Source organism: Eublepharis macularius, chromosome 5 (assembly GCF_028583425.1).
Source record: "Eublepharis macularius isolate TG4126 chromosome 5, MPM_Emac_v1.0, whole genome shotgun sequence".
Taxonomy (NCBI): Eukaryota; Metazoa; Chordata; class Lepidosauria; order Squamata; family Eublepharidae; genus Eublepharis; species Eublepharis macularius.
The window spans coordinates 8,335,775-8,406,737 of NC_072794.1; the positions used below are offsets into that span (position 1 = coordinate 8,335,775).

At 48.4% G+C, this 70,963-nt stretch overlaps 2 protein-coding genes across 3 annotated transcripts in view; both read left to right on the forward strand.

Annotated features, from left to right (window-relative positions):
• The first annotated feature begins 367 nt into the window (after positions 1-367).
• SHC2 (SHC adaptor protein 2) lies at positions 368-29,903 on the forward strand. The gene is made up of 12 exons (XM_054979640.1): positions 368-772; positions 6,265-6,335; positions 8,708-8,768; positions 9,142-9,261; positions 10,335-10,388; positions 18,630-18,681; positions 20,528-20,654; positions 21,947-22,127; positions 25,596-25,662; positions 26,582-26,746; positions 27,926-28,233; positions 29,775-29,903. Exons 1-12 carry the CDS (start codon positions 383-385, stop codon positions 29,901-29,903), a joined length of 1,725 nt encoding a protein of 574 aa, XP_054835615.1. The 5' UTR covers positions 368-382.
• A 40,995-nt stretch (positions 29,904-70,898) lies between these two features.
• C2CD4C (C2 calcium dependent domain containing 4C) overlaps positions 70,899-70,963 on the forward strand; it is a 1,876-nt gene continuing 1,811 nt past the window's right edge. For both annotated transcript variants that reach the window (XM_054981578.1, XM_054981579.1), the window contains exon 1: positions 70,899-70,963. This exon is cut by the window's right edge. In XM_054981578.1, the coding sequence (XP_054837553.1) occupies positions 70,899-70,963 (65 nt within the window).

Here is a 70,963-nt window from a genome sequence, read left to right on the forward strand (position 1 = left end):
TTGCTGCCGCAGTGGGCCAGAGGCAAAGCCATAACACCATTACATCATAATGTGAAGTGATCATCCCAAGGGGGGGGGGTGGTTGCTGGAGGTTGTGGCTGCATGTGGGGGTGGGGTGGCAGCAATAGGCGAACCAGAGCCCAGCACACGGGAACAGCTCAAGCACTCTAAAACCACTTAGCCAGACAAGCAGCGGCTGGGTATGCTAACAGAACCCAAGTATGACCGTTTTTGGAACGACTCACTGACGTCCTCCAAGAAGTCAGCCATGAGCAGCAAGGTCGCCGCGGCCACCCCGTCCCCTCCACCCCCTGCCACCTCCCTGGCCCACCCTTGCCCTCCTCCACTGGGTGAGGAGCAGGAGGCAGTGACCACTTTCTGCATGCTGATCCCTAAAATGCCCCAATGGAAATTCTCCAGTCCATCGGGCTTTCTCAGCCGCAGCCCTTCGAGCGCCAGCAAAGAGCTCTCAGCCTCAGCCAAAACGGGGAACCCAGGAGAAGCCGGGACCGGTTTGGCATCGCCCTCATCTTCAGGCCTGGCTGCTGTCCTCAGTGCCTGTGAGCCAGTCTGTGCTGCGCCCTGCAGCTTGCAGGTAATGAACAGGCTGAGAGGAGGGGCCAGGGGCGGGAGGAAGGCACCTCAGGCCGAGGGGGCCAAAGTGGCTGGAGAGGAGTGGAGCCGTAAAGGGAGTTTCATCAGCAAACCCGTGCAAGGCTGGCTGCATCCAGACGAAAAAGTTTTGGGCCCTGGAGTCTCCTATATTGTCCGGGTGAGTGGACTCTCTCGTTCTTTTGTATAAAATGACATAGGCTGCTGTTGACCCCACTCAGCATGTCTGAACTCAAGGTTGAGGTCTTGGTCCTTCCTGCAGTCCCCACAGGCCCCCAAGGGAGTACAGGCACGCAAACTTGACCCTGTCCATCTGCTTAGAAGATGGAAATGTTTGGGCATTTAATTTGTGTCTGGAAAGGGTTTCGGGCTGGTGTCTCCCTGGCTGTAGAGTATATTTAGCCAGAAGCCCTGTCCATCTGTTTGAGTTGTGTAATTTGGTTGTTTAGTGATAAGGGAAACACAATCTATATATGCTAGGAAGCAATTTCATTACTGTTATTTCACAAATTCCTGAACTTCAAGTGTTTCTTGATCACTGAGTCACTACACCCATCCGTCACATGTTTAGATGAGACTCAGGGCTCTGAGGCTAGAAGGGCAAGCTCCCAAGTAGGCTGTCTCCTAGAACATATTGTTAGGGTGTGAACTGCTGCCTGTCTACTGGGATTTTCCTGAATGCTTTGGCCTTTTGCTGGAACTGCTTTTAGCTTCTAAACTGGAAGGGCAGCGTGCAAATTGTCATTATCAATGCCTGGAGAGTGGGGGTGGCTGGGAAGCTATAAATAGGCTTCAGAATAACAATAGTAATTCATATTTGTATGGTACATTCAGTGTTCAAAGTGGAAAGCCAGTTTGGTGTAGTGGTAAGAGTGCAGGACTCTAATCTGGAGAGCCGGGTTTGATTCCCCACTCCTCCACTTGAAGCCAGCTGGGTGACCTTGGGTCAGTCACAGCTCTCTCAGAACTCTCTCAGCCCCACCCACCTCACAGGGTGTTTTGTTGTGGGGGTAATAGTGACATACTTTGTAAACTGCTCTGAGTGGGTGTTAAATTGTCCTGAAGGGTGGTATATAAATCGAATGTTGTTATTATTGTTGTTGTTATTATGATGATGTATTATCACAGTCAATCATTACAAGACGGAGATGTTCTGCCAGGCTTATGGTGGTTGAGGCTCGCGGATCATCCCAACTGGCCTCCTGCTAGTGTGTGTGTGCCCTGACCCTGTAATAGTTAGCTTTTGGCTATCCTGCCCCATGGATCCTGAAAATATTTGAGAACTGAGATGCGGGATGCATTGTGTGCTGCCCTAAAATGTTTTTATAATATATATTTATATGATAATATTATTGCTTTATTGTATATTTTATTACATATATATTGATTACATTGTCATCTGCTCTGAGCCTGCTTGCGGGGAAAGCTGATTATAAATAAAATAAAATAAATAATAGCCCTGCTAGCTAGGCCAGCATTATTATCCCTTGTGTTGTAGGTGAGTGACATAACCCTGGATCCAGCAAGTTCCTCCCTGAGATGAGATGTCTTTCCTGGGCTGCAGCACCTTCTTGGAGCTGCTATGCTAAACTGATTTAACATCCCAGGTTTTCTGCATCACTGGCACAAGCTCACAGTTTGTGATGACAGGATTGATAGAGAGGACGAGTTTCAGCCAGTGGTTCAGATGTGAGGGCCCTGCGTGAGCTGCAGCCTCAGAGGGGTTGAGGCTGTCAAATCAGAGGCTGCAGGAAGTTGAGGAAAAGGCAGACCTGGCCCTGAGCAGGACCCAGGATTCTTGATTACTTTCATTTAAAGCTAAGTGATCGTCAGGACCAGCGTGAGCTTCCTTGGGCAGATCCCAAAGGCACTGACATCTCCCGGGGCTCTTTGTGGCTGTTCCTCCCTGCCACTGTTGGTCACTTTCAGCAATGAGCAGCAATGCTTTGAGCCATTGTGGTTAGTCACCTGCCCTCTGCCAGAATTGGCTGCATCTGCTGCTGCTTCTCTTTCTCACCACTGATGGCTTCTTGCTTACTCACCTGCCGTCCCCTCTGTATGAATGACCAGGCTGCAGCAATGTTGATGGTGAGGTGGAGCCACCTCCCAGGAGGAGTGGGGGTGGAGGGCACTTGAGTTGGGGGGGGAATCAAAGATGAGGTTTAACTGTCTGAAAGAAAGAATGCTTTGAGAATGGAAGACTTATTTCCCCTTCTGGAGCACAGCCTTCTTAAGTGAGTTATAGGCTGGTGATGCTTAGATCATCCCCAGTTCTTAATTAATTTAGGGCTCATTTATGCTGACAGATAAACTAGGACAGTAAACCTTGGGTGCATCGCTCTCCTTCCCTCCTCTGGCCCTGACCCACACAGATTACAAATCATTTTCTCGTTTAGTGGGATTCAAGGGAAAGGCAGAACAGTGTTCCAGCCCTCTGTAGGCTGAACGAGAGAGCTGGCAAAAAACATCACATGGTGGTGGCCAGAGAAACCAGCTTTATGATCGTTCTCTTGTAAGCAGGTTGCTTATGCATATATGGACCCAGTGCATGTTTGTGTGTATGGATGCTGGCAGTACATGGAGATGCAGTGAGATCCTTTGCTGGCTTACTCAGAACTTGGGCTCCACAATGTTGCTCCCAAATAATTGTGCATGAGAATCCGGCAGTATTAGGCCAAAATGCATGCAAAGGTATTGTCCTGGGAGACTATTCCACAACAACAGCAACCCCAACTCTTGGTGTGTTTGTGTCTGTGTGCATGCCTGGGTGGGTTAATTGGGAGAAGGGGAAAATATTTCTGGGTCTTTGCTAAACGCTGTCCATGGTGCTGAAGAACTAGGCCAGGCGCTTCCCAGGAACGATCCTTGCAACCTTTCTGTAAGGATCTGCCAAGAATCTTCCCAAAAGACTCCCCTGGTTTAGAAAAGCTTTATTGGAAAATTCTAGTATCATGATCTTACAAAGGACAATTGTCAGGAATGAAGCACAGTCACATTTCATAAGCATATATAGTTCACAGGCTAACATTCCCCCGCCCCTTCCCAGAGGCTGGCCACTATCTGCACATAGGTCTGGGAACTAGCATAGTCAAAGAGAGATAATTTTAGACAGAATTCACATCCTGGGAGAGTTGAGAACCACAACTGTAACAGATAAACATACCTAAATGCCAAGTTTGCACCGGTATAGATAGAAAAATCTGCACAATAGGGTCAGCCATTGCGCAAACCCTAGAAGATCTCCAGGTTTGTGGGAAAGTATCCTTTCTAAAAATAATTTGGAGAATAAAAAACAACCCCCTGAAAAATGTTCAATGTATCCCCAAACAGTCCTGGATTTCAGGTAGCATTTTGGGTTGCCATGGAAACTCAAAATGGTTTCCAATACAGTTGCAGCTGTCACCACTAGGAAGAACTGAGCAGAGGGGGGAGAGGATAATATGGAGCCAGAATGAGGGGGAGGAGAGCTTGGAGGAATGTCAGGGCTTGCCAGGTGGGCCGTCTTGTACAACCCTTGTTTTGCTACAGAAGCACCAGAATTATTTTGATAACATCCCTATGAGAAGGCCCTGCTGCAAATTTCCCTGTGGCCACACTGAGCCAGGGAGACCTGAAATTTACTGTGTGGCCTTGGGCCTGTCACATGCTCTAATGTAGCCTACCTCCCAGGGTTGTTAGGGAAGCAAATGGGGGTGGGTAGAGAATCATGCATGCTTCCCTGAGCTCCGTGCAGGAAGAGTGAGAGGAAATTGTATGGATAGGTAGCTAGACTAGCTCAGCGGGGATTGGGAAGGGTGGAGGGCAGAGATGGTATCAATGAAGGTCTTGGAGAAACCTTCTAGGCCTCATCTTCCGTTTGTCAAGTCACAGCTGTATCCCAGCTTTCCATTAGTATGCTCCAGGCAGCTACCAAATCAAAATGGTATGTTTGGATTGCAATGGGAAAGTGAGACTGTATTCCTCCCCCTTCTGATGGAAATCAGTTTCTTTAATTGTTTGGCAAATGAAGGCAGTCCCTTTGCTACTTGGCAGTTGGTCTCCTTATGCTTGCACATGCTCAGAAACATCATTTGCAAGCAGTGTCGTTTTCTGTGCCTTTGAATCCAATGAATTGGGCTAGGAGTCAGAGGAAACTACAAATCCCATGGACCTCTGCAGGAAATGACATCCTGCCTTCAGTGAGCCCCCCCTCCTTAGATTTGCTTAGGATGGGAGACTGCCCCCCCCCCAGGCCTGGATTCTCTAAACTTAAAATAACAAGCTGGTAAAGGCTCAAAGACTTTTCCAAGGAATTTTCCAAGGAAGTGGACTATTGTCAGCCCCAGACCAACAGCCCTGATGCCACCCACATTCTCTGGAGGCAAGGTTTCAGTGCCAACCCACACATTCAGACAAACCACAAGATATTGTCTTCATGGTAACATCCTGCTTCAATTGAAAGCATTGTGTGTGTGTGTGTGGGGGGGTATCACTATTTAAACTCTCCCACATTACCCACCCCGCCCATAGCATGTTGAGGAGAGGATTCTAGCTTATGTCTTAGGCTGCATTCAGAAAACACAAGAAACTACGGTTTCAACATGCAGCCTCCTCAGTGCTGCCATTGCAAATGGTCAGAGGGAGGCAAAGCCGCTCCCAGCCCAGCAGGAATCAGGTGACTTTATGAGCCAATTCTTCAGAGCAAAAGTAATACATTTTCATTAATTAAGACCAACTAAAATAGTACAAAATAATGTGCAAACTTTCAAGTTCTCCAGTATTGATGGTTGTTGTGGGTTTTCCAGGCTGTACCACGGCAATACAGCCCGGAAAACCCACAACAACCATCGTTCTCCGGCCGTGAAAGCCTTCGACAATACATTCTCCAGTATTCTTCTGGATGTTAAAAAAAAGGGGGGGGGGTGTTGTTCACGGCATTCTCTTAAGGCCTGCTTAAAATGCCAGGTAGGATTAACATAGATAACATGGTTCTGGATGGGGCTGCATTTGAGTTTCATCTTTGGCCTTCTAGGAAGGAGAAGTGGCCGCCGCCGGTCAGTATCCCAGTATGGTCCTATCAAGTTGGGCTGTGCTTTCGGTCTGATCGATGCCTTGCTTGAGTGCTGGCCAATCTGACCGCCTGGCCTCTTTGCTTGCCTCTCTGCTTAGTTGCCTGCCTGCCTCCTTCCCTCCAGGCACCCAATCCTGACCCTCACGGCCTATTTATGTATTAATTGTACAGACTTATATCCTGCTTTGCAGCCCAGCTGGGTTTTCAAAATGTTTGACAGGATCATAAAAATGCAATTAAAAACCCATGTATAAAATGTAAATACTTGAACAGCAGCAGTCAGGTTTTTAAAAAGAAAAAACTCCAATCTATGTGAAAATGCTCCCACAGAAAATGAAGCAGGAACTTTCTGTCTGCCTTGAGCTTCCTAAAGTGTGAGCCAGAGGAGGGTTGCCAGGTCCTTTGAGGAATTGGTGAGACGGCTGTTTTGTTACCACCCTGTGATTCTGCGCGCGCATGCGCGCGGGCATGTATGGGTGTACACTTCAGGCAGGGGTTCTTTGGAAGGACTCGGAGCATGAGAGGCAGTAAGCAGCACTGAAGGTATAGCTTGGTCAGTTCACCCAAGTTAATGTCTGTTTTTTCCTCCCCTCCTCTTCCAGTATATGGGATGCATTGAAATCCTACGCTCAATGAGGTCTTTGGATTTCAACACTCGGACGCAAGTCACCAAGTAAGGACTTACTTGCTGATCTCTTGTTTTCTTGCCCCTTCCTTTCTGGTTTCCCAGAATTCCCTTCTAGAGCAATAAACAATATGACTGCGGCCTGAGAGCAGCCACAAAGTGTGGCCTGTTCAGGGTGAATGAATATGCACCTTTTTTCATTCTTCAGTGGCTGTGTGATCCCAGCCTCTGAAGGAGTGAGAACAAAGGAGACTGAAGAACCTGCTTCTTGCATTCGTGACACGGGAGAACCTGCCAGTCAGGCATTTCACAATGACTTGGACTCTGTCAGGGTGCTAGCCAATCAGGTTTGCCAAAATGAGGACAATGGCAATGTTTGTGGATGATCCCAACCAACAAAATATCACAATGTGAATAGCTTGAGATCAAAATACTGTTAAGATTTGGCTGCATTATGATGTCACTGAATACAAGGGACATAGGTAGAGAATGACAGCAAGAACAGCCATCGAAATGAATAGATTATGTTTCTTTGCAAGGGATGTCCCAAAAAAATGAAGATTTTTTTTCCCAATGGTGCCTGAAACGTTCATGTAAACTGAGTTATTTTGCTTCAGACACAGATACTGGCAATTGATGACCAATTTTGGGTTCAGTAACAATGTAATGGATCAAGCAATCTGAAGCTTTGCAAGAAGAGAGTGGGAAGAGAGTGGGGTTCATAGCAGAGGGGGGCTGTGTGGGAGCCTCTGCTTTTCCCACCTCGCCCAAGCAGAGGTGTAGGTGCAAGTTTCTCAGAGAAAAGCAGCCATGGGGAGGAAGTTGCTGGGGGAAAGTGGGGTAGAAGAGGGCTCAGCCCCCTTCCTGCCTTTCTTGACTGGCTCTCAGCCAGGCCCCCCTCTCTGTGGCTCTTTGGCAGCCATTGGCCCTCCTGAGACTCCACCAAATGGCTCATTGGGCCCCGTGGAAAAGGCAAAGGCAGTGATGCTAAGAGCACTTGAGAAGAGACGTGCTTCCCTGCAGTGGCTCATCTGGCAAAGCGAAAAGCGATAGAAGCCCCGGCAGTGGGGCAGGCCTTCCTTGCCAAAGCACGATTCAGATCAATCTTGAGTAACTGGAGAGGAGAGGCCTCTCCCCATGGGGCCTGGAAAGCAATGCATAATTCATGGGCTTCTCTGCCCCTCCACCCGCTGACCCCAATAACATTGGAGTCAAATGCAGCTGTGAAGTTATGCAGCTTAAGGGAGAGGCAGGCCCCTTGGACCTCTCCAGTCAGACTGGCGTGACTATGGAAGCTAAGCCCCAGTCAAAGGCCCCAAATCCATGGCTGTGGAGAGATACATCTTGTCCTTGCCACGTAAATCATGCCTGGGTCTCTGTCCCCATTTCCAATCAGGGGCTTCTAGCATTTGGGCCTCTAACAAGAAAAAAAAGGTCTGAATCCTCTGTTTTGTGGTGGTACGGCCAGCTTTGGAAATCAACTGATCCATTACTTGCTTCCTAAACCCCTGGGGTCAGCAATGCCAGAAACTGTGCTCAGGTGCCCAGAGTCCTTTTATTGTTGAAGAACAGTCTTGGAGGGGGGGCATCAGGGATATGGGGTAGATATGGGGTGCAGCTTGCGAGAAGTTAGGCTTAACTCCTCACCACCATTTTTCCTAACTCCAAACAACCCTCAACCCTACACAAGATGAGAGCTGCTGTAGCACAGTGGTTAAGTGGTTCGGCTGTGAATCGGCACTCTACTGGTTCAAGTCCCACTACTGCCATGAGCTCAGTAGGTGGCCTTGGGTGAGCCACTCCTCTCAGCCCCAGCTCCCCAGCTGTATTGTGGGGATAATGATAACACTAACTTGTTCACCACTCTGGTTGAGGCATTAATCTGTCTAGAAGAGCGGTATATAAGCGCAGTTGTTGTTGTTGTTGTTGTTATTAAAGTGTAGTTTAAAAATACAGAGCTGATGGCGATTGCTCCTCAGAGGATTTGTTAATTTCATCTTTGCCTCCCAGAAGGCTCTGTCAGTTTCACCTCTCCAGTCTAAAACTGTGTGGGACGGCAACCAGAGGGCAGTGAGGAATGGAAATGGGCTGGAGCTGCCTTCCAGAGCTGGGCTTGGACCTGGAGAGCTTCTAATGGGCTGAAGTTTCCCTTTTGGCATTTCACAGCCCCTTCACTCAGCTCCAGTGTATAGCAATGTCTTTGCCCTGCTGCAGGCTCTGTCTTTTTAAACTACTCTTCCTGGCTACCACTGCCTCTCCTGACATGTATTCTACACGTGTCAGATGTCTTGTGTAAAGAGACTCTCAGAGCTGCTTACTGATGCTCTAGCATTTCACCTGGTCGGGCTCTGAGAGTGTCTACAATCAAAGAACATCTCCTTTCTTTTGATTACAGTTGTAAAATTATGCTTTTATTGCAGGGAAGCCATCAACAGGCTCTATGAGGCAGTTCCAGGGGTTAAGGGGACATGGAAGAAGAAGGTGAGCCTGGTCTTTCTACCTCCAACCCCTGACCCAGAGACAATTGCACAAAGCAAATTTGGGACTGGGCAATTTCCACAGAAGGGTACATGGTGACAATTAGAGCTCCCTTGTGCACAATTTGAATTTGAATTAGTTGGAAAATTTGGCAGGCAGGTTCCCACGGGTGAGGGACGTCATCCCAGTCCACAGGAAACCAAAAAGCCAGATGTGTTTTTCTACTGGAATCTATCGAAATGAAAACAGTAATAACTGAGACAAATGTATCAACAATGAAATAATTTTTAATAGCTGCTTTTTGCACAGTTATGTGGGGATTTTCAAGAGATGGCTGGCCTGACCCCTCTGCCCCCCATCCCCATTCTCTCGCCAGGCTCCCAACAAGGCCCTCTTCTCCATTCTTGGCAAAAGCAACCTCCACTTTGCTGGCATTAGCATAGCTGTGAATATTTCCATTGATGGACTGAATCTCATGATCCCCACGACCCATCAGGTGAGCTGCACCCTCCCGAAATGTACTGCTGTGACTTCCTTTTTCCTCACGGGCTGGGGGATTTAAAAAAAAAAATATCCTTCAAATATGCATGAGCAAATACCCTTTAGAACATTCCTTTATGTTTTCATCAGCGGTTTCTGTTCTCAACTTCTTACTGTTCTGACAATTCATTTGCATTGACTGTGCACGTTGTATGGTTTTTGCATGCAAGTTACATTCAGATGTCTAATATATGTAATGTCATGTACAATATATATGGGTAACACTGACTCATTGATGCACAAACCAAGCTGGAAAATGGGTACATTTTGCAGAAAAATTCAGTGCAGAAAATGGTGCAGAATCACAGATTCATTTTGCCTGAAGTAAAACAGAAAGAAGGATTTAGGGATCAAAGCCATGGGAAGGAGACACTTGAAACTCAGCCTGAGCTCAGAGACCTGTCACGGTGAGATCCAATCCTGCTAGAATGTCTGTTCTCTCCTGTAATGCTTTGGGTCAGTGTTTGTGTGAATGAATCTTCTGACTGCACACACCATCTCCTCCAGGCCTGGACCCCAGCTCAGTGGAGCAGCGGCTGGCCACGTCTTATCGCAAAAGGCGTCCTGGATGCATTTCTAGCAAAATCTGCACCATCCCTTATTTAAATTATACTAAATCCTAAATCCAGTTTACGGGGTGAAAGTAGTGCTTTGGGACATGTGCAGAGTGCAAATTTCATTTCTAAAGGTGTAGTTTTAACCCCCATGCTGATATTTTATCACGCCTTTATGCGAGCATGACCAGGTGACCTGAGCATCCTCTGGAAAGCTAGGCTGCCCTGAAATGCTCAGAGTGCCTTGCTTGGAACCCTGCTTGCCCCAACCCTCTACATGGCCGAGCAGCCCAAGCCAGGAGTGTTCCCAGGGAAAGCCACTTCCCCAAAGGCCTCAGTGATCAATTGAAGCCCCCCCCCCCCGCTGTATTGATCCGCTTGCTGAGTGATTGCAGAACCCTCCGGCTGACCTTTTAATCACGAAGCTCTTCCAATCCATCCCCCTCCCACCTCTGTTTGTCTGTTTCCATCACAGATCATCGCGAATCACCACATGCAGTCCATCTCCTTTGCTTCAGGGGGTGATACGGTAAGGGCAGCGGTTCCAGGCTGGGGGTGGGGTGGTGGATGGTGACTGGTAATGAAATTCAAGGGTAGTCCAATTCCAGGGTTTTAAAAACAGTTCTTATTTTAGCATTTTGACCACCTTTCCAGCTAAGCAGGGGCTCACGGTGGTGCTCAATTTTATAATCAATACAGATCTTCGAAGAGGAAAAAAATCCTAACAGAAAAAGCATAAACCAGAAAAAGCAACAGCAAGCTGGCAAACTAAACTAAGGTGCTTTCCATACAGGGACTGGCTTTTAAAGTTTCCCTGCTGCTGCTGTAGCTGCCAATACAGACAAAGCCAAGGGGGCTTCCCCTTGGCAGGTTTCCCTGTAATTTCCCCATAGTTTTTCTGCCCCAATTCCCTTGCCAGTGGCTGTTCCCTCCCCTGCACCCCCAGAGCCTTTCCTTTAAAAAACAAACAAAACAAAACCAGAAATTCAATCAATCTCTGTGTCACATTCTCTGAATTCAAAGTCTTCATTTTCTTAAAAAAGAGCCGTTTGCCTTTCCTCTTATATCACCACAATGAAAGAGCCAGAATCATAGAGTTGGAAGGGGCCAGAGTCTTACTTTAAAAAAACAACAACAAAAGTTGTGAATTCAGAGAACCTGATACTCAAGAGAGTTGCTGTAGCATAGTGGTTAAGTGGTTGGGTTGCAAATCAGCACTCTGCTGGTTCAAGTCCCGCTACTGCCATGTGATCTGCAGGGTAAGCCACTCCTCTCTGCCCCAGCTCCCCAGTTGTATTGTGGGGATCATAATAAACACTGACTTTGTTCAACAAATTGACTAGGCATTAATTGACAAATTGACTAGGTGGCATATAAGCACACTGTTATAAGATTTTCATTAAAACGATACATCAATACTCAAGTACAGATTTTTTAAACAGCCCCATGCTGGCAACAGAAGGGGGATGACCACTGCATGTAAATGGAAAATGGCTGCAGTGTGGGCAGGACTTGAAAAATCTGAACTTCCCAACCAAGCTGCAGCCATTCAGGCTTTCCAGAAATCTCCCCCAAAACTTTGCAACAAAGCAGATTTCAGAAGGATGGGAGAGAAGGCAGGGAAACCCTGATAAGTGTATGAATGCGGGGGAGGCATTTCCCAACAGCATCGAACTTGGGGCAAATAACCCATAATTGTCTAAGGTAGCAACATTCTCGGGATGCCTGCCTCAGTAGTGTGAAAAATAAAAGCCTGAGTAGAAAGATGCATTTTGTCCTGGCACCTAAAGGAAAGTAAAATATGTGCCAAAGCAAGCCTCAAGGGGGAGGGCATTCCAGAAACCAGGTGCCAGCACAAAGAAAGGCCCGTCTCTAGTCACCATCTGCTTCACCTCTGAAGGCTGGGGCATGGAGAGTAGGGCTTGAGAGGCACATCTTAACTGGCAGGGCTGGATGGGATGGGAGGAGATGGTCCTTCATGTACCCTGACTTCAAGCCATTTAGGGCCTTAAAGGTAATTTGAATTCCAGGCACACTTTGAATTGTGCTTGGAAACAGATGGGTAACCAATGCAGATCTTTCAGCACGGGGGTGATATGATCCCAGGAACCAGCCCCAGACAGTAGCCTTGATGCTGCTTTTTGAACCAGTTGGATCACTGTGGCCAGATCACAGTTTTTGAGGAATGGTTGTAGCAAACCAACGGGAGCTGATAAAAGGTGCTACATGCCACAGGAAAGATCTGATCCTTGAGCCATAGACTAGGATCCAGTAATATCCCTAAGCTATGAACCTGCTCCTTCAAGTTCCCCTTACTCCTGTAGCCCCCTCCAAGACCCATGCTAGATCCACAGTCCCTAAGCAGCTTCTCCATTGATCAACAGCACCTAGTCTTGTCTGGATTGAGCTTCAGTTTACTAGCCCTCACCCATTCCATTTCCTTTTCCAGGCACCTATTCAAGACTTCCACAGACCCATCTGTCTTAGCTGATAAAGGAAAAATAAAGTTGGGTGTTGTTATAGAGTATTATCCTGCCTGTGGGTAAAGCAGTTATTTTAAAACAGATATGTGGAAACTAAGAGTCTTTGTTCCAAATCAACACATTAACCATTTAACCACAGGGCTGATAACCAATCTCTAGAGGTAATCAGTCCTTTGACCAAAGAGAGGTTGCAAGTTTATTTATTCCAAGTGTCAAGTAAAAACCTTGTATCCCAGCCAAAAAGATCCCTCAATGTCATCTTTTAAGATTTTATTTAAAAGAAATCTAAACACTCTTGAAATTAATAAATGTAACATAATCACAAAGACACAAAAAACTAGCATATGTCAATTAAATTAGAAATGCATATATGTGATCTCTTATCCTATCTTAAATTTAAATGATAAAATACAATTTCTAAGATTTTCACCAAACTGTTTTCAGAAAATATCAGATAGTCTCATTGTAAACCAGATCCGAGAGCTTCGGGGTTTTTTCTACCTTATAAGAGTCCAAGTACATGAACCTGACATGACTCTACTGAAGCCACCTAATTTGTTTTCTCTGAAAGCATGATGCATGACATTCCTCTGAGCACTGCGAGGCATTGTTTCAAACTGTGTTTTGGTCATTCTAAGATTTAGTCTGGGCATAAGGCCATTTATTTATAAACTATCTTTCTCAAGGTTAGAACAGTGAGAACATGGCTGGAACAGCAAGAAGCAAAAACGTATTTGAAGAAATCCTCATGCCTGCTTAGTTCAGGAATCTATACTATTAACAGTCAGCGTCCATGACAAATATCATCTGCATTTGGGTGGAACCTCTTTCTAAATCACCGGTTGACCCCTCCCTGTGGTTTCATGTAGACGTTAAATAGCATGGGGCGTAAGATGGAAGCCTGTGGGACCCCATACCATAAATGCCATGGGACCGAGCAGCAATCCTCCAGAACCACCTTCTGGACTCAGTTGCTCAAGTAAGAACAGAACCACTGACGTGCAGTTCCCCTTACTCCTGGCGCACCCAGTCAATCCAGGAAGAGGCCACGGTCAACGGTATTGACAGCTACTGAGAGTTCGAGGAGAATAAAAAGGGATGCACTTCCCTGTCATAGATCCAGAGGAGCTAGCTGTGTTAGTCTGTAGTTGCAAAACAGTGAAGAGTCCAGTAAAGAGTGCTACTGGACTCTTTACTTCTTCCCTGTCACTTTCTCACCAAAGGTGATCAAGGCCATTTCTGTTCCAAAACCAGGCTTGAACCCAGGTTGAAACTGGACTAGACGATGGCTGTTTCCCCATGTCTTAAAACTAGCGCACCACTTACAGAATGCTGGTGGCTTCTTCACGCGATTTCTGATGTCACCTGGATGCAGGCGGTGATGAATCACTGCCTGCATCCGGGCGCTAGTTTTAAGATGTGGGGAAACAGCCAATGTCTTCTCCGAGACTTCCTGGGAGAAAGAGGGACAGACAGGGGGCTGCCTGGATTTCTGGAGAAGGAACACAGGACGGAGTCGCTGAGCTCTGGCCAACAGGACAAGTTGGAGAAGACAGGAGGAAGCCGAGGAATGGCAGGCATTAAAAATGTGGATCATAGAATCATAGAATCATAGAGTTGGAAAGGGCCATACAGACCATCTAGTCCAACCCCCTGCCCAGTGCAGGATCAGCCTAAAGCATCTCTGACAAGTATTCATCCAGCCTCTTCTTGAAAACCGCCAGTGAGGGGGAGCTCACCACCTCCCTAGGCAGCTGATTCCACTTTTGAACTACTCTGACCGTGAAAAAGTTTTTCCTAATATCCAGTCGGTACCTTTGTGCATGTAGTTTTAGCCCATTGCTTCGCGTCCTACCCTCTGCTGCCAACTGGAACAGCTCCCTGCCCTCCTCCAAATGACAGCCTTTCGAATATTTAAAGAGAGCAATCATGTCCCCCCTCAACCTCCTCTTCTCCAAACTAAACATTCCCAAGGCCCTCAGCCTTTCCTTGTAGGGCTCAGTCTCCAGACCCCTGATCATCCTCGTCGCTCTCCTCTGCACCCTCTCGATTTTGTCCACATCCTTTTTGAAGTGAGGCCTCCAGAACTGCACACAATACTCCAGGTGTGGCCTGACCAAGGCAGTATAGAGAGGGGCTATGACCTCCTGCGATTTCGATGCTATGGCCCCTTTGATACAACCCAGGAGTGAATTGGCCTTTTTTGCCACCACATCACACTGACTGCTCATATTCAGTTTACAGTCCACTCTTACCCCAAGATCCCTTTCACATATACTACTGCCCAGAAGTGTATCCCCCATCCAGTATTTGTGCTTCTCATTTTTGTGGCCCAGACGTAATACTGTGCACTTGTCTTTGTTGAATTGCATCCTATTCACAGCTGCCCACTTCTCCAGAGTATTCAGGTCTTGTTGAATTTTAATTCTATCTTCTTGGGTGTTTGCTACCCCTCCCAATTTGGTATCATCAGCAAATTTAATGAGCAGCCCTTCCACTCCTTCATCCAGATCATTGATAAAAATATTGAAAAGTACCGGGCCCAAAACCGAGCCCTGCGGCACCCCACTGGACACCTCCCTCCAATCTGATGAAACGCCGTTGACCACCACTCTTTGCGTGTGGTCCTCCAACCAGTTCCCTATCCACCGAACTGTCCTATAGTCTACTCCACAGTCTTCCAGTTTGCCCATCAGAATGTCATGGGGGACCTTATCAAAAGCTTTACTGAAATCCAGATAAATCACGTCAACAGATGTATTGTCGAAAGCTTTCACGGCCGGAGAACGATGGTTGTTGTGGGTTTTCCGGGCTGTATTGCCGTTGTCTTGGCATTGTAGTTCCTGACGTTTCGCCAGCAGCTGTGGCTGGCATCTTCAGAGGTGTAGCACCAAAAGACAGAGATCTCTCAGTGTCTCAGACAACCACGTCAACAGAGTTCCCCCGATCCAGTAAGCTGGTCACTCGATCAAAGAAGGAAACCAGGTTGGTCTGGCAGGATCTGTTAGGAACAAAACCATGCTGACTTCCCCGGATCACTGAGCGGTCCTTCAGATGCTTACAGATTGATCCCTTTAAAATCTGTTCTAATATCTTCCCAGCAACAGAAGTCAGACTGACCGGCCTGTAGTTTCCCGGGTCATCCTCCTTCCCTTTCTTAAAGATTGGGATAACATTTGCTCTTCTCCAATCTTGTGGCACATCCCCAGTCCTCCAGGAGGCCTTGAAGATGATGGACAGGGGTTCTGCAAGTTCTCTAGAAAGTTCTTTCAGCACTCTTGGGTGCACCCCACCCCATCAGGCCCAAGGCGGGTGTGCTAATGTGTGTGCCTGCAATCTTTATTTGCCAGAACGGAAGAAATCCCCAGGCCTACCCTACTTGGCAGACTACAGGAAATGGTAAGGCCAAAAAACAAGGGGCGAGGCTATTCCCCACACACTCAGAGCTGCTGCTTTTTTTTTTTTTAAGTTTGTCTTAGATAAATAGATGTCTGCTTGGAGCTCTGCACCCGTGGAGCTCTGCACCCAAAATGCCTGGGCTCCAGCTCCTGCCCAGGGTCCAGCTCCTGAAAGGCAAGAAGTGGTGCTTCACTGGTGAAGGGTCATGTCCTGATATCAGCACCTGGAAACAGTGCCTAAGATATTCTGCCTTGTATAGAGAACAGTGGCAGGCTGGAAGGTGCTTCTGAAAGGCGTGCAAGACTGCCTGGGCCTGCAAAGGAGGGAGAGGCATAGCTCCCACCATGGAGGGAAGATGCTCTAGTCTGGTTGCCTGGAAGGCTCTTGGACAGGAGTAGGGTGGCCAGTCTTCAGGTGGTGCCTAGAGACCTCCCAGAGTTGCAACGGCTTCCCTGAGTACAGAGATTAGTACTCCTGGAGAAAATGGCTGCTTTGAAGGGTGGACTCTATGGCATCACATCCCTGATGAGATCCCTCCCCAAACCCCACACCCCTAGGCTTCACCCCCAAACCCCCAGGAATTTCCCAACCGGAGTTGGCAACCCCCAGTGATAAGCCCAAGGAGAGTATAACCGACCTCGTCCTGGTTCACAACAGGGCTTAGGGTGCCCATTCCAGCTTGGAAAGTTCCTGGAGATTTGGGAGTGGTGCCTGGGAAGGACAGGGGAGGGGGAGGGGAGGGGGAACTCAGTGGCAACGTGATGTCACTCTGGGACTTGTGTTTCTCCTAGACTCTATGATATACCATAGACCACTTTGGGGTTGACAACCTCCAGGTGGGACCTGGGGATCTCCTGAAATTACATCTGGTGGAGAAAATGGCAGCTTTGAAGGGTGGACTGTATGGAATTATATTCCACTGAGGCCCCTCTGCCCTGAACCCTGACCTCCCCAGGTGGGGACCCCATTCCCCTGGTGGGGGCAGGGGATTCCCCTCTCCTACCTGTCACCCCCCACCAATTACCTGGCCAGCAGGGGGAAAGGCAGGGAATGGGCCTCCTGGGCGCAATGACAATGATGTCATCGATGTCATCGTGCTGCCCTGAGAGGGCTCCTGCTGTGAAGCGCACACCTGCTCCCAGCCTTGTGTGACGATGTCAGTTCCCGGAACTGACGTCATCGTGTTGGTGCAGGGCTGCGCGCGTACAAAGGGAGTGTCCTGGACCACCAGGAAGGTAAGCACTGGGTCCTCCTTCCCACCGGGAGGGTTGCCCCATCCCCGTCCCAAGGCCCCACCCCCAAATCTCTAGGAATTCCCCAACCTGTTGGCAACCCCAACCCACCTGAAGGTTCAAAACCCTATTAGCACTCCATAGCACGGGAGCTGTGCAAAGAGCTTTGGGTATATTTCTGGACAGGGTAGCTACAAAATTGGCTAGGGTGAATTTGGCAGTCACCACAGTGTAGGGCATTCTGGAAGCTGACAGAATTGGGCTTTGGTTGGCATCCTCCGGGGAGCTGTTTCAATACAGCCAAGCAGTGGCAAATTGCCACAGAAAGACCTTTTTCTGGACGGTTTCCCAGAATGCACTTTCTGTCCCTTCAGGAAAAGCATGTCAGTATCAGAGTAGTTAGTTAAATGGGTACTTCTACAAGTTGAAGTCTGGAATGCTATTTTGCAGGGGTAAGTTTGGGCCTAATAGGGAATGGGAGTGGCTATTTCATCAAGCAAAATGACCCTCCATCTGCTTCCTACACCTCCTTACAGGGTCACATGCAATTTTGCCTGTTCTTCATCTGTTATGTTTGCCACCTCCAGGTTGTGAAATTCCTGGAGATCTGGTAGAGCTTGGGGAGGGTGGGGTTTGGGGAGCTCAGCAGAAACGTGATGTCATGCAATCCACCCTCTGGAGCTGCCATTTTCTCTGGGGAAACTGATCTCTGTGGCCTGGAGATGAGTTGTAATTCCAGGAGATCTCCAGCCCTCCCCTACCTGGAGGCTGGTGACCCTCGACACGGCATGCAGCTGTGCTGCTAGGGTGGTTGGCTGTTTCGGCAGGGTCTGGTATGTATTTGTAATCTGCGCCTCTTTTCCCAGCTTCATTTTCTAAGAACCCTCCCTCTTGTTTTTGCCCTTGGAAGACAGTTATTAATTAATTAACATTTCATCTACTGAATGGTGAGGTTCTGGCCCAGAAACGTTGTCACAGAAAGTCTTTAAAGTGAACACAAGATTCTTTGTTGTTTTGGCAGCAACAGGCTAGAGGGAATTAGTGTAGAAGATGGATTTTCAGCAGGTACAGCTTTTCTCAGCCCCCGCAAGACAAGTGACACCTGTCAAAATTAAATCCTCTTTTCTGCACAGCTGCTGAAAGGTCTTTGCATCAGGTTGCGCTATGACTAGGGAGCCCCGTGGCACAGAGTGATAAGCTGCAAAGCAGCCCAAGCTCTGCTCATGACCTGAGTTCGATCCTGGCAGAAGCTGGGTTCAGGTAGCCGGCTCAAGGTTCACTCAGCCTTTCAGCCTTTCGGGGTTGATAAAATGACTTCGTGATGTAATGACTTGGGTCAGTAATGACTTGGTGCTTGCACCTTTACCTTTTCCTACCTTTACACTATGACTGCGTTTTGCATGTGTGTTCCACAATGCATGGCAGTTTCTTCTTGTGACCCCCCACCCATTTTATCACTCTTATTTCCATCCCCAAGAAACTTTGGTTCCACAACCATTGCAACTTTTAAGAACTATCTCAGTAAGATCAGTCAAAACTTGCAAACACTCCTGCTAGAGACACAAGGGGTCTCACTCACTGGCTTTCCAACCATCGGTCTTGCTCATTCAAAATGACATTTCCCAACAACAATCCTCTCCTTTCTTCTTTACTCAGGACACAACTGACTATGTGGCATATGTTGCAAAGGATCCTATCAACCAACGAGGTGAGCACCACCCCATTGCGCCTGCCCATCTGTTTTTAAAAAATAATTGTTGCTGCGTGAAGGATGTAGACGTGTTCATGGAGAATTGGTCTATCAACAGCTGTGTTTGTAAAAACAGAAATGGTGCTGAATTTTTTTGCATATATAATCAAAACAGTCCAAGGCTATTTTTATTTATTTAATTTAAAACATTGACATCTTGCCTTTCCTACCATCTGTGATTGCTCAAGGCAGCCTTCCAAAAGCCAGCAAAGTAAGCAACAGAGACGCTAAAACTACCAAACAGTCCACTGATGGCGCAGAGTAGTAAGCTGCAGTACTGCAGCCCAAGCTCTGCTCCTGACCTGAGTTTGATCCTGGCGGAAGCTGGGTTCAGGTAGCCAGCTCAAGGTTGACTCAACCTTCAATTCAATTCAAATACCTTTAATGGCAATCTTCCATCCTTCCGAGGTCAGTAAACCACCCCGTAACAAAGTCTGCCAAGAAAAAGTCATGATGTGATGTCCCCCCATGGGTCAGTAATGACCTTTACCTTTTAACCTAGTCCACTGATAAAAAAATGGTCCAGCTATAAGAACACTCTGTGACCCAATTAAACCCAATTCCCTCCTAGCAGAAATTTGTGTGTGTGTGTGCGCGCGTGCGCGCACACACACGCATGCGTGAGAGCGAGCGAGCGAGAGATGCTCAGACTGGAACCCAAAAGGGCCATCACCCGCTCTGTGAACCTGTGAAGAACAATTGTACTATCAGAGCTAAAACACGAGACGAATTACACGAGGACACTCAAGTGAAGGGGGATGCAATGTTAGCTGGGAAGCCGAATTCTAAAAGACATATTGGAAGGCTTTTCCCATTTCCCCTCTCTTCAGAGCCAGCGAAGATTGCTCCTCAGAGGGTTTGTTTACTTCATCTTTGCCTCCCAGTAGAGGAAGTGAAACTAACAGAGCCTTTGGGGAGGCGAAGATGAAGTAAACAAACCCTCTGAGGAGCAATCTTCGCTGGCTCTGAAGAGAGGGGAAATGGGAAAAGCCTTCCAATATGTCTTTTAGAATTCGGCTTCCCAGCTAACATTGCGTCCCTCTTCACTTGAGTGTCCTCATGTAATTTGTCTCGTGTGTTTTAGCTCTCAGTGTCTCCTTTCTATTCCAGCATGTCAGAAATGCCATTACCAGGATGAGGCACTTTAAGTGGTAGGGATTTTAAGGAGGCACCTACCCTGTTCCCACACGGTGGGACAGGCCTCATCTAAAGGCCACGAAGGCACTGACTTTTTAGGGGGGCTTTTGAAAGTGGCTAATGGACTTTGACAATAATTCTCTTTTCCACCTGGCTTCTCTTACTTCATTTGTTTTTTAAATTTTTTTGCCATGAATTGCTTTGAGTCCCCCCTTTGGAGAGAAAAGTGGGCTTTAAAAATATTTTAAATGCATATTTATTTTAAATGCATGCATGAAAATGTCTAGCAGAATGGTATATAAGCACACTGTTATTATTATTATGTACAACACCTGATTCTCCGCTCTTCGCTCTGCACACACCCTTTGCTGAGCAGGGGGAAGTCCCGGGGCAGAGCTCCATGGGCCTCTTGGCAACATTAGATGTGATCCAGCAGGTCCCTTTTGGGGTGGGGGGGCATGTGCATCTTCTTTGGTACAGATTTTTCACTGACAGTGCCTCCAAGGCAACACCCTTTTCTGCAATCCATCAAAGGACAGAGATATGCTGCTGCCCCTTTTCATGGACACATCAACCTTTCTGGGCTGGGACATTGTATCTGGTGAGGTTAACACTTTTCTTCCTTCCCTCCTCATTCTCTCTGTCTGTCTCACTCCTTAACCTGAAGCATGCCACATCTTGGAATGTTGTGATGGGCTGGCACAAAGTATAATCAATACCGTGGGGCAGGCCTTCGAGCTCCGCTTCAAACAGTATCTCCATAACCCCCCCAAGACCATGGTGCCACAGGAGAGGTAGGTAGCAGTGGCACAAGAGAACTTTTCAGAGCAGTAGATACCTCTTCTCCTGTTAGGTGGTGTTTTCAATTCCATCCCCAGGCAATCTAAAATCCTGCCATGGTTGCAAACTGCATATTTTTACTCCATTATTTTCTCAGCCTCAGTATTTTTTAGGTTTCCAAAGCAATACTTAGAGGTGGGGTGTGGTTGAGTGAAAAAGTAGGCATGCAGGTAAGTCTGAAGGTGGCTAAGAGTTGCTGAAACCTTTGCTTGGCAGCGCCTTTTGGTAGAAGCATACACTTCAAAAAAATTGTTTTAATTTCATTTCAGAGGTTTTTTTTAAAGGGTGTGGTTTTCATTATGCTGAAATTTTCGGGAAGGGGGCATGATAATATTCTTGTATTCTGTGTTGGGCACAGTTTTGAGGTTCCTGAAAATCATGTCCTTTAAAAAAAAAACACAAAACATTATTTTTAAAAGTGCAAAAGTCTCTCACCAAGGCAACAGTAGCAGCGAGGGAGGAGGGAGCGTGAGCAAGCTGGGCTGCAGGACACCAGCTCTTTAAACCCCTCTAACCTTTAAACACCCACTGTGCAGTGGGCATTTAAAGGTTAAAAGAGCTCAAAGGGCTGATAGACCAAAGCTCTGCTGTGGCATGCTACTTCTTCCCTCACCACTCTGCTCTGGCTGCGTTTGCAAACCCAGAAACCCTCCCTAAATTCCAAGAGATAAATTTTCATTACTCCTGGAATTTTGTAAGTGTTTTGCTTCATCTTGGAAATTTCCAAGGTGACACCAATCAGCAAATTTCAGATATAATTTTGGTTTAGGAATATCTGAACGCACACCCCTTTTGGGGGGCGCTTCCACACTGTCATCTTCCAATCACTGATTTTCCAGGTTTTCCTCTGCTTTGCTCTGACCTTTCCCAAACCCTTTGTCCTCCAATCTTTCTCTGAAGATCCTTGCCAAAATGTGCCTTCATGCCACATGGGTGGGAAAGTGCCCGTTTTTGGAAAGTACTTCTGACCACATATGTGCTATTTTCCTTGTATCCGCCCCAGTGGCTGCTGTTTTCTCTGTTGTGCTCTAGAAGGCTTTTTCAAAAGTGTTGGTCAGTGCCGTATCACTATAGAGGTGGTGCAGGGGAGTAGAAATGGCAGCTGGCAAGGAAGTGCTCAGAAAACTCTGTTGCTGCTGAGAATGCCTCTATGGTGAGTTGTTGCCATCTGGATGCAGCCCTTTGTGTACAGCACAACCTCTGCTAAAATGTCAGCAACATTCTCTTCGTTTACCTTTTCGGCCAGAGCAATGGGGACAGACGATTCTACCTGGGGTGAAGATGAAGAGACCTCAGAGCATGATTACTATAACAGCATCCCAGGAAAGGAGCCACCCCTTGGGGGCCTGGTGGACTCGCGCCTCTGGCACGGCACATCTCTCTGCCACGCGCCCACGCAGCTTTTGTGCACCAGTCACTTCAACCAGGTGAAAATGAAAGTGCCCTGTAGGACTGCAGTGTCTTGTCCAAGTACTTTTCTGGATGGGGGATACACTTCTGGGCAGTAGTATATGTGAAAGGGATCTTGGGGTAAGAGTGGACTGTAAACTGAATATGAGCAGTCAGTGTGATGCGGTGGCAAAAAAGGCTAATTCAATCCTGGGTTGTATCAAAGGGGCCATAGCATCGAAATCGCAGGAGGTCATATATACTGCCTTGGTCAGGCCACACCTGGAGTATTGTGTGCAGTTCTGGAGGCCTCACTTCAAAAAGGATGTGGACAAAATCGAGAGGGTGCAGAGGAGAGCGACGAGGATGATCAGGGGTCTGGAGACTGAGCCCTACGAGGAAAGGCTGAGGGCCTTGGGAATGTTTAGTTTGGAGAAGAGGAGGTTGAGGGGGGACATGATTGCTCTCTTTAAATATTTGAAAGGCTGTCATTTGGAGGAGGGCAGGGAGCTGTTCCAGTTGGCAGCAGAGGGTAGGACGCGAAGCAATGGGCTAAAACTACATGCACAAAGGTACCGACTGGATATTAGGAAAAACTTTTTCATGGTCAGAGTAGTTCAAAAGTGGAATCAGCTGCCTAGGGAGGTGGTGAGCTCCCCCTCACTGGCAGTTTTCAAGAAGAGGCTGGATGAATACTTGTCAGAGATGCTTTAGGCTGATCCTGCACTGGGCAAGGGGTTGGACTAGATGGTCTGTATGGCCCCTTCCAACTCTATGATTCTATGATTCTATTCTATTCTATTCTATTCTATTCTATTCTATTCTATTCTATTCTATTCTATTCTATGATTTATTGGATTTAAACAAGCTTTTGTTAATCAAAACAGCATCCTCAGATGATCTGGGTCACAGATTTCAAAAATGTTTTCAACTGTTTTGTTACAGGCTCTTCTGAAAGTCTATCTGCTTCATTTTTATCCCGTCCTTCCTCCAAGTTCAGCGCAGCATGCGTAGTTCTCCTCTCTCCTGTTTCCTCCTCACAACAACTCTGTGAGGAAGGCTAGGCTGAGAGATGGCCCAAGGTCACCTGTGAACATCACGGCTGTGTTGGGGTTTGAATCCAGGCCTCCTTAATCCTAGTGTGACATACAGACGGCCACATTTTTTTTTAAAAGCAAGATAAATGCCTCTTCTGAGATGATGATTTTGTATGTAGGGTGGTCTCAGAGAATGGCATTTTGCAGAGTCCAAGAAGGTAGGCCTCTGCCCCAAGGAATTTACCCTCTTCAATTTAACATAGGGGAGGCAGCAGAGCAAGATGGAGGCGAGGAAGGAAGTGGAAGAATCGGCATTCAGTGCATTTCCTTACAGCCAAGACACCTGTGATAATGTCCTGGTGTCCTCTGTCCTGGTCCTTTCAACCAGATGTGGTCTGAGAGTTCCTGTTTGGACCTTAATTCTGGGATGTGCAGAAGCCTGATTTGGACGGGGACTGTGGCACATAGGAAGAGATGCCATTTTGCTAACCTGAAATTGCTCTAGGAGCCACAATTTGCCTCACTAGTGTAGCCCACTAGTATATCTGTAGCTAGCTACTGGTGGGACCAACAGTGTCTTCCCGGGGCCACATGGGGTCAGGATAGGGTTGCCAGCCTCCAGGTAGTGGCTGGAGATCTCCTGGAATTACAACTGATCTCCAGGCCACAGAGATCAGTTCACCTGGAGAAAATGGCTACTTTGGGGGGGTGGACTCTATGGAATTATGCCATGCCAAGGTCCTTTCCCTCCCCAAACCCCACTTTCTCCAGGTTTCACCTCCCCAAGATCTCCAGGAATTTCCCAACTTGGAGCTGGCAACCCTAGGTCAGGAGGAGATGTGTGGGGGCTTAATCCCCCTCTCGCTGCATCTCTTGGTCCTGCTTCCAATGGACTGTGGGCACTAGGATGTAAGTGCTGGGCCTCAGTTCCCAGAGCCCATTTGAATGGAAGGGCCAGAGCAGGCGTAGGGGCACTGCACCTGCCTGCACAAAGGACTGTCCTGGGAAATCCAGTTTTGAGACCAGCCACTGGCTGTCCACCCATTCTAGGAAATCTTCGGTAAAAAGCAGAAGCTGACTGCTCTGGCAAGATCCAGGGCTCTTGGCTCCCTTCTGCTTCAGCCTGCACCAGGGGAGCCTGTGGGCAGCCACAGGCAGTTATCTGTAGCAGGCAAAATTTCTCCAGGGCTGGCAACTCACAAAAGAATTGCAGATGACTGATTGCCTGTATAACCTGTCTGTTCCATTCATTTATCTGCATTTATCCTCTTTTGAAGAAAAGGTCATTCATTGAAGAGAGATACGTTTTAAAAAAAGTTTTCAAATCAATTAAATGTAACTAAACACATAGTGCAATCCTGAATAGTAAGGATAGCCCCAGCCCATTGGTTCAAGGGTAATTTAGCAGAGGATAGCACTGTGTAACTGTGTAGTGATCAGAGTGGCAGTGTAGGGTCTGGGAGGGCCCAGGGTCAAAGCCCTACTCTTGCCTGGTGATCTTGGTGTGTGATCCACACACTCTCAGCCTACCTCACAGGAGGATTGGGTTTCTGAGAATGAGGTCCGTGTGGGAGTAGGGAGGGGAACAAGAGCTGGGGAGCAGTCCATGCTGCCTGTAGCCCATGCAGATCCCAAACCCTGGAGGCACCAAGAGGACATCTGGCTCAGTGGTAGCGCACAGGCTTGCTAAGTAGCAGGCTCAACCCCTGATGAATCCAATAATCGCAGGAGGCGGGTAATGGAGAAAGGCCTTGACAACCACAATAGATGATTCTGAGCTAGATGGACCAAAATGGCCTACCTTGCTATAAGCTCAATGGGAACCTAGCTCTACCTGGCTGCTGTAGCATAGTGGTTAAGCAGTTGGGTTGCGAATCAGCACACTGCTGGTTCAACACCCACTCCTGCCATGAGCTCAGCAGGTGGCCTTGGGCGAGCCACTCCTCCCAGCACAGCTCCCCATCTGTATTGTGGGGATAACAATACTTTGTTCACCTCTCTGAGTGTGGCACTAATCTGCCCAGAAGGGTGATATATAAGCACACTGTCATCGTCGTCATTGTTGTTAGTATTATTAGAGCTCTGAGAATGGTCTGATCTGCAAAGCTCAGATATGGAAGTCTGCAGAGCTAGCCTTGGGGGTGTCTGACTGTGAGAAGGAAAGAATATCATCTATACATTTGTTGTATCCCAATATCTCCACCAACTAATGAATTAAAGCTTCATTTGGTCAGGTTACAAGACAAAGCTTGCAGTGCCAGAAAAACACACCCACACCCACACCCTCCCACCAATATCTCTTGAAAACTTTGTGTGTGAATGAATATTCAGACCACTGGGCTTCCTCAGAGTCAGGGGTTGTTAATCTCCAAACAGAAGATACTCATCGTGATTGACAGCTCTCTGGGTTGTGCAAGCCTGTTTCAGAACAGGTGCTGGCTTCTGTCCTACCCTTCTTCTTTTCTACAGGTTGGATCCCCTGCCAGAAGAGACCACAGCAGTCATTCAAATTTGCACTGGGATGCTGATTCGCACGGTAATGATAATGTTTCTTATGTGGGTAGGTGGGGGAAAAAACAAAAAGCATGCCTGATGACGGCTAACTTGAGGTTTCCCAGCTCACGCTATTTATTCCATTAGCATGTGGGGATAATAACGGTGGCCTATCTTTCAGGACTGTTGTAAGGATAACAAGTTAATGTGTGCGCTTGGAACTCTGAAAGTGTTTTGTAATGGTGGTGGTGGGTGATAATTATGACTCCCCGCCCAAAGAGATCCAAGTAGCACACATGGGGGCAATTTTTCTATTCTCCAAATCTACGGGGCAATTCCATTCAGCCCAGCAATCTATGAAAAAACTTCCCCCCTCAAGGATTTTGTGACGAATGGAACTGACTTGCTTTATTGGGAACTCTCTGTTTATGTATTAGCCATTTTGGGCTGATGTTTTGCCATTTCTTTATTTTTAGAGTTTCAGGTTGGTTGCTAACTTGCATTTTATTTTTTTAAATTATTATAATTATTAATTATTATATTTTTTTGTTTTTTAATATAATTTTTATTTATTTTATTTTAAAACAGAAAAGATGAAAATTTAGAGAAATAAAAAAAATCACAGAACTATGTGTTATAAGGGCAATCAGAGAACAAAAATCTTATAACATTTGAGATATATGTTTTCAGATAAACAACACATATAAACTTTGAACCTAAATTGGATTTTAGTGTGCGATTTTAAGGTCTATTGTCATTTTTATCCTTACAACAGCCTTTTGAGGCAGGTTACACTGAAAGATAGCAAAGGTGAGCTTTGTGGCCCAGGGAGGATTCAAATCATATTTCCACAGTCCCACTAGGCCATGCTATCCTCTAGTTCTTCCAGTGTATTCTGTGCTGTAGAGATGTCCTTTGGAGTCGGGTGAATTGCGTAACTTGAGTATGACTGTGTCTTCCAGGCCAAAGCTGCGACGGTTACGTGCAGGCAGATGGGAAGCCGCTGTGCACCCGAGACTATGAAGAGCACATGTATGTGAATACACAGAATCTGGAGAACTGTGAGGCCGATGCCGGGGGGCTTCGAGTGCTTGACGAGAGCCCCACAAAAGACCTGTTTGATATGAGTAAGAGAGGGGGCTGGTGGAGGCAGGGAGGGCTTCAGTTCTAATTTCAAAGTTTAAAAAGAAATCGCAAGTGTTGGGAGCACAAAACACAACACTCCTCCCACCCTGCAAAGTTGAATAATAATTTTATTAATATCATCTGCCCACTCAAAGTGATGTTCAGAGCGCATTACATAAGAAGGGTGCAAGAAGATATAATAATCACACGGTGGGGCTGGGGAGAACTTTTAAAAGTTTTTTTTCTTGGTAAAGTTTCTAGCATGAATTTGGGACACGCCAACAGTAGAGCTGGGGGCAATTTTCCAAATTCTGTACCTGGAGAAACCATGTAGGCAATTGAGCTCATTTGAATAGATTTGCATTTTATGCATTGGGTCTCCTCTGTCTGTTAGCCCCAGACCCCTGCCCATGAGGAAGCCACTGTGCACTGTGTATTGGTAGGCAGTCCAAGGAGACAGAAGACAAGCTGTCAGGATGGTGGATAGCTGACCTGTATGCAGAGCCATGACAACCAGGTAGCCCACCTGGCCACTCCAGCGCGGATCAGAAGAACGCTGAAGTGCCGCTGCTGGAAGTTGTGTGGACTGGTAAAGATCAGCGGTAGCACCCTAGTTCTGCAGTACATGTTGCTCCCCTTTCCAAACCACACAGTAGCCAAGGTGGGCTGGCAGGAAGGAGAAGTCCCCGCCCGGTATCCATGAAAAGCATGCCCCCTCTCCCCAGGAAGAGGCATAGCCCCTGGAGCTTCTTCCATCTGCCAATGCCTCCCAAAGAGAAGGTTCTTTAGTGACTCTTTCCTGAGGTAGCCCCCGCTGTGGGAACGCTCCGACTCATCGCGCAATAGTGGGATTTCTGTGTTTGGATGAAACGGGATTTTAAAGTTGCCCAGCAGTGGACCAGCTCTTTAACTTCCCAAGGAAATTCCTGGTGGACTGCCGCCCCAGAGGACCACTGGCAGCCCTCCCAGCTTGCCCTAGGGTGGTTTTAGCTTCCCAGTCCCCTCCCGAGCCCTAAAGACAAGCAATTTCTTTTTTCTTAAAGTAGAGCTTCTCACAGTGTTGAAATCTGTGTTTTTAGGAAGCCTTCTGTACATGCCCAGAGCACACATATGCCCCAGCCTCAGTGTTGCCTGGGAAAGGTTGCAACTGCACCTGAGCACACCTAACTTTTTTTCCTCAGGGCCTTTTGAGGATGCCTTGAAGCTTCATGAATCCATGTCAGCTTGCGGCGCGGGCAGCAGCCCCCAGATAGAGGACCAGTGGCCCAGCCCCCCGACCCGGAAGGCTCCAATTGCCCCCACGGAAGAACAGCTCAAGCAGGAGCCCTGGTATCATGGCAAGATGAGCCGGCGGGATGCGGAGAAGTTGCTGCGGATGGATGGGGACTTCCTTGTGAGAGACAGCATAACCAACCCTGGGCAGTACGTCCTGACGGGCATGCACAATGGGCAACCCAAACATTTGCTCCTGGTGGATCCTGAAGGAGTGGTAAGCAGCTGGCAGAGCAGGGGCAAGGGATGCCTTACCTTTTGGCCCATCATCGCATGTATCGCGGCCTGCCTGTGGGAATGGTCCCCTCAACCAAGTCACTCATCCCTTGGACAGGATCCCCGGCTGTGTGTCTGCTCTAACCTTCTAGTCAAAGTGATTCCATGATCCAATCACATCCTTTGCAGAAATAAGGCAGAATGAGCTGCTCCCAAGACAGGCTGCTCATTGCCTCTCTACATGAGTCATTGATCTTTTCGATCTGGAATTGTGCTCAGCAATAGAACTTTAGCTGAAACCTGGATATGGGTCATTCTTTCCCTTTGAAAATTTACTAGTAGAATATTTTGGCTGCTGTGTGTGGTATGTCTCCAGTTTTAATGGAGGAGGGGGGTAGCCCTGTCTCTTTGCTATTGGGTGTTTGGGAGGCCATGGTGGGGGGGGGCAGCAGGAGGTCCAGTGATGATACAGGGATATGACAGGGAACTTTAAGTTTATGTTTTGCAGACTTCATAATGTTGGCACTGGAGAGGTGGGGGCTGAGCTTGATTTCCAAAAAGAGAGAAGATGGGCTAAGGCTAGGGTTGCCAGGTCCCCCTGTACTCCCAGCGGGTGGTTGGGGCCCCAGCACCTGCCTTCTTGGTGGGTTAGTTGCATGCACCTGCGTGCACGCCCCAGGCCTGCACAGTGACCTCACTTCTGGGCAGTGGCGTCATCATGCAGGCCATGGCCTCCCCCGGGAGTGCTCCTGTGCTCTGTGGAGGGCCCGAATCAGCCTGAATTGGGCCCAAAGCAGCCCGGAACGGGCTGCTGCCTGGCAGGGGAACACTCCCCCGCCTGGCAGTTGTCCAATTCTGGCTGTTTTGGGCCCTAATAGGGCTGAAATGGGCCTGAAATGGCCAGGATCAGGCCCGAATTGGCCTGGAATAGGCTGTTGCCAGGTGGGGGAGCACTCCCCCGCACTGCATTGTCCCAGTCTAGGCGGATTTAGCCCCAATTCTGGCCATTTTGGGCCTGTTTTGGCCCATGGGAGCGCACTGCGCTGCTGCCCAGGAACACACCCTGAGGCCCGTGCCTCCCCCACCAGCCAGGTAAGTGGGGGTGGGGGTGGGGGTGGTGGAGGGTGGAAGCAGGGGATCCCCTGCCCCCAAGAAGGGACTGGCAACCCTAGCTAAGGCCTGTGGGGGAGCCTGGCCATTTGCTAGAAAAGAAGCCTCGTTCTTCCATTCCAAGTGACTGCTGATGGTTTTAGAGATGGGGTTCCCAGGGATAAGGAAAAAGCACTCTGCATGTGCTCAGATTACCTTCCTTATATAATACGACTTCTTGTTCTTTATGAAAGGTGTTGCCACAGAGTGGCTGAGTGGACATAGTTAGGAAAAGAGGTGGGCCTACAAGACGGATTCCAGAACGAATTCCAGCATGAGATTTTTTTCCTTCTGCTCAGACAACTGGCTCAGATTAAGCCAGTTGGCAAAGATAGGTCCAGGAGCCCCTTGCCAAACAGGTGCTCAGCCCCCTTTCCTCTTCTGCCTCTCCAGGTGAGAACCAAGGACGCCTTATTTGAAAGCATCAGCCACCTTATTAACTATCACCTACAAAACGAACAGCCAATCGTGGCAGCTGAGAGTGAGCTGCACCTACGACAGGTGGTGAAATGGAAGCTGTGACAATCTGGTAGGTTCCAGACATTCCTCCCACCCTTTGGAGAGCACGATGGCATGTTTCTCAAGTTCTGAATGAAACCGTGCTCTTATGGAACTCACTGCCACAAGGTGCAAAGACAGCTCCCTAGCAGAGGTGGCTTTTTAAAATGAGTGTGCACAGATTCATGGAGGAGAGAGCTACTGATGGCAATTAGCTATGATAGCTAAATGGAACCTCCATGTTTAAGGGCAGTATACTAATTCCACAAGTTTAAAGGCAAATATTGGTAATCGAACACATTCAGGGACTGCTTTTGGGCTTTAGAGGGGGGTACAATTCTAACTCAGAAAGAACCTAGGCCTCCCACACAGTCACTCTTCCATAATCCAGACTAGTACAATGTGTCAAAAGCACAAAACAAAATAAAATAATAAATTTAAATTTAATTTCCTGAATATTTCTCTTGTTTTCCATTACCTTTGTGGAGAAACGCCATTCTGTTTGTGGAGTTAACTTTCTATGGGCTGCAGAGGGCTGCAATTAGCTATGTTCTGGAGTGGAATGTGATCGGAGGGAGAGCGAGTCAGTGGGAGTTGGGAGTGGACAGTTGGTGGCTGGAGAGCGGAGGGAGAGATGGCTCTGAGGGGAGAGGGAGATCTAGTGTAACCCCAGGTACCAAAGAATCGGGCCTGCCCTACACAACATTGAATTAGGGCATGAGGGAGAGAGAGCAGGGGGGTTCTGTTTCTGTTTTATTATTCCTTCCGTTCACTGTATATTTGCCTGTGTGTGGTTAGAAGTTAAATAAATGAGTTTGGGAATTTTTGAAGGAAGAAAGCTCTTCTGTTCCACATAGTCCCCCAACCGCTTGGGCCCACTAGCAGAGGAGGGAGGTTAGGAGGCTGTCCCGCCTAACCAGGACCCCACACAGGGACAGTGGTGGCAGCAACTACCCGGAGACAGGAAAGGGAGACAGCCCCTTCAGGTGCCTGGCCAGAGGTGGAAAGGGAGGGGTAGGCAGAACGGGGTCTACCAGTGGGAGGAAAGGCCCCGTTTCGCCACAACCTTATACAAAGAGAAAAAGTTAAATGAGCTCTCAAAGCAGCAGACTGTGGAGTGGGTCACAGGGAATATCCTAGCCCCCCCCCCCACACCCAAATTAGTATTGCTGAAGTGAGGGGAGAGGTGGCAGCATTATTGGAGGCGTTGGAAGGTGGTGATGGAGTTGCCAGGGCCACAGCTGAAGCACTGTGGAGGTGCATGGCTATCACCTGGGTAGTGGTCCCCCGACAGCTCTCTTACCACCTCCTGATGGCCACAGGCAACAACGCCACCTCTTTGTCCCCCTTCATGGGGAGGCAATCCCTGTGAGCTGTGCCACCATCCACTCCTGCCACAAGATCACTAGGTGGAGGGGGGGAACCCTTTAAAATAACTAGGTGGGCCAGTTCCTTTCTGAATCCCTCCCCTCTTCGTGGGAAATGCAGTTAGTTGCATGGGAACAGCGTCCTGGGGGAGGGGTCCTTACTTATGTTGGTCCTTTTTGAGGGTGCTTTGTTGTTCTCAAGTCCCAAAGGCACCTTGTTTTCTGTGGATTGGGTCCCTGGCAGCAGCTGTCCGCTCTCCACTTCCACCTACTTACTGATCCCTGTTCTGTTTGTGTTTTTGGACCAACGCCTGTTCTTCTCTCCTCCTGTCACACCTTAACATTGTCACTTTCTCTGGTTATTTTAGCTTTCATTCCTGCAGGCCACCTTTTGCTGCTCTCCTCCTTCCTCTTCCTCCTCCTTTGTCCTCCAGCTTCTGACGCCATCCCCAGCTACCTATCCGGAGAGGGATGATCTCAGAGGAGAAGCCCCCTTCCCTGAGCTGACTCCAAAATTTCATCTTGAGGAAATCTGGTTGTTCCTAAATGGTGAAAGAAATCAGGGGAAGCAACAAAAAAAAGGGGGGGCACTGGGAGTGTCACAAAAGCTCACCTTGCCTGGTGGCCACAAAACTGTTATGCGGCCACACTAGAAACTGCTGTGACTCCATTGCCACAGTTTGGATCCTTTGAGCATAGCCTGATACAAATCAGAGGCACGCTGGCTCCTGAAGAAACGTGCCTATGTTTCGCCATTACCTTCCAGAAGGATGGGTAGGCAACTTACCATGATTTCGTCTTCCCCGTCCTCCAAGGAGCCCAGGCCAGCCTCCATTTTAGCTTCACAGCAATCCTGTGAAGAAGACAGTTTCAAGTGGGAAGCCCCGTTAGACTGTAGCAGAAGATTCAGGTTCTGTGGCACATTCAAGATCAACTAGATTTCCAGGGTGTCAGCTTTTGACAGTCAAGCTCCCTTCGTCATAGACTCTGACTCTTAAAAGCTCCCGAATCTTGCTCCTGTGAGGAAGATTAGGCTGATTGGCCCAGAGTCACCCAGTAGGCTTCAAAGTGAAACAGGGATTTGAACTCGGATCTCTCCACTCCCAGTCCAGTATGTTCACAGTTACCCCAGGCTCCCCTCCTTACGGCTGCAAGCTCTTCCCTTCCCTCTGCTTCCTCAGCCAGGGTTCTGCAATGGAACCGAATCCCCTGGCCAGTGATTGTGCCTCCGGGATCCCCCTTCTCCACCTGACTGTTGTAGATGGACTGCCTCAGGGAATCCCTGTTAGCCCCGTTTCCTCTGGGTGATGTCACTCCCCATACGGGCCAGAACACCTTTTCGGTGGGTTCTAACATGCATGGGCCCACACCACTCACCTTTTTGGATGTGATGTTGTCACTTCCAGAAAGTGACGCCATTGCATCACTCCCAGTGTGCCTGGGAGGCCTCCCCCGCAGTGGGTGAGTGGTGGCGGGGGGCGGATGGTGGAGGTGGGGGATCCCTGATGCACTCGCATGAAACTAACCCATAATACAAGTCTGGGAAAGCTTGCATTTTTGAAATCGGGCATCGTGGCAGCTAAGCCAAGCCTTCCTACAGCCCCAACAGAGTAGATCCATTTCTCTCCTATGCTTGAACCGAAGCCATGGCATCTTTTCCACGTTACGGAAAGGTCTGTCTCTAGTCTCTCAGATGTCTCTCCTAACCACGTGACACAAAACCTTTCCCTTGCCACAAACAAAGCCTTCCCCTGCCTGTCGCAAAAAGGGGCTCTCACAGGCAGACTACAATACTTTTCCTGTTAGGAATGCGGCTCTTTGTGCACAAAGTCACTCTGGCCTTCTGGACTCAAGTCCAACAACACTGTGGGAACTTTACTGGAGCAGCTACCTCTTGGTGAGGCAGACTCTAGAAAACCATGGCAAGAAAACCCACAATCCAGGATTCCTTCTCCGTGCACCGCCACCAACCCCTCTGATCGCCAGCCTCTGCTAAACTGCTTTCTTCTTCTCGATGCTGCCATTTCCTCCCCCAGCCCAGTTTATCAAATGGAGTAGAAAAGCAAGAAGTGGCCTCCATGGAAGGTGGTGCCCTGAGGGATAACTAGCCTGGGCTTGGCTTCGTAGGAAACAATGTGAGGTTTATTAGTGCTCATTAGAAATAAACCAGCCATTGAAACATAGAATCATAGGGTCCTCTAGGGTCATCTAGTCCAACCTCCTGCACAATGCAGGAAATTCACAACTGTCTTCCTTCCCTACACTCCCAGTGACCCCTGCTCCATGCCCAGAAGACGGCAAAACACTATCAGGAGGAGGAGGAGAACAAAACAGGATCGCATTTCTCACTTGCCATGTACTCAAGTGGCTCCGTAGCCAACCTCTTATGGGCACCTGCTTAGATTCAGCTCTGGAAGAACGACAGGTCTTTCTTTGGAGAATCCTGTTTCCTTGCCTGAGAGGGACAAAGCGAGATTATTGCAACACTTATCAAACCAGACCTTTTTCAACCTGCAAAGACTGGGAGGAAAGAAGACAGAGGAACATGCAACATTTTGGGGGTGGAAGCATTAGATGCCCTTTGCCGCCTTTTTTGGAAATGTTTTTTTCGTTCCTGAACTTCTAATTCTGGACTTAAGAGTTGGAGAGATTGTCTGGATCCGGTGTCTTATCTCTCTGGTTTTTCTAGGTGCACTGCAGTTCCTTTGAGTTGATGGCAGATTGAATAGCTTCACTATTACTCCAGCAAGGAAATAATTCTGCAAAAGTCCTCCATAAACTTTCACTAGAACCTGCCATTGAGGTAGAATAGGTTGGGAGGAATCCTCATGTATGCCACAAGGGGGCAGAGTGGCACTAGGACAAGAATTCTAGGCCACTTGGTTCACAAGAACCTTCTCTAGGAATGTAACACTTGTTTCTCTCTGATCTATGATTTTGATCCATAGAAGTTTTGGTTAGTTTTACACACACACACACACACACACACACACACACACACACACACACACACACACACTTACACTTATCCACAATTAAGGAGAGTTGCAGTTTTGAATATGTTTCTAATTAAATGTGGAAATGTTTAATAATACCAGAGATGTTTTTTGGCTGTTTAGTCTCCAAAAGGGAGAGTGCAACCATGAGATCAGAAGGAGACTGAGGCCGTTTCTGTACATCCTTAAAGGGACGGCCCACTCACCAAACACGGGCGGCTTTCCCCCTTGACTCCAGACGCCTCCATTTTCAAAACAATTGCAGGCTGTTTGGCTTCCATTTTCTCAGCACCTTTTTGGGAAATGCACTTACCTATGGTCCCTGTAAAGGTGCCAACAAAATCGAAGCCAAACAGCCTGCAACTGTTTTGAAAACGGAGACGTCTGGAATCAAGAGGGAAAGCTGCCAGTGTACAGTGATGCAGAGGAGTTAGCCGTGTTAGTCTGTGGTAGCAAAATCAAAAAGAGTCCAGTAGCACCTTTAAGACTAACCAACTTTATTGTAGCATAAGCTTTCGAGAATCACAGTTCTCTTCGTCAGATGCCTGATACAGAGTCTCTGTATCAGGCATCTGACGAAGAGAACTTGATTCTCGAAAGCTTATGCTACAATAAAGTTGGTTAGTCTTAAAGGTGCTACTGGACTCTTTTTGATTTAGTGTACAGTGAGTGGGCTGTCCCTTTAAGGACACGTGGAAAAGGCCTGTGACTTGGAAGGGCAGCCATGAAGGAACTAGAAAAGATCCTTAGGTGTAAGGAAAGGTTGCTGGAGACCAAGATCAAAACGATTCATATTATGTTATTTCCCATTACTATGTATAGATGTGAAAGTTAGGCAATGAAGAAAGCTGACCAGAAAAATGGTATTTCTTTTGAAATATGGTGCTGGAGGAGAGTTTTGTGGATACCATGGACAGCCAAAAAAACAAATAAGTGGGTTCTAGACCAAGTCGAGCCTGATTTCTCCCCAGAAGCTAAAATGACAAACTGCGGCTATCATACTTTGGTCTCATCATGAGAAGTCAAGTCAATAAAGCTAGGAAAAGTTGAAGGCACTAGGAAAAGAGGAAGACCCAAAACAAAATGGTTTGACTCAATAAAAGAAGCCACATCCTCCAGTTTGCAGGATCTGAGCAGGGCTTTCAACGATAGGACATTTTGGAGGGCACTCATTCACAGGGATGCCGTAAGTCAGAAGCAACTTGACAGCACACAACACGCACATATGTTAAAATCATATAAAAGAAACATGTTACCTTAACAAGCACCCTTGAAACTACCTGCAGTTTGTATACGTTTTAAATAAGGCAGTGAAACAGGATCAAAATCTGTAACCTAAAAAATCATTAGGGTCTAACTGAACGTTGCCCTGACCTGGATGGCCCAGGCTAGCCCAGCTTTGTGAGATCTCAGAAGCTAAGCGGGGTTCTCTCTGCTTAGCCCCTGGAGCCGGCCACGGACGTCCAAAGCCCCTGTGCAGATACAACAATGGAAAACCGTCTCTGAACGTCTCTCGTCTTGAAAATGCTACGGGGTCACCATAAGTCGCCTGAGACTCGAGGGGGCTTTATACACACAACTAGGTGTCATAAGTGGATGGGTCAAATGGAACCCTGACAGCTCAGGAAAAGCCCACTTGGAGAAGTGATGGGGGAGGGGGAATTAACTCTCCACTTGCCGCTCCTGCACCCAAAATTCCTGCTCCCCAAACCATGCCCCCCCCCACTTACCATAGGTTTTTAAAGGCATGCTCCCATGCAGGGTGCGTTTCCTTCGTTAAGGAGTGATGATGCTGTCTCTCCACACACACATCTGTGGTTGCAAGGAAGATTTCCTACCCAGACCCCCTCGAGCATCACTTTTCCTAGAACTTAAGCACTGAACTCCCTCCCAGATGTAAGGTTTGCACATTTACCCAGTTCATTCTGGTTGGGGGCCAGGAGGCTATGCAAGCCCACTTTTAAAAAAAAAATTTGGACAGACCTGTGAGCCAGAAACATTTTTCTTTTTTAAAAAAGCCTTTCTTATGGTTTAGCTTTTGGTTTTGGTTTTGTTCCGATTCATAGTAGAGAGGGGTGGTTCAAATTGGATTTGATTCCTTGGCTTATCTCCTGTGTTAATGATTCCTTACAGATGGCCATGTAAGAAGGGTGGCGGTGGGTGCTGAGGGTTTCCCCGCTTGGCGCTGTTTTCTGTGGTGCCCTTGCCTGCCTGTTGAGATAATTGCACCTGCCTCTGGAGTGGAGACATATTATAAAGGCTGCCAGGGCTGTTCTTCGCTTCCGCTAGTGCCGAAGAAAAGCCTCCCGCCAATTACTGCCTCTAGTTGAAGCTCAGACCTTTGGGATTCTAGAATTGCTTCAGTCTGATTTTAGGAGGCTTTCTCTCTCTCTCCCCCCTCCCCCCGTTATAAGGTTTAACTGCCTAGCAATCTGTATGCAATTGCAAAAAAATAATGTGTTGGAAAAGCAAAACAGTGATGTAAACCAGTAGGTTAATTTAAGTTACCTATTTGTGCTATTATCTCCCCCCCCCCCCCCGCCCCCGTTCATTTACATGGCTTGATTTTCAATCTCTCTATATGAGCTTCAGAACTATCAAGAGGAGATTTTTTTTTTTTTTGCTGCAGGTAATAAGTCAGTATTGCAGTTTCTTGGTTCTTACTTCCATTTTATTTGATTTGCCTCCAATTCTTTTTTTCTCTGTTCCCTCCGGCCGTTTTCCATGCAGCAATGGATTTTTTTCTCCCCATAACTGACAGTTCATTGTTGCTGTTATATACTCTCATAGGTACATGAACCTTTAAATAATAACGCTGTGGGCAGAGCAGATTTTTAGCCCAATGAACTTAGGGTCAAACCAGCCATGGCCTGGTAGATCTGGGAATGCCTCTCTGACACTGAATGCCTCTGTCTGATGGGCAAACTGGAAGACTGTGGAGTAGACTATAGGACAGTTCGGTGGATAGGGAACTGGTTGGAGGACCGCACTCAAAGAGTGGTGGTCAACGGCGTTTCATCAGATTGGAGGGAGGTGTCCAGTGGGGTGCCGCAGGGCTTGGTTTTGGGCTCGGTACTTTTCAATATTTTTATCAATGATCTGGATGAAGGAGTGGAAGGGCTGCTCATTAAATTTGCTGATGATACCAAATTGGGAGGGGTAGCAAACACCCAAGAAGATAGAATTAAAATTCAACAAGACCTGAATACTCTGGAGAAGTGGGCAGCTGTGAATAGGATGCAATTCAACCAAGACAAGTGCACAGTATTACATCTGGGCCACAAAAATGAGAAGCACAAATACTGGATGGGGGATACACTTCTGGGCAGTAGTATATGTGAAAGGGATCTTGGGGTAAGAGTGGACTGTAAACTGAATATGAGCAGTCAGTGTGATGCAGTGGCAAAAAAGGCTAATTCAATCCTGGGTTGTATCAAAGGGGCCATAGCATCGAAATCGCAGGAGGTCATAGCCCCTCTCTATACTGCCTTGGTCAGGCCACACCTGGAGTATTGTGTGCAGTTCTGGAGGCCTCACTTCAAAAAGGATGTGGACAAAATTGAGAGGGTGCAGAGGAGAGCGACGAGGATGATCAGGGGTCTGGAGACTGAGCCCTACAAGGAAAGGCTGAGGGCCTTGGGAATGTTTAGTTTGGAGAAGAGGAGGTTGAGGGGGGACATGATTGCTCTCTTTAAATATTTGAAAGGCTGTCATTTGGAGGAGGGCAAAGAGCTGTTCCAGTTGGCAGCAGAGGGTAGGACGCGAAGCAATGGGCTAAAACTACATGCACAAAGGTACCGACTGGATATTAGGAAAAACTTTTTCACTGTCAGAGTAGTTCAAAAGTGGAATCAGCTGCCTAGGGAGGTGGTGAGCTCCCCCTCACTGGCAGTTTTCAAGATGAGACTGGATGAATACTTGTCAGAGAAGCTTTAGGCTGATCCTGCACTGGGCAGGGGGTTGGACTAGAAGGTCTGTATGGCCCCTTCCAACTCTATGATTCTATGATTCTATGACACTGTCTTTCTTGGTAAATAGTTGTCCTGATGGCCCTTTTGGATTGAGGCTGCATGTGGGGTTTGTTAACTCTGACCTCCAGTGATATCCCTCTGAGCTGCTCTTTGCCTCATTGGAGGGCACACAAAAGCACCTCCTAGGGGGAGCAGCTTTGGGGAGCCATTTGAGGGCACAAAAATGAGGATGGAGGAAAAGTGAAATAATACACGCCAGTCCTCTGTACTCAGGTCCCATACAGTTATAAAATTTGGGTGGAGTTCTCCCAGAAATGCAACTGAATTATAGACTGGGGACATTAGCACCCCGGGAGGAAATGATAGCCTTGGACTCTATGGTATATCATACAGTCCAGGAGAAATAGAAGTCCTAGAGTGACATCATCTCCCCACAGAGTTCCCTTTCCAGGTACTTCCCCCAAATCCCCAAGAATTTTCTAAGGCACAGTTAGAAACCCTAAGTGTCAGTCTGAATCTCCTCTCCCCTCACTATTGCTATTTACCAAGAAAAACTGCGCTGGGATTCCACGGATAGATTTCTAGCCTCTTACCTGGCTGGATCTTGGCACATCCATATTTTCGGTGCCTCATTGCATGTACTGCAGCCCCGCTTGAGCTATCTACTCTTTATGCACCCTGTCCACTTCCTTCTTAAATTTTATTTTATTTTGAGGGTTATACCCCACTTTTCTCTGCAATGGGGGCCCAAAGCATCCGAAAACAGTATTCTCTCCTCCTTCATTTTACCCGTACAAGGCTGTGAACTGATCCATGGTCACCCAGTGGGCTTCTGTGGCAGAGTGGGGATTCACACCGGGGTCTTACTGATCCTTATCCAACACGCTAACCACTGCACAGCGCTGCTTCTTCCTGATGGAATGCACTCTAGCTTGCAGTCTCGGGTGACCTCAAAGCACCACATCCAGGGGCTTGAGTAGCAACCTTCGTTGCAAGGGCCGTGAGGCAGTGGTGATGCCCTTGGAGCTGTGTGTGGCAATGGCAACAGCACTGGCAGCCCTCTTGCCACTACTTTTGTCCTTTCAGGCAGAGACCCTGTTGGCCTTCTGCTGCCACAAACTTGGCAGTGCCAGAAGTGACGGAGAAGGATAATGCTGGAGGGCTGATGGCTCTAGAAGGCTGAGAAGTTGACTTCCTCCCAGGTAGCCCTGAAAAACACGGAGTGGGAGGTGGCTGGACAGAAGGCATGGAGGACACACGGACAGGGGTGCAAAATCAAATGGCGAGGTGGCACTGCGAGGGAGAATCAGGAAGGGGCCCAGGCAGGAATGGGCAATATCCACTGAGAAGGACCAACCGTGAGAAGTGACCCATAAGGGCAGGAGACAAACAAACCGGCCAACCAACAGTTGGACAGCTTTCGTGCTAAAATGCCCCTTGCGTGCATCAAGGAAGTGAACTCTGACTCATGAAATCTTCTGCTGGAATAAAGATTAGACTTGATATTTTGCGTTTTCCGCGCGATGATGCGCGACAACGCGCAACGTTTTGGATTGCAGAGGGCCGTCTGGAATCGGCCTTTAAAGTGCGACTAGATTCCTGTTTTAGAATGTCCCTACAGCCTCCTCTTCTCTCTCTCTCTCTCTCTCTCTCTCTCTCTGCATTCCTTTTTTCAAGGGCCAGATCTGCAGCGTGGAAATGGCAGGCTTGTGCAAACTCTGTTTGTGCCAGAGCCATGTTGAGGTTGGACTCCACACTAGGACCCCTGCTTTGTACTTAGCATTTTAAAGGTGGGGGGGAGGGGTGAAATGTGTTTTTGAAGATCTCTTTTCCCTCCCTTTTAAATGCTAATAGCAACCTCAGGGAGATGTTTTCAGTTCATGAAAATAGATTCAAGGTGGTGAGCAGAGGTTACAACCCCCCTCCCTTCCCTACAGGGCCACCATGCCAAGAGCCCGAGCCTTTGATTTGTTGTGTACAAACCGATGGAGATGCATGGTCTTTGCCACATCTGTGGCATTATACACATCTGTTTGCACGCAGCAGCTAAATCGGCAAGTAGGAAAGTGCCCCCCCCCCCACGCAGGCCCTGGAAATAGCCCAGGCTGTCTTCTCGGCTAGTGGTATTTCCCAGTGTAGATCTTAGTGGGTGGGTGAACAGGATATAGGAACTGCCTTTCCAGGTCAGCCCAAACCCCCTTCCGTCTAAGCCTATTGTTGTCAAAAGGCTTTGGGGAGCTCACAAGCAGGGCACAAAGCCATGACCTTCCAAGACCTCTGCACATGTTTGCTATTGTGGTAGCAGACAGCCAAGAACCCTGCCCTCTGCAAATGTTTCTAATCCTCCACTGAAGCCATCTGAGGCAGTCGCTGTCCCTATCTGTATGTTAATTCCAGTTTGTGTTGTGAAGTCGTTCCTTTTGTCTGCCAAGCAGCTTCATGGGATATTCGGAAAGAAGGAGAAACAGCATTCGTAATTTTATAGCTCTCTGTGACATCAGTCACCGCCTGCTCGGTCATCTTTCCCCTAAATTAAAAATCTCCAAATGCTTTGCTTTTTCCTCACTGGGAAGGTCCTCTGAGCCTTTGATCATTTGGGTTAACAGTTTTTGAACATCCTTTCCCAGGTAAAGGTGAACCATGAACAAGAAGGAGCCGCTGTCTTTGATTTCTGCTGCCTGTTTCTATTTATCTGGCAACTTTCTCTCTCTCTCCCTGCTCTCACTTTTCACTTTGCTATTGTGTGAGGAACAAAAGCAAGATAAAAAGAAGCTGGCGTTTCATTGCTGGGATGGAAATAGCTTCCTAGCAGAGAATAAAGGTGCCAGTGTTGTGATGGCGTTGGAAAGAAAAGGCCCGGAGCTCTGAGGACTCATGGGGCTCTTTTGCTGATGATTTTGATTTTGAATCTTGTTTGTGGGAGAGAGTTTCTACAGGAAGGCTGGACTACTTCTCTTGTGGGGTGGCCTCGGGACATCATGGCCACCTGAAATGGGAAATCCAAATGGTTCTCCACCCTAAGGCCGGGCTCTTCCTTTCACTCTCTGGGAAAATTCTCGATGGGCTGCCAAAGTCCAGGTCAGCTGAGCCAAGCTGCGGCTCAGCTTGGCTTGCTCTTCCTCTGTTTTAACTTCCCAATGCCTGCCTGCCCCACTCAGGCACTTTTTGCCAATTAGCTGGGGCTGTAATCCACAGGGGTGAGCCCCACTGAGTTTAAGGCTCCTCCCCATCTGAATGGAGCAAAGGTCCATCTAGTTCCGCTGGCAGCCAATGGTAGTATAGCCTCTTTTTTGTATGGGTTCTATGGGGCTAATTTAGGAACCAAACTTGCAAATGTACGTCAGTTAAGGACATTTCTTTACACCAAAACTTTCAACCATCTGAGTATTACAACTATTTTTTTTAACCAAACTCATAGTTGCAACAAAAACCAGAAACTTGCTGCAGCCAACAATGTCTTTAAGTTCAGTCGAGTAACTGGTTGTCTTTGAAACCACTCAGGGTAAGCAAGGGCCAACTTTGGGGATCCCACCATGTGCCAGAATTCTTTGCCACAGTCCTCCTGATTAGGAAGCAACTGGAACCTAGACTTTGATCCTCAGTTTTGGAATTACAGTCCTGCAAGAATTATATCAAATTAAATATAACACACATGAACCACTTTTAGTCTCTGTTGTTCACATACAACTTGTTTCTGATTACCTTATTCAAGGTGAGAAGAGCACATAAAATATTACCAAGCTCCCCAGCAACCAGCCTCTTCCTCAGATGCCTGGCTCGAGACACTGACTCCAACCCACTGGGCTGAACCAATTAGCTCATGGGGGATTACACTAGCAAGAAGCACAAGACGGTGCTCTCCCCCTTTAAAAAAATGGGACAGATTCCTAGAGGTCTAGAGGTCTATCGACTGCTGTGACAACTAAATAGAGCCTACATTCACTGATACAGCCTCTGCCTCACAATGCCAAATGCTGGGGACAGGCAAAGTCATTGGAGGACAAAACTAAACCGCTGATGATTAGATCGTGAAAGGAAATCCTTCCCTCAAGCCATAGCTGACTTCTGGCAACACCTGGTGGGGTTTTCATGGCAAGAGACTAAAGGAGGTGGTTTGTCATTGCCTGCCCCTATAACCCTGGTCTTCATTGGAAGTCTCCCATCCAATCACTATCCAAGGCTGATCTGACTTAGCTTTTGAGATCTGACAAGATCTGGCTCTCCTAGGCTATTATTATTATTATTTATGTATAGTCCACCTTTCTCACTTAGACTCAAGGCGGATTACACAGTATGAGATTAGTAGTCAATATCAAGGACATTTCTATAATGCCAAAGGGTAAATAAATGCAAGTTTACAAAGAACCCAATACAGCAAGAATCCAATATAGAGTTGAAAAAATGCTGAAACAGAACATAATCAATTCTAGGACTGACATTAGACAACATGAAGCACAGGTAATATATAGGAGTACGTATTTAAAGCAACAGATAATTCAGATTTGCATCATTTGTTGAAAGCCAGGAGAGTGGGGGCTTTCCTGACCTCCTCAGGCAGGCCGTTCCACAGGATAGGGGCCACCACAGAGAAAGCCCATGCCAGGTCATTAGATCATATGTCACTTTACAATTCTTTAAATAGTAGTGGAGGGATGACGGGGAAACTTGCATCAGAGACATGGGGATGGGTGAGCCCTAACCGTACCTTTTCCCTGAAGTGTCACCCCCTCCCCCCAGGAGATGTCAGAAGCCAGGAGTCTGAAAGGGAAGGAATCCAGAGCTAGAACATCTGGACAGATAGCTGGCCAAACTGCTTGGAGGCATCCAGCAAGGGGGAGCCCACCCAGCCTCTTGGCACTTGGTTCTATTGGTGAACCACTCATAGAGCGAGGAAATGGCTCCTAACGTTGGACCAAAATCTCTCCTCCTGTAACTTAAGCCCACTAGATCTTGTCTTGTCCTCTGGGCAGTAGAGAACAAGGCTCTGCCGTCTTCCTTCAGGTAGCCGAAGAAGGCAATCAGCTCCCCACTCAGTCCAGGCTAAACAAACCCAGTCCCTGCAACCTTTCTGCCTAGGACTTGACTTCCAGACTCCCAGCCCTCTTCACTGCCCTCCTCTGAATTCTCTCTAATTTCCCTACATCCTTTTTAAAGCCCGAGAAATGGATGCCAAACTCCACGAGTCCTGACTGCGTAGAACAGAGTGCTGATATTGCGACTCATGGTTGGGATGCTGTGTGTCTATTAAGCCAGCCTAAAATCACATTCGCCATTTTTGAAGTCTCTTTGTGTTGCTGCCTCATGGGAGGGACAGTAGCTTAGCAGCAGCAGCCCCGTTTCGCATGGCAGAACATCCCCAGTTCAATCCCTGGCATGTTTGACTTGCTGATTCTTGGTTGATTGATTGCAGGTTTAATTTGTAGAGGGCCAAAGGAATAACCATGAAATGTTTTACAAAATGAACTATTCAAAGCTCATTTCCTTGCATATTGCTTTATTCTTCCTAATGCTCTGCTTTTCAAGATTTCCTCCAGATTAGTCAGTCTATCTACTTAGCTTAGTCTTCATTGTCTTTGTCCGTTTCCACACTACTCACCTTCAATTGGAACGCCACAAAACGTTGCGAACAAAACCTGGAAGACAGCGTTTTCTCGCACGAGTTTTGCATGATGTTACACAAAAGTCGTGCGAGAAAACGTTATCTTCTGCGGGTTTTTTTGCAACGTTCCAATTGAAGGTGAGTAGTGTGGAAACGGCCACATGTCTGCTTTTGGTTGGTTTTAAAAGTTTCCCTTTGGTTAGGAGATGGAGCTGTCTAGATCAGAGGGAGGTATTTGATGGATCTCACTCCCTGGTCTTTCCCAAAGTTGCCAAGAACAGTTCTTCCTGCCTCCCTGCCTGTTGTTGACCTCCCAGGGTGTTGATAGTTTGCCAGCTGCCTGGGCAGGGCTGGAGTCTCTCCAGCCATGTAAGTCCCCCCCCCCCCCGCTTTGAAGGAACTCAAGGCAGGTCCTGCCCTTGATTTTTCTCCTCCCAGCGGAGGGAATGTAAACACCACCCTTTTGTTAGCTACTCCTCCACCCCCACTGAGGCCTCTTTCTCCTCTCCACCAGGCTCTTCCTTGTTACTGTAAGGTCTGCAAAAGAGAGTCTCAGGCCAGGTTTCTGGGACTTGGCAAAATCAGGCGTAGCTTACCAGGCTGCTAAGAAAAAGCATGGGAGGAAAAATAGGATAAACACAACAATTGTCTAACTGGGGGGTGGAGTGGAGGTGGGGCACTTGAAAGAGAGATCTGGGGAAGTTTAAGATGTTGGCTCAGGTGTAGGATTCCTCCACTCATGGTGGATTGCCAGAGGGATTCAACCTCTGTCCCTTCATCCTATTGGTCTGTGGTTGCCAACCTTCAGATGGTGGCTGGAGATCTCCTGGAATTAAAACTGATCTCCAGATGACAGAGATCAGTTCCCCTGGAGAAAATGGCTACCCTGGAAGGTGGACTTTATGCTATTATACCCTGCAGAGGTTTTGCTCCTCCCCAAACTCCACCCTCCCCAGGCTCCACCCACAAAATCTCCAGGAGTTTTCCAATCTAGAGTTAGCAACCCTATTAAAGACCTAGCCCTGTTTGAGCCGCTTGCTGTGGCTTCATTCATGCGTGGTTATAGAAACATCATGTTCTCAGTGCCCCAGTCCTTGCACACAAGAATCTCGGCTTTGTTGTGGAATGGATGGCTGGAGGAGCAGCCAGGGAGAAGGTAGAATAAATTTAGAAGGGCCAAGCTCAAAAAGTCTGAGAAGTACCAGGATAATTTTGAGCCATGCAAACTGCTCCCCCCCCCCAACTGACAAGAGCTGTGAACAGATGAAGCAGCCAGTTTGGTGTAGTGGTTAAGAGTGTGGGACTCTAATCTGGAGAGCCAGGTTTGATTCCCTACTCCTACAGTTGAAGCCAGCTGGGTGACTTTGGGTCAGTCACAGCTCTCTCAGAGCTCTCTCAGCCCCACCCACCTCAGAGGGTTATTGTTGTGACGATAATAATAACATACTTTGTAAACCATTCTGAGTTTGGCATTATGTTGTCCTGAAGTTTGGCATTAAGTTGTCCTAAATTGAACGTTAATAGTTAATAGTTAGTGGTTAAGAGTGGCAGGAGGACTCATATCGGGAGAGCCAGGTTTCATTCCCCACTCCTCTGCTTGAAGTCAGCTGGGTGACCTTGGGTCAGTCACAGCTCTCGCAGCCCCACCCACCTCACAGGGTGTTTGTTGTTGTGGGGATAATAATAACACACTTTGTAAACTGCTCTGAGTGGGCGTTAAGTCGTCCTGAAGGGCAGTATATAAATCAAATATTATTATTATTATATAGGGTTACCAACTTCAAAATGGATCCTGACTAGTCTGGAGTTTTGAAGCCTGGAGTTCTCAGAGATTACTTGCCCCGGAGGAAATGGCCGTTTCGGGGGGGGGCAGACTCTATGATAAAGGGACTGGGGGGATTCTTAGAGTGTCTGGGATGCCATGACCTCTCTTGGAGGTGCTCGCCTGAATGTGACGCACACAGCATCCCAGCCCCCCTATTCAAAATGCTCCTGAAGATTGTCAGTGGACTGAGAGTGGACTCAGAACCATAATCGTAAAGAAGTTGGGCCAATCTACATGTTACAAACTGCTCATGTTTGCTGGGGAAACGGAGGACTTTGAGCCAGATGTTCATTGGGAGTTTTGCATCTCCCAAATGCATGCTGGTTCTTTTCTATATATGATGATGGCTCAGGGGGAGAAGCAGTGCCCCCCACCCTCCCGTGTAGCCACGTAGCAATTGAGCCAATAACAACTGTTCTACAGCAATAGAAAAGAGTAAGAGTCCAGTAGCACCTATAAGACTAACAAAATTTGTGGTAGGGTAGGAGCTTTCATATGATATCTGAAGAAGTTAGCTGTGATTAATGAAAGCTCCTACCCTACCACAAATTTTATTAGTCTTAGAGGCGCTACTGGACTCTTGCTCTTTGCTACTGCTACAGACAGACTAACATGGCTACCCATCTTGTTCTACAGCAAACCTGTGTGCAAAGACTGGGGCCCCTCTCCGATCCTTCTGATAGAAGTGAGGAGGTTGAAGCAGCCTGACTCCATATGCAGCAGTCATGAGCAGAAAATTCTCATCCCATGTCTGACACAAACGTCTCGTGTTGCTCCCTGAACAGTCATGGTGACGTTGTAATACATAGATTGGTCCTCGGGGGAACTGGTAGAAGTTTCTGAAGTCATGCAGGGAGCAGGGAAAGTAGATAGAGTGTTCTCTCTCTCTCTCTCATAATACTAAAACTTGGAGTGCACCCAGTAAAATCTAAAATCTAAATGAGGCTGTTTCGTGACTCCTGGGATAGTTTGGTATAATTAATTTTAATTAACCTTTTAAAATTGTGATATTGGAAGTTAACTGTTTATTAGTTGATGTGATGTTTGGAAAATTTGTGACGGCCTATGGCTATAGACAATCAACTCTGCATGTGCAGTAAAATCGATGGATGATAGATCCAGGAAGGACCAAAGGAAGTCTTTCTTTACTCAATGAGTAATTAAGTTGTGGAATTTACAGCTAATGGATGTAGTGATGGTCACAAGCATAGATGGTGACAGATTCATAGAGGTCTCAGGCTATGGATGACAGGCTATGGCAGATAGACCCCTGTACCATTACAGCAAGAATCCAGGTTCTTGGTTAAAAGGTTTTATTCAGGAATCAGATCATTTCCACAGATATGTCCATAGGATTACTCAGAAGCAAGGTAAGCAACTAAGCAGTAACAGCAGATTGACAGGAATACTCAAGACATGTGAAAATCATTCTATTATAGAGCACAATTACACTTCCCCCCACCCAACCGCAAACACAACTTTGGGCATGAGACTGCCCTGGGAACTCCTCGCATATTTTATATATCAAGTCTAGACACTAGGAAAGTACAAGATTAAAGCTGAAACACAGTAAGTCATGAGAATGAACGGTTACAAGGTCAGAAGCCCTGGGAGCTTCAAAGGAATGAGAGCTGCATTAGGCCTGGGAAAGCAAAGCAGTTATGGCATGGGCAATGTGACATCCAAGTACAGCAACAGCAATGGTTTAAAATATCAGGTCAACATTAGACAATGGCATGGCATGGATGTATGGGTACAGACATGACAAGAGGATGCTAACTAGCCGTAGTGACTAAAATGAAATTTGACAATTCAGAAGCAGCAAGCACTGAATACCAGTGTTTTGTCAGTTTAATGCAGGCAAGGAGACAACAGAAGGCAGGATTGTTAAGTTTTAGTCTTCTGTCTTTCTTAAGGCCCCTGCTCTACTCTCTCTTTTGTCTTTCTTCTTTCTCCCTCCTCTGTTTTCTCCTCCAGTAGAGAAGGGCTCATTCTGCCCAGCAAGAGGCTACATTCTCCCTAATGGGACAGACTTCTGAACCTCAAGAATGAAATGACTTGCGAAACAACACGATACTAGGAAACAAGATCCGAGGGACGCCTCAGCCTCTGTGCTGTTTGCTGACCCTCCCGGGTAGCTAGTTGGCTGCTGGGTGAGACAGGGGGCGGGACTAGATGGACCCTTAGTCTGATCCCACAGGGCATGAGTTCTTAGGTCCTTAATTAAGCAAACCTTTAGTAATACAAACCTACCATACCGCTTTATGCTTAGGTAGCTATGAATTGTCTCCTCTGACTGGTAACGACTCTCCAGGGCCTCTGGCTGAGAAAAATCTTTTTCAGCTTCTGCTACCAGTGATCTGATTTTTTTTTAAAAAAGCTGGAGACTGTGGGTATTGAACCAGAGTTTCTTCCACCTAGGGATCCCATTCGGGGTGGGGGATCCCCCACTTTCACCCTCCACCCCCTGCCTCAACTTACTTGGCTGCTGGTGGGGGGAGGCACGAGAACAGGCCTCCTGGGCGTAGGGTGATGATGTCACTTCTAGGAGTGATGTCATTACATGGGGGTCAAAGGGCACCCCCAGGCTGAAGGGAGGCCTTGTCCCAGCTGGCGCGGGCTGCTCTCACTGTGGCCTGCTCTCGTTTGGTGCACAGGGGCCGTGGCGGTGAGAGTGGGCCGTGGTGAGAGCGGGCCGTAGTGGTGGTGAGAGTGGTCTGCTCTTGTTGCCACCACTGCCTGTTCTCGCCACTGCCCACTCTCACCGCCACGGCCCCTGTGCACCAAACGAGAGCGGGCTGCAGTGGTGAGAGCGGGCGGCGGCAAGAGCGGACGGCGGCAAGAGCGGGTGGTGGTGGTGGCAAGCGCACTTTACCCCAGGGAGTGCGTCCCCCCCCCCCCCCGCTGGCCAGGTAAGTGGGCGTGGAGGGGAAAGGGTGGGATTGGGGGATCCCCTGCCTTGGGCGGGGGAATGGCAACCCTACCTGGGCATGATCCTGAGGTGGTGTGACAGAGAGCACTCCTGCATTTTGCAGTGGGCCAATTTGGGCCCCAAATAGGCCTCTTTTGGCCTGCTGAAAAGCAAATCCAAATCCAAAATGTCTGTTGTGGCACATAACCAGCACACTAACAACCTAAATGAATCTACAAAGTACATAAAAGAATAGTATTAATAACAAATGATTTTGGCCCCAAATAGGCCTCTTTTGTCCCACTGCAAAGCAAGCGCGCACACCCACACCTGTGTGATGACATCACTTCCGGGAAGTGATGTCATTGCGCTGGCCCACCCTGGCCCAATGATGTCATTGTGTAGGCCCATTGTGCTGGTGCTCTATAAAGCCTCTGTCTCTTCTGTCTGAGCTACTAGAGGTGAAGCTGCTCTCAGGCCATCAATGCTAGTCCTTTGCCTCCTCGCCCCAGCCCAGATCAGATGCAGCTTTTATCTTCACATTGCCAGCATGTATATATTGAAAGCCACATCCCAAAATGCTCTTCAAATTTCATTTTAGGGGTGATATTCTGATGGCACCTCTATTTTAAACATTTTTGGAGTTACAATTTCCCCAACCACATTTACCTGCTTGTCAGAGGAACCTGCGCTCAAAGCACCACAGGTAATTTATGAGATGTCCTCGCATGTGGTGCCAGCGTGGCAGTGAAGTGCAAGTTTAACGAGTGTTGGACTTTTAACGAGATGAACAACGGTGGCATGAATCTTTTAATTTCCTCTGGTGTGACGTGAAACGTGGCCTTTCATCGGCCTTTCTCTCCCCCTCCTCTCTCTCTGTCTACAAAACTTGTTCACAGTTGCAGTGGGGGAGAAGAATGCCAACCCATACCTATCTGAGCATTGCCAACTGAGTTCGTAATGAGGCAAACCTGGAGCCAAGGGTTTGAAGCCAAACCTGGAGCCTGAATTCTTGGGAGTAGAGTCAGGTGGTGGAGCTGGAGGCCAAAATGGTGGTCAAACTAGCTGTGATGTTTGCTGCCGTTTCAAACCCAAAATGTTTGACCCAAACACAGTTTTATTAATCAACGCACTAAAAGAGTGTGAAGAAATGCCCTCCACTCTAGACATGTTTTTTGTTTAACATTTTTAAAATCCTGCCAGCTCTCATAAGGGCTACTAAGGCAGCTAATGTATCAAAGTGTACATAATACAATTCCATTTTAAACCAACAAAAACAACAAAAACACCATTAAAACAGTTAAAACCACAGCTAAAACAGACAAAGACATAAAAACAATTAAAATATTAAAAACAATTACAATTTGGGCTTGAAAGAGGGATCAAGGAGGGAACACCAAACAAAACAAAAAAGTCTTTACCTACTGGGGGAAGATGGCAACAGAAGACGAGAGATGTTTACCTGGTTTTCAGAGTTTTGGTGCAATGTCCAAGAAGGCCCTTTCCCTAGTTCACCTAACTAATCTCGGAAAGTGAGGGCACCCAAAACAGGGCCTCTGAAGATGGCCTCAGTGGTTGGGTTAGGTTCATAAAGATTCACAGCAATAATTCACCCCAGTAATTCAACCATTGGGACCAAACTCTCTTCATGAGTGGGAACCCAACTACTGTTCTGGCCAAGTAGAACAAGGGAGTTATCATCTCACACCTTGCTGGGATGTCATACCCAAGGGGCAGAGACTCCAACAGCCCAACAGGTAGCTAGTAATTTCTTTCTCTTGAGCCAGTTTGGTGTAGAGGTTAAGAGTGGCAGCACTCTAATCTGGAGAGCTGGGTTTGATTCCCCACTCCTCCGCTTGAAGCCAGCTGGGTGACCTTGGGTCAGTCACAGCTCTTCCAGAGCTCTCGCAGCCCCACCCATCTCACAGCACAATTGTCCTGAGGATAATAATAATACACTTTGTAAACTGCTCTTAGTGGGCATTGAGTTGTCCTGACAGGTGGTATATAAATCAAATATTGTTGTTGTTATTATTATTGAAGCAGGAAGATCAGAATGACGGAGGAGGCAGGGACTCTACAGGGGGAGATTATAAATTATCTGGACAATGGGAAAGAAGCCCTAAAATGCTGCAACTTCAAGAATTACTATCCTATCCTAGTTAAACATTGTTTGGACAAGTACCAAGCGTAAAGTGTGCAGAATGCATGTTTCTCCCTTTTCTTTGTATCCTTGCTCAGCCTGATGCTTGAACAGGCTCTTTATAATTTTGCTTATTGAGCTTTCTTATATTTCGAATGCTCAAAGCCTAATCTCTGAACCCCGTTCAGTCTTGCTATCTAAAAAGTGGTAAAGGAAAGGGGCAGTGGATAAGCTCGTCATCCTTTGAGCACAATTGCTCAAAATTGCAGAAGTGCAATAGATCATCTCCTTGCTAGTTTGAAGGAGCAAAGTGGGAGAGGCAGCAACAAGATGGCGCTTCCAAATGGCTATACAGTTACAGAATGCTGGATGTGGAAATCTATCCAGCAGGAGATTTGCTAGTGTTAGTGGTTACTACTAGACATGGGCACGAACAGAAAACCCCCCGATCACGCTGTTCGTTGTTTGTTGCCGACGACGAACACGAACAGACGAACAGTAACGAACATGTCTCCGATCAGGAGAAAAGAAATTGCTATCAGTCCCTAGCTCCAAGGAGGCCCACCTGGCCTCGACTAGAGCAAGAGCTTTCTCAGTCCTGGCTCCTACCTGGTGGAACACTCTGTCTACCGAGACCAGGGCCCGGCAGGATCTACTATCTTTCCGCCGGGCCTGTAAGACAGAGTTGTTCCGCCAGGCTTATGGCTGAGGCTGGGCCTCCACTGGCTAGACGATATAACATCTACTCCCCTCCCTATGAGAGCTGCCCACCACTGTTCTGAAGCTGCTGCCATGTTCAATTGCACTGTTGCACTTTCTGTAATCAACGATATTGCCGCCACCAAGAAAAGAGTGCTGCTATTTTTAATATCTTTATACAATGTTTTTAATGTTTTATGTTTAATGTTTAATGAAATGTTTTAAATGTTTTAATGTTGTTATCCGCCCTGAGCCTGCTTGCGGGGAGGGTGGAATATAAATACGATTAAATAAATAAATAAATAAATAAATAAATAAATAAATAAATAAATAAATAAATAATGAACATGTTTGTTGTTTGAGACAACAGAACGGCCCCCTTGGGATGTAGAGAGCCCATATTCACAGGGAGTGTTCAGCAGGCTCCCCTCCAGCCATCATCCAAGTTTGGTCAAGATTGCAATACGGATCTTGGAGTTATACATTCCCAAATCCGATGCCCCCAGTAAACTCCCATTTGTCACAATGGGAGCCACCAATTGTCTTTTGCCCCATGTACAAGCGGTGTACCCTAGGGGGCGTACCCTAGGCTTTGGCTGCTTGCTGGTGGCACCCCCTATGTGCCCGCCTGCCAGGCCTCCCAGAGGCTACTTTCCGAATGGAAGTAAGTAAGGTGGGTGATGTTGGCGGCTGCCGGGCCTGGCGGGCTGGGGGAGGCATTGGTGGGCCACCTCCCCTCTAGGGGGCAGGGGGTCTGGCCACTTGCCGGTGGCATCCCCCATGTGCCCACCTGCCAGGCCTTCCTGAGACAGCAAAGGCTGGAAGTTGATGGGTCAGGTTGGCGGCCGCCGGGCCTGGAGGGCTGGGGGAGGCATTGGTGGGCCGCCTCCCCTCTAGGGGGTGGGGAGGTCTGGCCACTCACCAGTGGCATCCCCATGTGCCCACCTGCCAGGCCTCCCTTTAGCTACTTTCCACCAAGGTATGATGCTGGGCCTGGAGGGCTGGGGGAAGTGGTGGCAGGTCACCTCCCCTCTAGGGGGTGGAGGGTCTGGCCACTCCCTGGTGGCACCCCCCATGTGCCTGCCTGCCAGGCCTCCCTGAGGCTACTTTCCGCCAAGGTATGACGGTGGGTGATGAGTGCGCTGCACAGGAGCTTGGCCAAGAACCACAGTAGACTTGGGGAGGCTCAGAGGCCAAATAGGTCCAGGTCCAAGGAGGGATGCCTAAGGAGGTTGAGGTTGACCTTCACAAAGGTCAACATGTCCACCAGATCCAGGTGCAGACGTGCGCAGCGGGGACAGAGGAGGTCTCCCAGGTGGGAGAACACCTATTCGCTCTGCACGCTGGTAGGAGGGCAGGACAGGATGTTGGTTGCCACGATGGACAGGTCCAGCCAGCAGATTTACTTGCCCAATACTCCAAGGGGTTGGAGTGGGGGTGGGGGGGCTCGATGAGCTCCTCGAGGTACCTTCGCACCATAGACCCTGCTGAGTCCTCCACTGCAAGAGATGCACCCACTGTGCTGCGGCCCACCGATGAGGCCCAGAGAACAAGTGGGGCTGTTTGGGTGGGTCTCTCCTGGCATGGCTCTCTTCCAAACTCCCACCACCACTCCTCTTCCTCCTGCTCCTCCTGCTCCTTCTCCACTGCCTGACTCTTGCCCCTGCCCAGTTCCCTCAGGCCTGCCTTCTCTTTCTGGAAAGAGCACCGCTGTGTGGAGCTCCTTTTTCCAGCGCGGCATCTGACCTGCCCGCATGGCGATGCTGCCCTTGATCCAGGGGTTACAGAGGGAGGCCATTTGTTACAGCACCTCATGGCATAGAGGATGCAAGCGCTCGGCCACGCATGCCTGGATCCTCCTCACAAAGTCCCGGACCCTGGGGAGCAGCTCTTTTTCATGCTCGAGCTCCAGGAACTGGTCGAGCCCGTGGATCAGGGGGATGACCAGTGCTCATAGGAGCACAGGAGCTCGGTGGCCTGTGCTCCTATGAGTTTCAGCAACCGGGACATCTGGCGAAGGACTCTCCATTCCATGGAGCTGAGGCTCAGCTCCTCTCCCCTCCTCAGATTGTCCATGGATAACAGGATGTCCTGCAACGGGCCCCTCTGCTCCACCAGACGATATATTATGTCGGAGGTGGAGTTCCAGCGGGTGGGCAGGTCCTGAAAGAGTTGGTGCTAGGGGTCCCCCCTCCCCCTGCCTCTGGAACAGCTTGCTGGAGAAGTTGATGCTGCAGGAGAAGTGGGAAGCCATGCGGCGGCAGCTCTCCAGCAGATTGCGCGTCCACAAGATTTCCTCATCCCAGCTGTCCCTTGCCTTACTCCCCAGCCTGAGCATGTCCCTCATCGCTGGGTGCAGCTTGTGCGCCATGCACACCAGGCCCGGGAGGGATGTGTCTTTCAGGGCTGCCAACATGCTGCTTCCCGCGTCCGTCACCATGAAGCCACGGACAAACCCTTCCGCCCCCACCGTCCACTCCCTCAGAGCTGCCTTTACGGTGGTGGTGATGTTCTTCCCAGTATGGACCTCGTCCATCCCTCGGGCCTAGAGAAGAACTACCCTGGAGCCCGGTGTCAAGCATGGCACCTTTTTCCGGGACCAGTTCTTGGCCTAGGGCAGAGGAGGTCCTCTGGTTGCCACCAGTGGGTGGTGATGGCAAGGTACCCATGATGGCAGCCACTCCAGAGGTCGGCCATGAAGTGTACAGTATGGCCATTGGCGGCTGAGAGCTCCCTGAGCACCGTGTCTTGCACAGACTGGTACAGGGCAGGCAGGACTCGACACCCAATGGTGCGCCGTGATGGCATGGAGAACCATGGGGCAAAGTGCTGAAGCAGCCTTTGGAAGCCCACGCCCTCCACGACGGATAGGGGGAATCCTTGCAGGGCAATCGTCTCTGCCACGACACGAGCACCCGCCTCCTGAGCCCTTGACCTCACCCTTTTCAACGGCACTATCCCCGACCCTGATGGAACAATCTCCCCAAGGGTGGACTGCCTGACCATTCCACTCCCACCGGCAGCACCCTCAGGGCAAAGTTTCTTGCTTGGGGTCGATTCCGGTGACCCTCCCACTGATCCCAGCTCAGAGGAGCTGGTAGCCCTCTGTCTCCCCGCGCTGGATGTTTCGCTGGCCAAGGACGGAGACCCCAGGCTCGGGTGGCGCGTCTTCAGGTGCCTTGTCAGGACCGTCGATGACAGGTGCTTTGGGTCATTGCCCCTGCGCACCAGGCCATCACAGACATGGCACCGCACCACACGGGGGTCATTCGGAAGAGCCCGGAAGGGCCTCCATACAGAGAGTTTGAACCGTAGCCCACTAACTGTTCCAAGGGAGGTAGGATGGTTACTGGCTGTGGTGCAGAGCTGGCAATGGAAGACCGAGTGAGGGGTGGACTGCAGGCAGGGACAGCACCAGGAATTTGTGATGGGGACGGGATCGATGTTTCATCGAACCCAAACCATTCCTCCATGGATCCCTGTCTCCTTCTCCTCAAACAGTTTAAAGAGTTCCTCTCCCCCCGGTGGCAAGAGCTCTTTGGCCTCCTCCACAGCCCCCACAGGTGATTTTTGGGGAGCAGGAGTCTCTGCTGCTGCAGAGCCCTGCCCAGTACTGCTTCCCGCGGGGCAACCTGGACAATCTTTGCACTTCCCCCTACGACCACCCTTTGCCCCCGGCTGAAGCCTCATTGCACCAGCAAACAAGGAAGAGGAAAGAAAAGGAGACAACACTGTGAGCCCTCACAGAGCTTGGCCCCAGAGCCAGGCAGCAGCCCTGGAACCAGAAGAAGAGGGTAGAGCCCTAGCCCAGCATTCCCAGAGACCTGACCAGATCAGGCACTAATATTAATATGAGCCCTCAGCAGAGGTGCCCACTGAGCTCGGCCCCAGGGCCTGGTAGCAGCCCTGGAACCAGGGGGAAGGGGTAGAGCCCTAGCCCAGCGCTCCCAGATACCTGACAAGATCAAACACTAATAATAATGTGAGCCCTCAGCCGAGGTACCCACTGAGCTTGGCCCCAGGGCTTGGCAGCAGCCCTGGAACCAGAGGGGATAGATCCCTATCCCACCCACCACACACACAAAAAATCCCAGCTCCAATGTACTCTCCCTGTCTCTCTCCCACAAGGCTAGCAACAGTTCTGTCCCACACCACTGCCTGCTGAAACTGAAAGCCAGAACTGGGAGCACAGTGCCTTTTATAACCAGAGGTCTCATAGGGAAAAGAAGGAGGTCTGTGGTTGGCAGTCAGAACTGCCTAACAGGGTTTGCAGGGATGAGATTGGAGTGCCCATGGCTACAGAATACCACCTCTTCACCCTCCCTCTCCCCTGTCTCTGCTGCCATATAACCAATTGTAACCAATTTGGAGCTCCACACTTGGAAGGAAGACCTGCCCATCAAGCTAAGTTGGGCTCAGATTGGGGTTTCCAGGGCGACTGAAGGAGTGCAGACAGAGTTCAGGTGGGTGATGTTGGCGGCCAAGGGAATTGATTGAAGGTGCCTGATTGTCTGGCTTCATGAACAGCGGATGAACGGAACGAACGAGGCTTGCGACGACCGCTTGTTCGTTTGCAATGGCACTTCACGAACAGCTTGTTCAGAAACAGATGAACAGGTGGTTTGTGGCTTTTTTGCGTTCGTAATGCTGTTCGTGCCCATGTCTAGTTATTACCCAGTTAGGTTTCAGAATCCCTTGGAGTAAGGCAAAGTGAAAATGGTGCTTAATGGATCTCCACTCCAGACAGCTAAATTTAGTGCCTTCTGGCATGACGGTTCCACACGGGGAGCCATGTTTTGAGAAGACTTTTGAACACCTTTAAAAGACAAAGTCTTAGGTAGTCGTTGAACCTCTGTGCCGAGCAGAGACTTGGGATGGTCATGAGGTTTCCTGACTTCCCAAGACCTGAGAGAACGGAGCTTGAAAGTCTGTCCCTTCACAATAGCATCCAATTAAAAATTCTGCAGCAAGAGAAGAAGGCAGAAGGGGTGTGTGTGTGTGGGGGGGGCATTTCCAGCTCTTCAGCGCCACTCTTGTTCATGGCTAGAAAGCGGTAGTGCAACTATCAATTCAGCAGGGCTCAGGATGAACAGGAGCCAGCAGAGTTTGAGCAGGCCATATAAAACTGCTGATTCATGTGCATCTCCCTGTTTGCCACCCAGGATGCCAGCTGTCACCCCTGACAGGCAGGGACTCACCCTGCATAAAGCGAACCACATGAATGCACTGCACCCTTGAATGCTATTTTGTGCCACGGGGCGGATTCTTCCCTAACTTCTCTAAGCTTATTGACTAGCACCAGCCAGTCCCTCATTGCCTCTGGCTGTTGAGATTCCTTCCAGATGGCACATCGTTGTTCTGCCTCTTCTCGTTGCCCTCCCAGCCTCCCCCTCCCTTCTTCTCCTGTTCTTCCCCTCTACAATATTAAAGCACTTAATGCACTCAGCAAGCCCTTGAACGCTCTCGCCTGGGCCTTGGAGTGCCCTCTGCTTTGTTAGGCACATTGATGGGTTGCGATGCTCAGGCTGGGATCTGTTACACTCATCTACTTCCAAGCACCCTTCAGCTCAACGAGGTGCAACCGGCGAGTTCATGTCTGCTTTGCAGCTGGGCTGGGGCAGGCAAGAACACCCAGTTGGCGGCCCCCGACTGAATCGTTCCCACCCAAACACACACAACACATAACCACAGTCCATCTGCTTTCAACTGGCAGGCTGGACCCAGGTGGGTTATTGCAATCATTTTTGTATTTCTTTCAGGGGTGTTTTAAAGAGACTGCACAGGCTTACACATACATGCATGGCATATACAGCTTCCCATGCACAAAGACATTATCATGCCTGATTGGGCCTAGACAGGGCTTTTTTTCAGCTGGAACGCAGTGGAACGGAGTTCTGGAACCTCTTGAAAATGGTCACATGGCTGGTGGCCCTGCCCCCTGATCTCCAGACAGAGGGGAGTTTATGGTTGTTGTGGGCTTTCCAGGCTGTATTGCCGTGGTCTTGGCATTGTAGTTCCTGATGTTTCGCCAGCAGCTGTGGCTGGCATCTTCAGAGGTGTAGCACCAAAAGACAGTGTCACCAGTGTCATCTCTGTCTTTTGGTGCTACACCTCTGAAGATGCCAGCCACAGCTGCTGGCGAAACATCAGGAACTACAATGCCAAGACCACGGCAATACAGCCCGGAAAACCCACAACAACCATCGTTCTCCGGCCGTGAAAGCCTTTGACAATACAGAGGGGAGTTTAGCTTCCCCTCTGTGCCGCTGAGCAGTGCGGAGGGCAATCTAAACCCCCCTCTGTCTGGAGATCAGGGGGTGGGGCCACCAGCCATGTGACCATTTTCTCCAAGGGCAACCCACTGAGTTCCACCACCTCTTTTCCCAGGAAAAAAGCCCTGGGCCTAGAGAGAGAGGCAGGCAAACACAGAAGGCCCAGCCTCTTTTTATTGGCTGCGGCTCACTGGTAGAAAGTTCCAGGTTCAACCCCCCAGCCTCCTGAGTGGTCCATCTCAGGAGGCAGATGTTGGGAAAGAGTTGGCCCCTGCTCCCAAAGAGCAGGGGCCAAGACTCTGAAAAGCCACTGCCAGCCAGAGTCCCCTATACAGAGCTAGAGGGTCTGATTCAGTATGGCAGCTTCAAATGTTTATGGACACCATGAACTGCAGGAGTCTTATAGTGAAAATCCAAAGCAGAGTTACTCCAGTCTAAGACCATTGATTTCACTGGGGTTAGACTGGAATAACTCTGCTAAGGATTTCATGATTAGTTGGAAGGGTCCATGGAGATCATCTAATCCACTCCACACTATCATCTGTGCAAGTTAACAACAATAACAACAACATTTGATTTATATATGGCCCTTCAGGACAACTTAACACCCACTCAGAGCAGTTTACAAAGTATGTTATTATTATCCCCACAACAACAAACACCCTATGAGGTGGGTGGGACTGAGAGAGGTCTGAGGGAGCTGTGACTGACCCAAGGTCACCCAGCTGGCTTCAAGTGGAGGAGTGGGGAATCAAACCCGGCTCTCCCGATTAGAGTCCTGCCGCTCTTAACCACTACATCAAACTGGCTCTCAAGAACTGCTTCATTGTCCAATTCTGCCCTCTCTCCCCCCTCAAGTAATTTCTCATGGTTGAAGAAGAAGTTCTGTTGCTCCTAATTTCAACATGATTGCTTGTGGAACCTCTTGATAGACATTGATTAGCCTGCAGCATCCCAGAAGCACACTGCCCCTAACAATGGAGGCTTTAATTGCCTTGTGGTGGTGCGTGTTGCCAACCATATGGGAGGGGGGATGGCCGAAATTTGCCGCAGGCCACTGGTCCACATGGCAGAATTTTTTATAACAACAACAACAGCATTCAATTTATGCTCCGCCCTTCAGGACAACTTAACGCCCACTCAGAGAAGTTTAAAAAGTATGTCATTATTATCCCCACAACAAACACTCTGTGAGCTGGGAGGGGCTGAAAGAGCTCTTAGAAGCTGTGACTGACCCAAGGTCACCCAGCTGGCTTCAAGTGGAGGAGTGGGGACTGAAATTTGGTTCTCCAGATTAGAGTTCCACCGCTTTTAACCACTACACTGAACAGGCTCTGCTGAACAATATGGAGCTAGATGAGTGGACCATCTCAGCAAATTCTCTATTACAGCATCCTTGACAGATGCCCACTGAGTCTGTGCTCAGAGACGTCCACTGAAGCAGAGTCCATCACCTCCCAAGTCTCTTGCAGTCTCTTGCTCTTATTGCTAGGAAGTACCTCTCAAGGTTTAGCTGAAATCTACTTCCTTGTAAGTTCCACCCAGTTCCAGTCCGGATCTCTGGAGCAAGAGAGGGGTAACGTCCTCCTTAAAATGTGGTTTCCAGAGCAGGACACAGGACTCCAGGTGAGGCCTGAACAGCACCAAATATAAAGGAGCTATTATTTCCTGTGATCTGGGCACGATACAACACAAGATTTCATTATGCTTTTTAGCAGCTGCAATGCATTGCCGGCTCCTGTTCCGCTGGGGATCAGCTAAGATCCTTCTCGCATGGATCCCTGCCGAGCTGGGTCTCCCCCACTCTATGCTTGTGCATTTGAGTTTTTGTGCAAACTGCAAGAATTCTCATTTATCCATGTTAAAATTCATGGTGGTGTTGGCCCGGCATCCCAGACTGCTGAGAGCCATTCTGAATCCCGAGGAGTTAGCCGTGTTAGTCTGTAGTTTTTACTATTCTGAATCCCGACTCTGACTTCTCCCACATCAGCTATCCCTCCCAGATGTGGGCCAAACCGGCTGTTTGGGTTTTTATTGAATTGGACCCAGATTCCACACAGCCACATAGCAACTTGTGGGGAACGGCTTTTAAAAATGAGCTCAGAACACCACAGTGGGGGAGAAAGGGCTCTCACCTCCCCCTCAAGATGTTTCCTGCATGGAAACAGTGTTTGGGGCGGGGCGGGGCAGGGCAGGGAGGGGCAGTATTCATGAGTAGCAAAAATGGGAGAATTACTTTCCTCCCATGCTGTTTCCTTGTGGAGACTCTTCCTCTTCCTGTCCCCAAGTTTTTAAAGCCATTATTCACAGCTGTTGTGTGGCTGCAGGAAATCCAAGTTGAATATTGGGAGTCTAGACCCCCACTTGAGTAATGCAATTTTCCGTGAATCCCACCACCCTAGGGAGAAAAGCAGGAAGAGAGACCTGGGGCTCTAAAGAGTGGCTGCCTATGTACAGTCAGAATTAGGCATTTTTGTACCTTAGGCGAACTCCAAGCTAAATGCCACCTCAACCCACATCTCTCTTTCCAGAATTCGAAAAAGCATACATTTTTAGTTCTGCCCACAGACAAGCTTCAAGTAGGGTTACCCAAGCACTGCTGGTTTGGCTCACATTCTGCTTGCCAGTGGAGGGCAGGGAGCCAATTTTTCAACAGGCAGTTCAACTGTTCACGAGCAGCTTGGGCACATTAGTTTTCACATATTCAAACAGTACAGATGGTACAGGACAGTGAACTTGGCAACATTTCACACAAACACACTGTCACACAGTCTAATGGAAATTCTAATCCTCCCACCTGTTGTCGCTGTGTGCTGCAACCAATTATGTAAATAGGGTGAGCAAACCAGTTGGTCAGTTATTTATAAACAAACTCTTTTTTTAAAAAATGTTTGTTTAACTCTGTGTTCCCAATGTGCACGTACACACAATTTTATGGAAGTTGTCATCCCTCTCAAGCATAATTTAAATTACCTCTCTCAGTCATCTACAATCCTGAGGGAGAATAGATTTATGTACTGCACAGATGCAGGAGAAGTGAAGAGATGAACGCTTATACCTTGGAAATCCAGCTGGTCTTTAAGGTTCTACTGGACCCAAATCTTGTCCTTCTACTACAGACTAACATGGCTACACACCTGAAACTACCATTACCGTGAAGCAGCAAAAGCGGCTTCAAAAACCGTCAGATGCTGGCAAAGGTGAGGAGACCCCAGCCTCAGCTCATGACTGACTGTGGCTGTCAAAAAGAGTATGTTCACCTGCCGATCATGTTTGCTGTAAAGTTCACGGCATCCTTCACTTTCAGACATCTTGGAAATCTTGTGATAAACAATAAACAGTTTCCTTCATCAGCACCAAAAGCCAGAGTGCAGAGCTAGTCAGGCCAGAGCACAAACATCCGGTCTGGCAAGTGAGAGCTAGTGTTGTGTTGAGGTTGTTGGACTAGGACTGGGTTCAGATCCTTACTCAGCCACAAAACTCACAGGGTGAACGTTATTCTTCCAACCTACCTTGCAGGGTTTTTGTGAGGACAAAACAGAGGAAGGGGAAGTTATGAATGTTATCCTGCATTCTTCACAGGAAGGCATGAGTCCTTTTTCTTTCTTGGAAGCTGGTGTGTCATTCCACCCTTACCCTCGAAAGTGGTATCTTGGGGACTGCCTGTGTCCCATTGCTATCTTTGGGGGACATTTTAAAATAAAGGGGGAAGAGATGGGATGTTTCTATGTCAGCTCGAGATAGGGACACTGGGGCACCTGTCCTCAGCAGAAACTAGACAGAGGTGCAAAGATGGCCATCAAAGTGTGTGTATTAAATACCATTGCCTGGTATTAAAATAATATAGAGCTTCCTTTTTGGTAGTGAAGAAATTAGTTATAACCTGAAACTACAGCATTAGATAATGATAATACCCATGTATACTGACACAAAATATATTGTCAAGGATATGTTTACTGTTTAAATGAAAATAGTTTAGGTTACAATATGCTATAATGTCTTTGATGTTGACTATTAAAAGAGTTCTGTGTTTTCAATGGTATAAAATTTAATTTGATATTTATGTCGCAGCTGTTGATCATATTGACATTCTATGTACTCTGTCTTGAGTCTCAGTGAGAAAGATGAACTATAAATAAATACATAGATAAATACATAGATAAATACATACATACATACTTAAAACTGTACACTTTCAGGATGGCACACCAAAAGGCAATTCCAACCTGGCTGGAGGCTTAAGGAGGGCAGCAGGCCAAGTCTTTGGAGTTTCTCAGTTATCCATAAACCACTTTTCTATCTACTCAGAGTGCTTTATACATTACGAAAGCTTCACCACATTCACACAATGCTTCCAAACACCACCCCAACTCAGCATCCTCTAACTCCCCAAAGAGATCACAGCAGCCTAGCAAATCCTAAGCAACCACATTATACACTGGCAGGGAGTAATAGATATGTCTCAGTCAAAACCCTTTTTCGAAGCAACCCAACAGTTGTAACATTGCACCTTTCGGTAAACTTCCTGGCTCTCATCTCTCCTACCGACATGGCAGACTTTGCCAGCAATCTAACACACGCAAGCCCACCAGATACTGCTAGCAAAATAATTGGAGGTGTGGGGTACTGGGCAGAATGCCCTGTGATGCACCCCCTCCTCAGTAATTGCGCTGCCGAATATGGCGCATTCCTCTCTGCCTCACAGGTAGATGTCCCACCTTCCCCCTCTCTGGGGATGAGGAGGCCAGGCTGAAGGGAGGCAGAGAATCACAGCTCCTCTCCTCTCAGTGTCTCTGTCTTTGCCCAGGCAATGGGGGGGGGGTCTGTGTGCAGGGAAGCAGGGCTTTCTTGTGCCAGCTGGGCTCTTTTGCTTCTGCCCCCTGCCATCCTTTTCATGGGAGAATGCCCAGGGGCAACACAGATGTCACACAATCGCCCATTGCCTGGAGGGAGCAGAGCACAGTTGATTCTTATCTTTAACAACCTGTATGTAAGACAACCTGTAGTTATTAGATAACCAGCTTGATGCCCGTGCTTTGCTACGGTATTTAACTACTTTAAATCCAGTTATAATACTTACGGGTATGTAACATTTTTTGGTGGGGGGGGGTTAGTTGATTTTGTAGTATAATAGCATAGTACTCGAGCTTCACAAAGGTGTTTGAATAAAGCGAAGCGTGTTGATGCTGAAAACTGATGAAGTGAATTTCGAAATGTAACATTTATTGAAGCGATTTTAAAAGGAAAAGATTGTAGTGCAATAAATAAAGTGAAAAATACGTACAACCTTTTTTTTCACAACCTGGGAGAGTTCACTCTGGAGCAGGCCACGTAGAACTGCCCCAGAGGTTGCTGTGATGTTGGAGGGGGTCTTTGGGGAGATGTCCCATAACTTGCTGGGACAGGCTGGGCCAAGCATTTCACATTGGCCATGGGCCCTCTGCCGGGCTGGACTCTGCAGGCCACTCAAAGGAGAAACAAATGCGGCATCGCCCCTCAAGCCAAGGGTCATTGGGGATGCTCTCTTGCACTGGTTCCCCGGGGGGAGGAAGGGGGACCAGAACGGGAAGACCTGCACGGAGGGGGGAAAGACCTGAAATGACAACTCCTCTTAAGTTAACCATTTGGGGAAGGTGTATGTGTTGATACTCTAAGCTGCAGAAGGCTTTTAATTCTCTCCCACCCAAAGGGAATCCTACCATGCTTTGTCTTAAACCTACCTTTAGCCTTCCATCAGCCTGCCGGTTACCTTGCGGTGGCTCTGCTCTCCAGCGACAAGCAGGGAATGCACTTAGCCCATGCTCAGACGCACGCTCCTCTTTCTTTTGGCCCCAGGCGTCTGAAACAGACCTCTGGCTTGCAAATGCCACTGGGCTGTGCAGCTCCGGGGCCTGGTCGGAGGGAAGGGTGGAGGGGTGGGAGCCGCGGGATATCTAGAGGGTCGTAGCGGGAGCCTGTCTTTCCACCCGGGATGATCCCAACGAAGGAACAGAGGAAGGCGACCCCCCTCCTCTTTCTCTTCCCCCCAAATCAGGTAAGGTTTGTTGCGCGCAAGGGAAAGAAATCAACGAGTTTCTTGCTTGGGGAAGGAACTCCCCCCTGGCGGCCGGGCTCTGTTCTGGGCTGGCCCCTTTTCCCTGCTTGTCGCGGCGCAAGGGAGCCGGGGGGGGGGGCGGAGGGGGAGGCTGGCCCGAAAGCCGGCGGCCCCCCTCTTCGGAGGAATACGGCCCGTGGTGGGGAGGGCTTCGAACGGGGAGGTTTCTGCTGGCGGTGCGATGAATGAACGGGGCCAGGCTATAAAAGGAGCGCGCAGGTCCTCGGGCACCTCGTTCCCAGCCGAAGAGGAAGGCAGCGGGGTCCCCGGCCCAGCCCGGCCCAGCCCAGCCCAGCCCGGACGCTCGCCCTGCCGGACTTCTCAGGCCACAGGTGGGTGCCGCGTCTTTCCCCCCAAAGTTCTTTCCTGCCGCCGGCATCTGAAGAGGGAGCCGGAGGGGCTTGCCCGGCAGTCCCGGGGCTTAGTCCAGGCGCCGCTTGGGACTCCCCCTCCCCGCACCCCCGCTTTCTGCGCGCGGAGCTGTGGGGGGGCAGCGGTGCCAGCCGCTGGACGGGGAGGCTGACTTCCCCGGTGCTGGGCAAAGCAGCCGCTCCAAAGCAGGGCACCCTCGGGGCCAGGGGCTCGCCCTGCTCGGAATGCCAGCTCTGGACTTACGTAAGTTGGCTCAGTGAATGTCCTGCCTGCGGCCAGCTGTGTAAACCGCCTTAGATCTCCGCGAGAAAGACAGACTGCACATAAATAAATAATTAAAATTAAAGCAAGAGTGCCTCTGAGCATGTGCAGAGTGCTCTCCCCTTGCCAGGGAGGAACTGCAGCTAGCCCCCCCCCCCCCCACTGCTTCCAGGGTACAGGGTGACAGTTCACCCCCTGGGAAGAGAGCTTGGCATAGAAAGCAAAGGTACAAACAGAGTGAACTTTTGAGTCGAAGGCAAACGCTTGTTTTCAAGAGAAGGGAACATTCACCCGGCTTGTGGTTTGTACGGTCTGTGTGTCTGATAGCAAGTCCAAATATTTGACAAACTGGATGCAGACCAGCCAACTGGGCTGGCTGCTGTGGGCAAACTGGGGCATGCTCTGCTCCGCTCCGCTCCTGTTTACCCCACAAAGCGACAGCTCTGGACTGTGCTAATAGAGTTCCTCTGAGCAAATGCAGAGTGTGACAAACTGAGCCCTTCCCTTGGGGGTCTCTTCCAGGCTGGACTGAGCCCCCCCCCCCAGTCCCTGTCCCTGTTTTTTTTTTTTGCTGAACTTCTTTGTTGGGCCTTCACAAGATGTCTGGATTTGCAAAGCTGTTGATAAACGGATCTGCAAGCGAATTGTTTAAGAGAAACCTTCAGAAACAAGCAGCAGAGTTCCCTTCAGCCTGCATTTGCCAGAAGGGCTTTGATGGCCACGCGTTCTCCTCTTTTGATACCTTCTGGGCCATCTGGCTACTGTCTGTCTATCAGCCTAGAAGGGAGGGAGGACAAGGGCTTTGAGGTCCATTTTCCGGAGGGGAGAGGAGGACATTCCCCCCTGGAAGCAGAAGAATTGCTTGAGGCAGGCTAGGAGGCAGCCACCCACCCGCCCTGGTTCAGCTTATCCAGCTGCCTCTGGGTAGTATCTCCACCCCTGGCCAATTGGCTGGTGTTACACCCCAAGCAGATATTGCTGTAAATGATTATGTGCAAATATACAAATCTTGTTGCTTCTCCCAAACCTTCACAATGATGATTCTTTTGAGTATTGTATACTTTGGGAGAGAGAAAAACGGAAAATGAGCATAGCCAATGCTCATAAAATACATGATTTTCTTTGCACCATTTGGGACTTAATGAATCCTGACATCCCGGTCTGCTACCAAAGTCCCAAAGTCCCTCTCACCATGCACTAGGAAGAGGTTAGTCACAGCCAGCAGGGCTTCTCCAGGCAAGATGCACCCTTGGAGAATCAACAGGAGCAGGAGGAACTTTGCAGGAAGAAAGCCCCACATGAAGCGGCTGCACATACAAAACATGTCTGTCTATGTTGACAGGATCTTCAAGGTCTCAGGCAGAAGGATTTCCCAGTCTGGTGACCTCCCAGTCCTTTTATGTGGCCTGGCCAGATCTTTGGCTCTTTAGTCTACACAGAAAACAGGTGCCGTATGCCTCAGCTACAGTGCTTGCCTCTCATTTCTGAGCGTAAGCGCCTTAAGGCAAGGTCTTTCCCCTTCCTTTTTTCTTTTTTCTTTTGCCTAGCACCGTACGCTATAATCAAATCATAACAACACCATTTTTGTTTCTGTAAAGTCCTCGCAGTATCCAGTCCCCCCAAGTCATATCTTGCTGAGATTCTAAGCAGGATCCTCTTAAGCTGCTATTCCTTCTGCCTTTTCGACAATAACAATATTTGGGAGATGCTGTATTTTTCTGAGGTCTCTTCCTGTTGGTGCTCACTTGCGACACTTTCAAAATATTCCTCCTAGATACTTCTCCCTGGATTTTGGAGCTCCACATGACCTGGTTTCGTTTCCAAAGTGGAACCAACACATTTAGAATCCTTCATTGTTCTGTTGTTTGTTTCCCCGTGTTGCAATGTGCACTGCACATGTGCACCACAGCTTTATGTTCCTGCAGCACATTTGCATCCTTCTCTTCCTCTGTGTTCCTGGTGAACATGTGTGCATGTAAAACCCACTTTCAAAAGGGAATCCTTGTGGGGATAGTAGTTAGAACTGCATTAAGATTCTTTTCTGTGATGTTTTACCAACGTGCAGAAACGCATGTGCACTTTGACAAGAGATGACACAAAAAGTATCTCGGTGCAATCGTGCACATCAAGGTTGTGGGGGGGGGGCACTATTTTGTCACTACACAAGCATACTCCAGAAAAAAGATGCAAATCCACAGAAGGAACTGAAAGCTACATCAAATTGCACACAGCCCAGTCATGAAGAGGCTGGATGAATATTTGCCAGGGATGCTTTAGGCTGATCCTGCACTGGACGGGGGGTTGGACTAGAAGGTCTGTATGGCCCCTTCCAGCTCTGTGATTCTGTGGATTTTAGAAATCCTCTTTGGGAAACTAAATTGAGGATGGGAATAGAGCGCAGAGGGAAGTTCTGGAAGAACTGAAGAATGGAAGAGAGAAAATCTGCTCATCTGTGACTGGTTCTTGTTTTGTGCCCCCGTGCTGGGCAGCATGGAGAGAGATGAAACCCAGAGTGGTTTTATGTATTGTCCTTCTTCCAAGCCTGTAGAGATCTTTCTGCAGTCCATCCTGTTAGCAGACAGAAACCTCCAGGGGAAGACTTGTGCAAGACTCCCAAACTTCCATTTCTCCCCCAAAAGTGTGTTTAGAAAGGCACAGGAACTGTCCTCGGGACTCAGACTTTTCCATTGTGCTGTGAGCTCCACCCCTCCATGCCTTCCAGTGCCAGAGAAAAATCAAAAGGCTCAGTCGGAGCTCTCTGCCAGGTAGCAGCATCGAGGGTCTACTGGTAGAGTGTGCACCGAAATTTTGCTGATGGTCAAATCCGTTCTCAGACCAAAATTTGTAGAAAGGGAGTCTGGAGAAGACAAGTGGGGTGGGAGCTGGAGCAAGGATCCATGCAGCCCTGCACCACTCTTAGGTAGTGCCTGGAATTAACTGTTCCTCCTTAAGGAGACACCACAAATGCTTTGTATGCCTCAAACCTGCTAAGAGGTTGGCCTCGAACACCCCCCCCCAACCCTGGGAATCCACTCCCCCCTCCCAATGTGCCCATTACTCGCCTGTGCCCTTTCTGTTTTGCCAGTTGCGCACGGCTGCTTTGACTTGTTTGGGTTGTATATTTGTCAGCCTCCCCGGGTGGCATTGATTTCTTACTCCCCCCCCCCCACGCTGCTGCGAGAGAAAGGCAGGCGAGAAAAGCCTGCATTAAAGGAATCTGTCGTCTTTGGAAGCGCCTTTGTCCTTGGTAAAGAAGTTAAACCAGGGAAGTGTTTGACTGCATTGGACTTTTCACAAAGGCATTTCAGACTCACTGGGGACATGGTGCAATCTCAGGCCGCAGCCGTTCGTATCACATTTATGAAAATCCCCGGGGCGTCTCTGGTCCATTGGAGAGACCCGTCTTTAGCGAGACATAGAAGCCCTTTCTTCTGAGAGGAGGGAATGAGCTGGCTGGTTGGCAGTGCCTGCTAAGCAGTGATGGAAAGGATGCAGTCTGCATATGCTCCAGGGTGCTCTCGTTTTGTAGTAAAATGCATGTAAGTTTGGTGAGAAGGAGATATATATAAAGAAAGAGAATGGGATCCCTGGAGAAGTGCAGTGTTTCTTTACCCTCTGAGCACAAGAGGCGCATTGCACACACATGTGCACACACTTGCACGCACACGCACACACTGCAGAAATATTTGGCCAGACTGAGAAGAGTAAATAGCTTTGGCAGCCGAGAGGTCTGAGGCAGAAGAAGAGCCAACAGGGAGATGTTTGCTGTACTTAAGGCAAGGAGGTGGCTGGAGCGTGAACCAGAGGGGCTGGGAGGGAGCGGTGGGTGTTCATGGCTTTATCTAGGGAGAGATGTGGTGGCAGCTTGAATCTGGGGGGCAAAGGGGAGGGAGGAAGGGAGAAGGGCAAAGTCGGTGAGGTTGATGGATGCTTGGCAAATAGAAAGTCAGTCATTCCAAAGCCAGGGGTGGCAGATGAGCGGCTCAGGTCTCAGAGAGGCCTCAAGGATTCTCATTGCCTAATATATATTTTTTATTTGTATGTTTGTTTATTTATTCTCACTGAGATTCAAGGCGGATTACACAGTGTGAGAGTAGTACAGTTGGTATCAAGGACATTTCCATAATGCCATAGGGTAAATAAACACAAGTTTACAAAGACATTGCATTAGCAGGAATCCAATACAGAGTTGAAGAAATGCTGAAACAGAACATAAGCAATTCTAGGGCTGATGCTAGACAACATGAAGCACAGGTAGCTTATAGGAGCACATATTTAAAGCAACAGACAGTACGTGAGGCAATATAGTGGTGAAGTCTATAGTCCCTAACTCATTAGTGAAGCCTCTGAGCTCCCCCCCCCCTCGCAAGTACCACAGAGAAAGCCCGTGTACGGGCTGCTGTTAATTTCACCATGTGCAGGCTGGCACCTGCAAGAGACCCTGTTCAGATGAGCAGAGCTGCCATGGAAGAACATAGAGAGGGGGGTGGTCCCGAGGGTATGCCGGGCCAAGGCCGGGCTAAGGCCGTATGTGATAACCAATATCTTGAACTGAGCAGGGGAACTGATAGGTAGCTGATGGAGTGACTGCAGGATGGGAGTGATGTTCATGCTCCTGCTAATTCCTGATAACAGTCACACTGCAGTGTTTTACACTAATTGACGTCTCCTAGTTAGCTTAGACGGGAGACCTATGTATAGTGAATTGCAATAGTCAAGTCTGGATGTTACCATAGCATGGATCCAGGTGGCCATGTTGGCCATGTCAAGGTGAGAAGCCATCTTCTAGGTTAGAGTGAGGTTGTAGAAAGGGTTTTTTGTGGCTGCCTTAACTTGTTTTTCCAGTAGTAGCACTGGTGCTGTAATATAGACACACAAAAGGATCCTCGGCACATGCCTCTGAAGCTCAAGCTCGTATGGCAACGTGTCAGTAACAGTCATCAAACCCAGCAGAGTTTTGAGGCCTCGAGGCATGGATTCAAGTCTAAGTCTTTGATTCATGAAAAATGAATGTGGTTGTTAGGGAGACGGATCAGCCCAGGAGGGGGGCTGTTTTAATGCTAAAGTTTGTGTCGGTGGGATGGATTTGGGGATTATTCCTATGAAAGGAGAAAGAGGCCCATAGGACTGGATCAGCTACCCCACACTAGGGAATGTGGAATAGTTGATTCACATGGCAGCCCCGCCTGAGAAAACCAGTGTTGTGTAGTGGTTATAGTATTATATTAGATTCCTGCCAGGGTTGTAAGGAATACAGTGGAGGAGGGGAGAATCATGTATATTCAATCATGAACTCCTTGGAGGAAGGGCAAGATAAAATGTATTACACTGGCTGGGATTGCAGCCAAAAGAAACCTGTTTCTTATGGGGTTGGATCTTGGAGGGGATGTGCCTGGTCTAAAATGGAGGAGGATGGACTCCCATAACCTGGTCTCTGAGCACATGCAAGCTTTCCTAAATACTTGTTCAGGACAGTGAGCAGATTTCTCTTATTTGGCTCCTTAAGCAGTGTGCAATTTCTTTTTCCCATGTGTTCCACTCCTCCTTATATTTTGATTTTTAACAGGAGAATTTCTAAAATTAAATTCTTGAATTGGATCATGTGTTGTTTGCTGCTGTCCTAACTTTTTTAAAATGTCTTTGCTCACTTCTATGTCACATTGGGGAAATGCTGCAACCCCCCCACATTTTTTGTTTTTGTAAAATGCCTATTGTGCTTCCTTCTGGGGTCAAAGGGGCTTCCAATAATTGATAAGAGTCCACCAGTGAAACATGTTAAAACAACATTGTGTAACATGAGCAAAAGCTCAAGTACTCAGATTAGTTTGCCTGAATTATCACAGCTAAGAGAGTCCAAATAAGCCATGTGTCACAACATTCAAAATACAGAAGTTAAGACCATCATAGATCCAGCCAGCACAATGTTGTTGAAATTACACAATGTTGTAAAGTGTTGCAAAGAGATCTGACAAAGGGAGCTTTGACTCTCAAAAGCTCATATCCTGGAAATCTAGTTGGTCTTTAAGGTGCGACCGGACCCAAATCTTGTTTTTTTACTACAGACCAACACAGCTACCAACCTGAAACTGACTATAGTAAGCCACCAAACTAGTTCCCCAAGGCTGTCTTTGACTTTGCAGATAAATGGCCATTTTCACGTCTTACCGGCTGCACAAAATTGTGCAAAACTCCTTGAACGACGGCCTCTTCCTGGTGTGATTTCCCGTCATGACTCCAGTTTGTGGCACGATTCGCACCACAAACCGGAGTCATGACAGGAAATCATGCCAGGAAGGTGCCGTCATTCAGGGAGTTTTGCATGATTTTGTGCAGCTGGTAAGATGTGTGAAAACAGCCAATACCTAGACTGCCAATCACTTTGTAAATGAAAAATGCGGTTGCTTTGACCCCTGTCCCCCGGTGATGGTTTTCTCTCTTGCATTTCTCTTTTGTAGACAGACCTTTGGACTCGCTGACTCTTCCACTGTTTTTGAGAAGCTGAACTCAAAATGTGGCTCCTAGAGAAGATCAGAGGCTCAGTAGAGAACGGAAGTTCTCGGGGAAATGACTCTGG

What these genes read in the sequence shown, in the direction of transcription:
- SHC2 (XM_054979640.1), top strand. Translation starts at nt 383, where the DNA reads ATGCTGATCCCTAAAATGCCCCAATGGAAATTCTCCAGTCCATCGGGC. An exon ending in ACTCGGACGCAAGTCACCAA is followed by an intron (nt 6,336 to 8,707) that starts GTAAGGACTTAC and finishes CTTTTATTGCAG; the next exon opens with GGAAGCCATCAACAGGCTCT. An exon ending in GGATCCTATCAACCAACGAG is followed by an intron (nt 18,682 to 20,527) that starts GTGAGCACCACC and finishes CTTAACCTGAAG; the next exon opens with CATGCCACATCTTGGAATGT.